General features: G+C 39.6%; 1 protein-coding gene and 1 long non-coding RNA gene across 3 annotated transcripts; one reads left to right on the top strand and one right to left on the bottom strand.

The window, feature by feature from the left end:
* Positions 1-6,845: 6,845 nt before the first annotated feature.
* Positions 6,846-36,174, top strand: Aper1_13 (protein obstructor-E). 2 transcript variants are annotated; one of them, XM_011193287.3, is made up of 5 exons: positions 6,846-7,095; positions 26,890-27,099; positions 27,188-27,376; positions 27,441-27,651; positions 35,230-36,174. In XM_011193287.3, the coding sequence occupies exons 1-5, from the start codon at positions 7,053-7,055 to the stop codon at positions 35,282-35,284; spliced, it is 708 nt and encodes a 235-aa protein (XP_011191589.1). In that variant the 5' UTR covers positions 6,846-7,052; the 3' UTR covers positions 35,285-36,174. The 2 variants fall into 2 exon arrangements, with proteins under 2 accessions (XP_011191589.1, XP_011191579.1); XM_011193277.3 differs by lacking the exon at positions 35,230-36,174 and adding an exon at positions 28,013-28,844.
* Positions 6,868-23,500, bottom strand: LOC128921888 (uncharacterized). The gene is made up of 2 exons (XR_008471207.1): positions 8,949-23,500; positions 6,868-8,735 (listed from the first exon to the last, which is right to left on the bottom strand). It is a non-coding gene; the product is annotated as an uncharacterized LOC128921888 (long non-coding RNA).
* Positions 36,175-64,669: the final 28,495 nt, after the last annotated feature.

Raw genomic sequence — 64,669 nt, 5'->3', positions numbered from 1 at the left:
TTTTGAGGTTAGGATTTTCATGCATTAGTATTTGACAGATCACGTGGGATTTCAGACATGGTGTCAAAGAGAAAGATGCTCAGTATGCTTTGACATTTCATCATGAATAGACTTACTAACGAGCAACGCTTGCAAATTATTGAATTTTATTACCAAAATCAGTGTTCGATTCGAAATGTGAAATCCGCTTTTTTATCGACAAATTTTGTTCAGCGATGAGGCTCATTTCTGGTTGAATGGCTACGTAAATAAGCAAAATTGCCGCATTTGGGGTGAAGAGCAACCAGAAGCCGTTCAAGAACTGCCCATGCATCCCGAAAAATGCACTGTTTGGTGTGGTTTGTACGCTGGTGGAATCATTGGACCGTATTTTTTCAAAGATGCTGTTGGACGCAACGTTACGGTGAATGGCGATCGCTATCGTTCGATGCTAACAAACTTTTTGTTGCCAAAAATGGAAGAACTGAACTTGGTTGACATGTGGTTTCAACAAGATGGCGCTACATGCCACACAGCTCGCGATTCTATGGCCATTTTGAGGGAAAACTTCGGAGAACAATTCATCTCAAGAAATGGACCCGTAAGTTGGCCACCAAGATCATGCGATTTAACGCCTTTAGACTATTTTTTGTGGGGCTACGTCAAGTCTAAAGTCTACAGAAATAAGCCAGCAACTATTCCAGCTTTGGAAGACAACATTTCCGAAGAAATTCGGGCTATTCCGGCCGAAATGCTCGAAAAAGTTGCCCAAAATTGGACTTTCCGAATGGACCACCTAAGACGCAGCCGCGGTCAACATTTAAATGAAATTATCTTCAAAAAGTAAATGTCATGAACCAATCTAACGTTTCAAATAAAGAACCGATGAGATTTTGCAAATTTTATGCGTTTTTTTTTTTAAAAAAGTTATCAAGCTCTTAAAAAATCACCCTTTATTATGTCAGTTCTTGTAGAATTTATTGGCCAAAGAGATAACATAAAGAATCGCTGAACAGGGAAAGAGGAAGCAGAAGTCTAACTAAATATTTATTTATTTTTACGAAATATTTTAAACTGTAAAATTTCTCACATTTAACATTTGAGCGGAAGCGGCGGCCGTTGTGGGTTAACAATTTTGAAACAGAGGCACATTTCGCTGTGACAGTTATTTGTTTACAAGCGTGATGATTAACTGTAAAATTACACAATTTTTGTTTGTTGGAGTGATTAAGTCACCTCCGAACCCTCACACGATGATTGCCAAGCGAAACATAAATTACAAATGAAATTTAAGTACCGTTAGTTGCATTAATGCTATTTTGCACAAAACGTAAAATACCCGTAACAATTTACATAACAATAAACATTTTGGTTTACTTTTCTTTAACCTTCGGTAAAAGCTTTGCCAGTTCATGCCATTTCTCGTCTTTTTTGACTTCAGTGCATCAAAGGGTTGGCAAAGAGAGTAATTAGTACCATTAGTTCATGGGCTCTGAGCTAACGATGTGGACTTAAACATATGTAATTTCAGAAAAACAACGAACTCGAGTTGTTAGTTTTGGAAACACCCAAAGCCCGTTACATTTCCCCAAATTTAATGGGAAAGTAAAGAGACATGAAATGGCTTTGTATTGTAAGGCAGCAATGAGCGAAAGTACAAAAGGGAAATTAACACGAACAGTTGCTGAGGAAAATGACTCCGCATCATCCACGTTCATCTATAATTTTATGAATATTATCTGAAAAGAAAAGCCACTTTATGGACAAGTCTCCTTAAACAATAAATATTTGTTACCAATCTCTTGCATTGAATCCATCCATCTCCACAAAATGAAACAAAACGGAAGTCTGCGCTTGATCTCGGTGGCATTTCAGTGAAACAAGAAAAGCAGATTGCGAACGGGTTCGCCTCAAATAAGACATAAACGAGTGAATACACGAGTGTGTATTGCTCGCAATGTTAATGCAACAAACTGTTGATGGTCAGCCAGTATTCAGCGAGTACAGCTATTAAGCTGCAATCGAACTCATTAATAAATCTACTTTTCATTTTGCGCAAACGAGCTGCTTGCATTTAAATGCGCATAAAAGCATATAATTATTGTGGATGGATGCAACTTGTGCGACCCGTCGGCCCGCCAGCCCGCATGCGCGCACAAAAGGCGACGGCAACGGCCACATGTAACCTCTATATGCCTCAGTTGGCTTGGCTGACCGACTGCCCCGACTGCATAGCTGACTAATCATGCCCATGTACACACACCCGATACACCCGGTCCACATACGGACCAAATTGGATCACCGTTGCGAGTGTGTGTGTGTGTTGCAGCGCCTTGCAACCAGCGCGCTGCGAGGCTGCGTCGTGTCGGGGCCGGTTAATGAATGCGAATGCGCAATGAAATCAAAAGTGACCTACACACCAAGCTCAAGTCGGGGCGAGCGTTGCGGTTCTGTTGCATGTAGAGCACACACATTTCAGTTTTGTTTGTTAACAATTTCTATATTATCCCCCTTGCTCTGCCTCTGTGTCCGGAGTTAAGTTAGCTGTGTCTTGGATAGGCATTGCTCCAGACAGCAAGCGAACAAGCGAATCAAGAGTCAGCGACAATCGCCGGACCATAAAGTGAACTGTAATGAACCATAATGTGATTCAAGGCTTTGGAATTCAGGAAGAGTATTGAATTACCGCTGCAACGTAAAGCGACGCCCATTTCAGCGGCTGCGTCGGCTATGAAAATATTTGCACGGCAAATGGCAGAAGGCGAGAGGAGAGCAAACTGAAAAACTCGGTGTTGGTCGCAGTCAAGGCAGTTAAGTTTTTCCCGACAACACACACACCGAGCCATTCGTGTTTGTCGCCATTTACCTAATTCCACACACACACTCGCACACGAAGACATTCGTGTAAACAATGTCTGCATCAGAAATGGAATTGCAACACACAAATGCAAATAGTGCACGAGCGCCGAGTGGCAAGCAGAAAGATAATCGCTAATCGATCGAGAAGTCGCTTTGGCTTGCTGCCATGAAGAATGGTGTAGAAAGATGCGGGTCCAATGTTGGTATTTGTGATTGGCACACTCGCATTGTGTTCGAGGCGATATGCAGCTATTGGAGACTTTGCTCCCTTCCCTTTTCCCTCCACCCTTTGCGCTTACAACGCATACCTTTCTGCGCTGTCGATTGTCTTGCGGCGACAGTTGCCAGTTGCTATTACTGGTTTCTCGCTCGCTGCTGTAACAGTTATGCATGTGTCTGCTTTGCCTCGCTTCGCCTCCTCGCTTTTATGTAAAGCCTGTTTGCCCATAAAGATTATGTGATTGTTCAAATCGCAACAAATATGGGATAAAATCAACAATTAAATAATAAATATGAAGTTGACTGGATTTCAACAAAGATTGGGCGATTGTGGTGTAGTTTTGGCGGGTGACGCTGGAGAGAAAACGGTTTTAAAGCACTATTATGAAGTGACCTTTGTATTTTATGATTTCAGATTTGATTTAAGTCTTTGGTTTTAGGGAACCAATGATCTGGAAGAAATGGTAGCCATTTAAATCAAATTGATACTTTTTAATTTTTAAGACCTTCTAAAGGTGTCGCTTACACTTGTCTTCAGGCCAGCTTGTAATAATAAACTCATATTGTTACGCATTTGTGGTCTGAGTTCATCAAAACTAAAATATACTATTATCAATAAAGCTTTTAGAAATTTTGTTGCTTAGTTGGTTGTTGAAGGAAAGGAATAAGATTATTAATTTCATATCAAAGCAGGTATTGGATATACTAGTTTATCGAAAGAGAGTTGCCTTATATAGAAATAAGTCCTTTTCTATCAAATTCCAAAAAATTTGACTTAACCGGAGGTATCAAGGGTTCTCTTTGTGGTTATGGTAATGATCGTTGCTCTGGTCGGATTAGAAATTTATTTCAAAAGAGGTTTATATATTGCCTAACTCTAACGCATAGGCACGAAATCACATGATGTAAGCAAGACTATTTAATATGATATTTAATGAACCTCAAATGAGATCAAAATTCCATGCAAATGTTTTAATTAGAATTCTCACAGCGCTGATTTACATTTCGAACTATAAAGTTGTGCTATTTTAACTGATGATGTTGGCTGTCATTGACGAGTAGCAATCGAAATGATCCATGAACGAAACAACAACACTGAGCTTACAAGCAAAAACGCCGAAATCGGGTTAAGACTCAATTGAATTATTGACTATTCTGATTGATGCTCGAATGCAACGCTGGGATGCTGTTGGAATAAATGAATATTTGAAATAAAGAGATATAAAAGAACCTTTATTTGAAGTTCTAGGATCCACAGCAGTCACTAGATGTGTACAGTTCAGAATTCCACGAAATCGAGTTATGCTTTTCGTTAACTCCACGCTTGTATCTAGTGTATATCTATTCAAGTATTTGTGTGTATTTTTCCAGATATTGGCACATTTGAATTTATGTAAATACATCTGTAAAGCAGCAAACAAGTTTCAATTTTATTGACTTCTGCATTTTGTTATTACTCGCATTATTGTGTGCATGGCGCGCGGCGCGGCGGCGGCGGCGTTGCAAAATTTTGCAAACTAGTTTGTTCGAAAATATTTTCGCTATTCGTATGCGCTATTGTTATATTTACTTGTTTGTTTACAATGAGCTGAATATATATCAAGTAAAATCCAGTTGGCCATTTGGACGACATGTCGCGCGAGAGCCACAAAGGCCGTTCAGCAATGCGCTGCCACTGTAAATCGTTGGCACAAAAGACTTAAGGAACGAACGCGCTCTTTCTTGCGTACACACAGCCACACAGAGATTGCATGTGAATTACTCAGCCATTTGCCGTGCTGGTGTGTGTGTGTTTAAGTACCACAAGTCACCAGTCATACAAAGCATTTTGTTAAATTAACGTTTTTGGCCAGATGCCTTTGTTGAGCGTTGTTGCTATTTTTGAAGAAAATTTATTAATAACTCACTGGTTTTTTGATACAAAATGCAACCCTGGTTTTAATGAATATAAATAAATTTCTTAAGAATTTTTACGGAAACCTCCTAAATTTAAAGCTTCAGCACTTAAATTAATAGAATGAGCACCAAAGTGACTCCCTTTTATGTTTCGAAGGCAATACAAAATGTTTCGTTCTACAAAGTTGAGACTCAGAGACCATACACTTACACTGTTGAATATGGATCTTAAACATGTAGATGAGGGTTTTTTGCTAGTCTGATTAGGTGATCCAAATGAAAGCGGTCCGAAAAATATTATATTTGGAACAGCTAATGTTCCCAGAGCTACTGAAATAGAGAGACTAGTTGAGGGTGGTGGGTGATCTCATGTACTCCACTGATTTCTCATAGGTTACTGTAGCTAATAGTCTGCAGACAAAGCAGCACTCAACCATTACCATTACAATCTTCAAAGGCTGGCAGTAATTCTAACCAAAGAATGAGTAAATCTATTCTCGTGATGACGTAGGGCTTAGCAGCAAGTAAGTCAATCCATAGGAGAAAATCTATGTGGATGGAGAAAATAGAAAGGGCGATCAAGAGCCATTCATGCATTGACCCAATGCAATTAGACCAAAAAACCAAAAGCAATATTTAATAGAAATTTAAAGCTGAAGACCTCAGTTTTATAGTGATTGAAAAATATTGCGGTCAAACGTTCGTGGAGTAGAAAGCACTCCATAGCACAAATCGCTGCAATAAATGGTATTCTAGGCAGAAAGTTGTCGCGCGGACTTTTATGTCAGCCAGGGCGAGTTCTATGCGGCCGTTCTATGTGTGCGGAATAATAATCGAGAATGTGTGGTTTAATGGCTGGTATATTGCTATTAATATGCATGAGTTTGGAGAAGGAAAAAGAGAAGTGAAGAACTTAAAGAATGCATTCCAACGAGCGCCAAACGTGTAGTCACCACCCGCGCACGTAATAAAGTCACATACGCATGCGCGTTTGTGCAAGTATTGGTGCGCGCTTGCGTCTCGCCGGCAGTTCAACGACAACGCTGCGCATGCGTCACTTGCGCACATAGCGCGAATAGCACACAGAGTGTGGACGCGGCGCGCAAATGTTACGCCGTGTGTTTGTGTGGCTGTCGTGTCTATTGGCTATGCGAAAGTGGTAACAAAAGCGAATAGCAAACAACTGTAGCGAAGCCAATGCGAAAGACACGGCGCTGCCAGCCGAAGAAAATGTGGCCGAATAACAAAAGTCAAGTCACAATGGAATTGGAAATATGAAACGGCAAAACTACAACTTCAACAGTTAAAACGGCACCAGCTCTCGGCTACTCGCTGCCGCTAGCAACCTAGGCGCAGTAGCAGCGACAGTAACGGCGGCTGTGGCGTTTCTTGCGCTCACCAACGTCAGCAAATTGTGTGTTCGTTATATGCGCTCAGCTTACAAATGCTTTTGTGATTTCTATAGCGGTTTACGGTTTTGCACTCTACCTTTTGCACTGGCTTTCGCGTGCTATTTACACGGCCAACACTATTTAGCATTTCGCTTTGTTAGCTTTCGTGGATTTTTTGTCTGCAGTTGCAGCGGCGCGCTCACTTTGACGAGAGCGCAAGCGCTTGCGCCGATTGACAATTATTGTTGGTCATATGGGCGCACTCTGCAACGGCCAACCAGGGCGCCAGCGGCAGACGCTTGCAGCGACAGCGACAATTGCTTACATCGGTTACTTGTCGGCGTCGATTGCCGCGCTCGGTCTGCGGCGGAGGCAGGTGAGCGGCGTGGCTTGTCGCACCGGCGGTCGGCGGCGAGCGGGCGCAGACGCGGCGGACGCTGGTGCGCAGCCGTACGCGTGCGCACGCTACACATGGCCGGTATAAAAAGCGAATGTACGTCAACGTACCACACATAGTCGGTCCCAGTGGTTCCCTGTCAGACGTTGTGCATATCAACGGAAAAGCAAACGCAGCAATTTGAGAAAAAGCGAAAAGGAAATTCAATTTTCTAACCCAACGGAATATACCTACGACAATTTAAGCGCACATAAACGCCTACGCAGTCACTTTTAGCGCGTGAAATTTGTTGAAAAATCAAAACTACAAAAATGAATAAGTTTTTGTTCGTATTCGTTGCACTTTTTGGAGCCGGTATGTACAAAAACAACTACATCTTTTTTTATAGCATAAAGTGAAATGAAAAAATTATAAAAAAAAGTTTCAAAATATTCAAATTAGTAAAAAGCTTGAAGGAAAAGCGGAACATTTGCTGAGATACAAATATAGAATGTTCGTATTTGCTCGTGTTAGTGTATTTATTGCCACGCAAGGATAATGGCGATTGTGATAAACGGCGCAAGAGCTGTGAACTTTGAGTTTTGTTTTGTGAAAGTTTTGAATCAATTTGAAATGTGTTTTCAGGAAAATATTGAAGATCTCGGTTTTCGAAAAACAATTTTTATTCGAATAAGTGATTTCGAAAATTTTCGAATTTCTATTTAACATCATATTTGCATTGCATGAAAGCCTTGTATTTATTTTGTGTTAATTTTTGCATAACATTTCGTATTAGACTAGGATACTTATTTAAAAGGCCTTAAGCGTAAAATTTTTAAAATTAATAACAACAACTTAAGAAGTTAAATTTTTGTTTAAATTTGTTTGCCGTGTTCGACTTATGTCCATTTAGGATCCATTAATTTTGTGAACGTGCTTACAAAAAGAAAAATTACATAATATCAGCCCTTAACTAAATAAAAAAATCCTAATTGTCTGAAAGGCCTGTATTAAAATGATTATCTTCTCATAATTTTATCGAAATCATTTCGGTGACTAAGTAATAGAGCTTGAGATTATCGTAGATTAAAAATTAAATCTTTGAAACTTCAATCTTGAACCCAACCCTAATCTTGCAAGGAATACACTCACACATATGAAGTAGTAGGAATCAAGTTTCTTTGGTTACGTTCGCATTTAAAGTGCAAAACTCAATTTTCACAACTTTTCAGCGATTTTCCATTTCTCGTAGCCTTTCGCCATTTGCATAATGCGTTTATAATATGCAAATATTGAATTTAAATGTTTGATTATGCATGTGAGTGCTGCAGTGCGCATGCGCTTTTTCCTGTGCACTTTTCTAGCAATTTCGCTCAAAGCTGTTTATCGCAATTCAATTTTACATAATTGTGTAAATCGCTTGCATTTGCAAAATGGAATAAAGCGAAAGAGTTATGCTCGAAGTCGAAGTGGCGAAGTGGAGAGCAAGCAGGTTTACTGCAATTCAGTTTACGAAAAAGTAAAAAGAAGAAATACAAATATGTAGCAATAAGACATGAGACATACATACATATAACACAACATAACTCAGCTCACAAGTAAGCTACTGTAGACTAAAGAAAACAAAAGTAAATTAATGCAATTGCTAGAAACAGTCACCATTCGCCTCGCTTTTAACTTTACGATATCTTGACACAGCAATGCAATTAAATTAAATTCAAATCTTTCGCTGCACGCCTCTGCGCATGTAAATCCGTTAAACGCGGCCCAACCTGTTTATTTATTATAAATATTATACAATTTATAGCAAACTTGAGTTGTTGTTGCTAGTACAACTAGTGCTGGTTGCCACGCCTAGACTTCATCCGGCTTGGCGCGAATGGGCGTCGCAGACTCCGAGAGTGGCATTTTTTCCAAAACTCTGCGTGAAATATCAGGAGAAGCGTAACCATAGTTAATCAGCTTTTGAGGCGTTGAACCTTTGCCGCCAAAATGTGACAGCTAAAGCTGTGACTCTGAAAATAAAGACTTTTAATAAGTGTCAAAAGCACACCGTAGCAATATCCAATTAAATAATTGCCACTAATAGGCTTAACTGGCACGCTTAGGCTGGCAAGAGATTTATGAAGAAAATCCCCACAATGGCGCTAATAAGCGTGCAAATTTCGTTAAATCAAAGTAAAGAGGTATAGAGAAATGGTCCCTGATTATGATGTGGAAACACTTACATAAGCACAGCTTGAACTGGTTCAGCAGGCGGCCCTGTTGTGACGCACTGCCCGCCGATCACTTGATCACTTGAATGCCGCCAGCAATGCAGGTGTCCAACGTGGCCTTTCAATAGCTCCGGCGCGATTGGGTAATCGTCAACGTCATGAAATGAAATGTGAGCACTTCGATTATAATTGCTCAGCATTTTGACATTTGATTAGCGCACAAGCGCACTTGTGAATCGAAGCAGATCAAGCCGCGGGCCGACACAATGCGCCGCGATTACTCAATAAGTGCCGCCGGCGCCGCTCGCCGCTCACCGCGCCCGCAGCTGGCCGATGGGTGCGAAAACAAAGGTCAAGTGTGCGTCGCCGCTGGCGCAGGCGAATGCCATGCGCAAAAAGGGTGAAGAAAAGGCTGACAGATAATCAAAGCGCGACTGGTGAAAGGAAAAGTGTGGCAAGTACAGGCCGAGTGACTGGCATTTATGCCACAATGAACAAAAGCTGACCCAATATTTGTAACGAAAATCGAAAATATGTAACTCTCGAGTATATACTCGTACATATGTGTGTACAATGATTTGGCATATGAAATTGGCCGTGTAAAAATCGCTTGAGCTTCCTTTGGTAATTAGCCGCCGCGAAATGTTATACAACAACATTTGTTAATTACTTTGTTTTGACCGCATTTGACTTTCACTTTCACATTCGTTGGATTAGGTACGGGATAATTTTCGTGTGAGCCCCGAAACACTTTTGCCAACCAAGAAATGTTGTGACAAATAGTATTTAACGGTACAAAAATTCATTTTCAACAAAAATATGTTTTTTTTTTTTACTTGAAGCGATAGCAAGGGGCTTAACGAGTTAGGGGGAACAGGTCTTTGCAAAATCGCCTTTGTCATGCATATAATCTTGTATTGTTTCTATTTTCGTTTGCTGAGGAATTGCTGGCGTGTTTTTTAATTACTCGCTTAAGCGACAAAAGACGCCATTAAAGCGAAGTGGTCAAAGCTGACTCTAAAGTACTCAGAACAACAGTAAATGTAATGTCAGTCACAACAACAATAACAACCGACTAATATCGGTATGCGAGAAGTTTGGTTTACACTTATAATTTCCCACTTGTGGAGGCTAGAGGCTAGAGTGTCTGTAAGCACTTAAGCGAGTGAGTAAGTACTTGCTAATGCACATTCGATCAACAACAACAACAACTGCAACAAAACCAGTTGGCATTGAGGCAAAGCTTGTTGGACTGCAACCGATTGACAGCTAACGGCTAACGGTGACTGGTAACTGTGAGCCATAGCAACAACAACAACGCCAAGTGTTTAATAGACTGCGCAAGAATGTTGCTGCGAAGATCTCTTGGAACAAAAGCGCTTAATTGGTGTGAGGTTTTTAATCGAAAAATGCGGTGGATGGAATTTTTGCGATTCTGAAGCGGCCTTTCAGTGGAAATTAACTGATTCAATAATGTATATTCTTCTGAATGCTGAAGACCATAGCAAACTGTCTGAAACAAGAGCACTTATTTGGCATGCAGATTTTTTGATTATTTCTCACGCACGAACACGAGCACGAATGCAGAATTATTTTGCATATTCGCTTGAGTGTCAGCTTGTTCTTTTTCAGTGCTAGTAGTACAGGTACAAACGTCACCACGTGCTACGGTTATGCGATCACAGCATAATTAAACTCGAGAACGTCAGCATTGATTTGCTCTAGCTGAGACCGGTTCTTTGCGATTCTTCCAGAAATCGAAAGGCATCTTGTCGGCCGCAAAGCTGACTTGCTGACCTGTAGACCCAAATCAGGTTCGACTGAGTCATAAAACTGGCACGCATTCAACCACCGGCTTCGAGCCATACAGTAATTAATGGCTTCAAAGAATTAGTTTTGTATTTTTCTGCGAAGCTTCTTCGCTCATTTACATATGTAGCCTCGTAAATACCGATACAAGACTTGCAAGCTCATTAATTACAAATGATATGTACCACAAGCACATATCCGGTTCTTTGGCGACATTCTCAAGCCCGCTAAATGTAGCAAATCGACTGTGTGGTTAAGCAGCGATCTCTTGGTGCCTTTTGTAATAATTCGCGAACAAGTGGAAATAACTGAAGTGGTAGTGAAGAAACCAGTTTGAGCGCTTCTGAATCTTATAACTCGCACGATTACTCAAGCAGGTAACTGGTTCACCGTTGAATAGTAACTCGTAAATAATTGGAAAATGTCTTGCGATTTATTGGCTCATTACAACTGTGAATAGTTCTTTAGATTTGTGAGATTACCACTGCAAAGCAATTGCAAACCGTTACTTGAGTATTTCTAAATCATTTTTCGGTTCGTCGTGAAAATTTTTTGACTGAATATCATAACGGTGCACTTTGTGGCAGGTCAGTTCAAATATGAATATGAAAATAAATCGCAAGTCTTTCAATCTCCCTTAGCCATTGCCTTGTCTTCAGATGCTTCCTAGGCTAATTAAGTAATTTGAACTAATGCACATTTTACGCCGACTACCGGCTGGCTGAGTGGGCGGACACTTGGCCAAATTGCATATGCACCGTTACGTGTGAAGCCGCAACATGCACGTTGGTGCCGCCCACTGTTCGGTGTGGCGCTACTTTATGACTTGACGTGCCGCTGCTCGTCTCCAGCTGCAATTCGAGTACCTTAAATTGACGGCAATATTCACTTCCGTCTGCTGTCTGCTCGTGTAATTGCACACCGCCACACTGCCAATCGTCTGTCTGCCTGGGTGTTCGTGAGTGTGTTTGTATCGCATATTGGCATTTCTCAATGCCAGCAAGTCTACAGTTGCATGCATCACTGCATTGCGCCCCGATATCTATTATGCATCGAGGGTATTGAGCCGAGACATTCGTGGATCGACGCGCGCGCTCCACAGTGTTAATAACGGCGGGAGCAACAACAACAAGTGTATTGGTTGCGAGCTGCATACACTTTTCGCTGGCTTTTCCGTATAGAGCCCGTTGGTGGCGCGGCAGCGGCGTTGTTGCACAAGTTGGCGTGAAACAAAATCAATTTCCGCGTACTTTGCAACATGCTCCTATTTGCTTTCGCTGCCGCTGCGCAGTGCTTTTGTGCTTCTCTGTGCTGTCTGCTTCGCTTTCTTTCGTTGTTTCTTAATGTGTTTCGCTGATTTTATTTATTGGCCAAACCGCAAAATTGTTATGCAAAATAAGCTGAGCAATGCAGCAACAACAAATGAAATGAAAAAGCAGGCAGCCCAAGGAAAACGGTGTGGCAAAGCGAGGCTGTTGCAGCTGTTCCAAAACAGAAATTGCTTGTGTGAAAATAAAAGCGAAATTTAGCGGAAAATTAAAGCAATGTGGCAATGTTACCACAACCCGCATTTCACAATAATGACATGTTGCAAAAACAACACCAACAACAATGCCATAAACATTGCACTGGCATTTGCAGTGCAAACGTAACTCTTAGTTGGGGGCTTTGTAGCTTCTTCATGCATATTTCTGGCTTTGAGTAGTTTTTCTTTATCTCAAGTGAACTGTAATTAGAAATCAGAAGTGTGAAAATATTTCTATCATTCAGACGCTTTTAGCTCAGCTGCTGCGCAAACCAACCCAATCTGCTGTAGTCACCTAGTTTGCTTTGTTTTTGCCTCAATATTCCTCAATGCCTTTTAAATTATAGCTGTGAGTTGAGTTTTTCCTTCCACGGATGTTAGAAAACAGAGCTGAGAATGCAGGAAATTGAAGAGCAAAGTAAAGGAAATTTCACGTGTGGATGATACAAGTTATCGATATCCAAGCAAACAGAATCGATTTCATATAAATACAGTAGAGCACATAAGAGGAGAATAGTTTGTTACAAAGGTGGACTTTAAGACACACAGTCTACGGTCTCACTACTCAGTTGCTGCTAATCGAGGTGTGACAAAAGCCTTTCAACGCTTTCCAATAGCAAACGCTCAAGCCACACGACCGAAAGGTTTGATAGACTAAATATATATATACACCCATGGCATTTATGTATGCCCTGTAGGACCTCTAATAATTATAAAACAATATTCTATTCTGTTTCGAATATTCATTTTATTTAGTTTGGTATCCACAGTAAGAGATTAAAGATGACCATCACAAAGTTTCTGAATTTAATATTAAACAGTCCGAAAATGTATAACTTATTGATTAAGCATTTGCTACCGGGTGCTCATAGTTCCGTGTTTACTTGTTGTCATTCATTGTCTTGAGGTTGCTACGTATTCTTGTTGCTGTTGTTGTTGGCTGTTGGCGCTGATGCGTTAAATTTGAAAAATATTGCATTGAATGCCGCTACTGAAGTGTGAATTTTTCGCTTGGGTTATGCGATATGAAATTGAAAATTGAAAAGTTTATGCGATTGTGAGCATAACAACGAGAAGATACCTGTTTAGCATTACTTTTCACTACAATATGCTTTACACACAACTGTAATGGAGTTCATGCAGCTATTTTCATATAATAAATACGAATATAAAACTACTCTGAACTAAATACCTTGACTTAAATATTTAATGCGCTCCAACTCCTTAAACTCGGAAGAAACTGGGTTACAAGTGAAACAAATAAATATTCTAGTATTTTACTCACTTTAATTTCGAATTTTTTCAAGTCAACGCCTTAGCTTCAGTGCAGCCTCTTCAAAGGGCATTGCCATGCTTGATTAAACAAAGCAAATACCAACAGAAATATGCATAATATAAGCAAATTGGCATGGTAGAAGGAGATTCACACACAATCGGTCCATTCTATTTTCATTTGGCTTTTGCCTTCTTTGCTAACTAACTAACCTATCTCTCTCTCTCTCTCTATATATATATATATATATATACTATATATATATATATACGTAGCTTCTCTCCAAAGCTCAAATATTTAAAAACCATTAAGACAAGGCAAGGTGCAACGGTAACAACAAATTGTGTATTTCACAACCTCCACAGTCCCTATGTGGCATGTTGTTCAACGGCTAGACGACCGTGCATATTTTCTTATCTGTCTAGGCAAACGTCTTATGAAATGAGCAAATGGTAGTTTTGCATTAAAGTGTTAAGGCGGATGAGCGCAAAACGAGAGCTGATTAAGACGAAGCGAACTAACAGAAGCGAAAAATGCAGCCAACTCTGTTGAGGCCATTTGGATAGCAACGTGTGTAGACACCTGTATGTCAAGCGCAGTGCTGTGTGTGCGGCCACAAATGACAGATGCATACGTGCAATCGCTGGTATTATTCTCCATTTACATTTATTTAAAAAGATTTAAGCATACATATATTTGTGTATACCCTGGTGTGCCATGAGTGGCCCGACAATTTATGTGCCACTGCAGAGATCTCCGCAGCAGCAGACCAAGTAGACGGTGGCAGTCGTTTAAGACAGCTCGATGCTTTGTAAGCGCAGAAGCTTAAAGACATGAACGAGCACAAGCAACGTAGATTTTTATATTTATTTGCTTTGTGAGTGTCAGCAGGAATGCAGTTATGCAGAGGCGTCGCTTTATTGCTCAAGCACACACTCGCGGTCTTTAAGCAATGCCTTATTTGCGGAAACATATATGTATGTGTAGACATCGGTGTTCGCTATTTAGTCTCAGCACATAATTCACACTGCACTCTGTGTTCTTTCACTTAGCGGAGTCATAACTAATTTTTAGGATTTTAATCTGGAATTTAGAAACAATGCGATGCAGGCTTTCATGTCTACAGACACACACACACACAGGCACACTATTATTTGTAGAATTTTTTCTGTGACATTTTGCGCGCATAAAATGCCATAAGTTGCCACATGCTGCCGCCAATGATTGTTGTTTATTGTTGTAATTTATCACGAGCAACAACGACGCTTGTCGCTGCTGAGTGCACATAAGCAACGGCGCGTTGTCACACCTAAATTTGCAGCATGACTGGCATACCGTCGCCAACAACGCGCCATCCAGTTGTTTCTTGTTGTTGTCGTGTTGCAAGTGGGCGTTGGAGTATGCCAAGCCTTGCTTGTTACTTTAATTGTTCAACTGATGAGGTTGCGAAAGATGTATTCAAATGCTTTTGCTGTTTGACTATTTCCGGCTTTCGTGTGGAGCGCACTCTTTAAAAAGGCAATGAAACACCACTCGCAGACACACGAATGAAGAATTCAAGTGCGCATAAAATTTTTAAAAATTCTGCTGCAAAATTCAAAATTCAAAATGCTCAAATGCTTTTATTGCCGAGTGTCTGCGTTGAGTGCGTTGTTGGTTTAAATGATTAAATCGTAATTGCTTTTCAGTTAAAAACTTAATTAGCACCAAACAAATTGGCTTTTTGTGCGCGCGCCAATTGCATTGCATTGTTTTTGTTGTGTTTTCCCGAATATATGTGCCAAATGTATTTAAATTTTTCAAATATTTCCAAAGCATTTTACTTCGTTTTTCGTTTTGCCGCGTGCAACGAATGAAGTGAAAGCATAAATTAATCGACTTTTCACACAGCGCTGCATGGCTCAATGAATAAGCAAACACTCGGCGGCGCAATTTCGCAGTAATTGACAGTTACTTTTTTCACTCCAACTAACTAACCAAATGCTAAGCATTTACAACAACAATGTGACAGGCGTTGCTGCCAATTTATGATTATGTAAACGCATTTCATATATTCAACATGGTTTTTGTTGTTGTTTTGTTGTTGCTGTTGCAATGTAAGCCTTTTTTGTCAATATTTTATTTAATAATTCATTTGCTAAATATCCAACTCAACTTATTTGCATTCGACTATTTTGCCTCGCAGTTATGCATGCTGCGTGCTGCGCTCTGCGCTCGGCCGATGCAATTGAGCGCATTAATTATGCTAATTAACTGCTAAAATATTAAATTAGCTGCAAACACTCCGCCAATGCCAAGCGTCAATGCAAAATTAATGCAAAACTTTGGTAAATTGCATTTAAGCTTCGCCTTTTTTCTGCTCACTTTATGTGTTTTTGTTGTTTTATAAGTTCACACAGTGTTTGCATTAAATATTCAGCCATTGTGCTAATGCAATTATGCTGCTGGCAGTGCAACTAGTTGTCACTCGCAGGCGCAGCGCAGCAGTTGAGTGTGCGGAAAGCGCAACACGACAAACAATTCCAATTGACGACTGCTTAACGGTATCATTGGGAGCACGTGAACTTTGAAATAATGACAAACAATGAGTGAGCGTGCGCAGCTGCCTGCTGGCAGTTAAATGATCAATTATCGCTTGCGACAGATAGCGGCAGCAGCAATAAATCCATTGATTGCGTCAGCATTGACAATGTGTTACGCATACGACACGTGTTTGCGTTTGTAGCTGAAATAATAACGGAGTCAGCTCTCCAACTTTCATTTTTCTTATTGTTTTCGAGAATTTAATTTTTTCCATTTTTGTTCCAAACATAACTTCGGCATTCATAGGCACTCGTATACTTATTGTCCAATAATATGTGTAGTTCTCTAAATTCATTTGCTTTCTTGAAGACTTCGAATACTGTTCTGGATGTTTCTGCATACTCAATTTGTGGAATTTCGAAGTTTCAAGTCAGCTTCAGCTTAGTAACAGTCTACCAGTTTAACTGGACTAACTCAACTTAAGTCTTGTTCTATTAAATACTGTACAGTGTGTTAAGCGGAGCTGTGACGATTTTTTGAATATTAATGGATTTGAATTATACCAAAAATCACACTCTAAATAATTTTAATTTTTAATATTGCTACAATATGCGATTTCAAGAGGCTCGCCATGCTCTACGAATATCAGCACTTCTTAATCAACTCCAACCAAATTTATTTACATTTTCATATCAACAATTCCGCTGTCAGTTGTCATTTGTCAACTTAGCTGCACAGCTTCATCAAGTTGTGTTATTGGAGAATGAGTTCAAAAGTGAACGGCTTGCGAAGCGAGTTTACAGCACAAAATGTCAATGGTTAAACACTTGCAATTGCAAGATTGTAGATTCCAGTAATAATTAGTGTCATTGATAGAGACAAAAAACATGATCAACTCTGAAAAAAGTATAAAATGTATAAAAATGGCATTCTGACAATATAAAAAAGAAATATTATTTATTTATTGTTTGAGATCAGTTCTATGAAAGCATCAAGTACTTGTTTTGTTGTTGACTTAATCAACTCTAAGCTTGACAGTTATAAATATAACAGCGGCGATCATGATAATTGATCTATCATCTTTGAAGCGTGCAAAAATATGCAAAACAAAACAAAAAAAACCTTCGCGATTTCCGCTTATAGCGAGTGGTGATTTAGGCGCTTCGCTACACGAAAGAATGTCGGTTGTTTACCACAAAAATGCTATAAAAAAGAGCTATAAACAAAAACAAAAACAAAAACAAAAGCAAAATCACAAATGCGGAACATATGTACATACAAAATCACAACAACCACAAGAGACTATAAATTTGCTGATATTCTTAAGAAAAACTAGCGATTCAGCGAGACATCACAGAAATATTTGCACATCAAAAGCCAGCCAGACAACAACAACAATGGCGTGCTATGCGCTACCAGTCGCCAGCTTATGAAACGAGAACCGAGACTTGAGACCCGCTTGACGTTGAACAACAACAGACCGGTTCTGCTGGCGCGACGAAGCGAGCAAATAAATGAAGTGTGCACGGGTATGTGGACGGTTATCTTGGTATAAAGCCAACCAAAAATGGTTAACAAAACAAAGATTGTGAAGCACAAAAGACAAGAGTCAAGCAATCAGCAGTTAAAAGTAGCACACAAGCAACAAACAATTACATAACAAACCGCTGATGCCGCTGTCGCTATAGCTGTCGGTGAGCTGCGCGCTGCTTGCGATGCAAGAGTTTGGCTCAGAAGCTCAATTTATCTGCGTGTCACGCTTGTCGACAAATGAAGCTGTGCGGCGCTATGCTGTTGTTGTTGTACAACATTTTGATAGTTTTATTTGTTTGTTATTACCGCTATTTGCTTGTTGTTGGCCTCTATTGAAAAGAAAAGTTAAATCAATTATGAAAACATGCAATAACCCAAAAGCCGAAGCCGCGAGCGCGTGAATAGCGAATTGACAAAGAAAACAAGCGAACAGCGGCGTTTGGTAAGAAAGGAAAATTTGGGCCAAGCAGTTCGTTAACACGACGGCTCACTAACCTAGAAACCAGCGGCCAGCGCACACATACATATATAATAAAACACAGAGGGAGGGTGAGAGTGGCCAGTGCCAGCATGAAGTGTCATGAAGTGGCTGGACTTTGCTTGGCCAGTGATTGATACACGCAGTTCGGCATTCGGGCGACAAGCAGAGCACATGTAATGCAGCCGCGTAGTGCAGTTATAACGGTAGATTTGTGCGCAAAGAGGCACTTGTATAACGGTGCTGCTTACGTCGCAATTGCGAACACACTTGATATGCGGCACACCCCGTTATATTATTTATGCAACACATTTGGTTGTTGTTTATCGCTTGTTGTTGTTGTTATAGTTGTTGCTAGTGACATAATGACAGCAACAACATCAAATCAGCTCGGCATTGCATTTCACACAGCCAGGCGTCGATATGTACACTTGTGTGAGTGTGTGTCTGTGCATTTGCTAATTGAAAAGCGAGAGTAAAAGCAAACAGCATTAGCTAAGCGTGTGGCGACGACGTAATCGATTACGCGAAAGGGTAAATAAATCATTGAGCAACTCTGGCAGTTTGTTAAACCGATCAACTCTGCATCGACTGGTTTGAGGGAAAACAAGCCCCAACAAACAAAGAGATTGTTGAATATACCGTATTGCAGTTGAAGAAAAAATAAGTTCAGTCTTCGGCAAATATTAGATTGCCTCACTGGACTTGATCCAGTATAAAAGCTGAATGAATAGCTCTACTAATGAAACGAGTAATCTCTAGGTTTAAAAGGTTTAACGCCTTCTTAATTTCAATGTTTCTTCAACTCATTTCGAGGCCTACAAAATAACTTTTTTATCACTAATTTAACAGTTACCATTCAAAAAGTCAACAATCGCATCCATTGAGGAGCTCATTTGATATATAAAAGACGACCCTTTTCTGCTTCGACTTTGCAACACTAGCTGCCACAGCCACTTCGAAAGGATGCGCAACAAATAAAACTAACAACAATTGCAACAGCATCTGCAACAATTATTCAAGTTGTCATTGCTGCAGCAGCGCACATCCGCAGGTAGCGCCGCACTCTAATTTGCCTTTGCCTCGTCGCTGCCGTTGTCTGCAATTGTAATTGTAAGCGAGCATAAATAAGTACTTACACGTGCAAGAGTTGTTGTGCTCGCTTGCCATGTCGGCTCTCATTGTTGTTATTTGTTGTAACTTCGACTGACTCGACGACTAACAACATAATGCTCCGTATATGTGTTGTATTGCGCTAAAACCGTTATGTTATCTCCATTTGTTTCGTGCTCTCAAAGCAACACCAGCACTCTCTCCTTGACTCCACCACACACATTGTGTTGCGTATACGCCCCGTGTGGCGAAAGGCAACATATGTGCTGGCTTCAGTCGAGCTTATGTTGTGCTTGGCACTTAGCGTTGAATGTCGGACGGTGTCGTTACACACTTTTCCTATTTCATGCCACATTACTGTGTGGCGCGCAGCAACAGCAGCAGCGCTCCAGCTAGACCACTTTAGTTGCCAGCATTGTTGCTATTGTTGTTGTTGTGCGACTGGCGGCCAACAATATTTATGCTGTTGTTTTTAAACGCATTAGGATCGTCTAACAAGCAAACGACCGAGCGACCAACCGACGGACGGTCTACCTTCGGCCACTTTAGCAGCGTGGAAGCAACAGCCACGGCGACCTGATGTTTGCCTGGCAGCGCACGAGTAATTGAGTCGAGTGTCTGCTGTGCTGCAGCAACATTTGTTGCACGAACACGTGTACAAATTGAACGGTCCTCCGTACGCTCCGCACACACACACAGCCAAGCCAAGTGGGTATTGTTGGGGGTGGAAAAATACCCACTCACACACACACCCTCTGTAAGTTCCAATAAACAGCTTGAAAGTATGCTGCACATTGTGTGTGGCGAGCACTGCAACATTTTGTTTCCGTTCGTTGTGGCGCTCAGCAGGCGCTGCGTGTGCGCGTGTATGTGTTCGTGTTTATAATACTTCTTTATTTATGTGTGTTGTTGTTATTGTGTGGCAGCGTGTTGTTTTCATTTAATTTACAACACACATTGTACTTGTACTCATGCTGTACATTCACCTATTTCTCGTCTGGACGTCGACGCATTTGTTTAAGCAAATAAGTTTACTAATTTCTTTGCTGAATTCCAAGTTCCAACATTCTTGATTAGACCAAGAGAATTAGTTCGAACTTTAAGTTCTGTTACTCAGACTAAGCGATAAGCGATTAAAGTAGGACGAAAGCTTGAGTATCAAGCATAAAAAGTGTTTTCCAATCGAAGTTACCACTTCGTAGGCCATTCGCCTCAATGTACCTGCTTGTATCGGCTCTGTTGATTATTCAAAATAATTTGCCACAAATTGTCGCACATTCGCAGATACTGCCTTGAGACCTCACCGGTGCCGAAGCCGGACTTTCCCAACAAATGTGGCGTAATTATTATAAAACGCGTACATGAGGAGCCTGAAAAGCCGGCGTGTAGCAGCAACAACTGTTCAAAATAAGTGCACCAGTTTGTGTGCCCGCCGGCGGCAAGCGCGTGATTGTCATGGCGATTGGCGCGTGCGATGTCAACGACGGCGACGGCGATGGCGACAATGACCGTTACGTCCGTTGTAATCACAATCACAACACTTAACAGCTTGTTTGACGTTGTTAATTGTTGTTGTTGTAAATTTTTGTTGTTGTGGTATTTACGTTATGTTGCAACTAGTTCAGTTGCTCTTGCGTTTACTTTTTACGGTTATCTTGAGGCCAAACAATATTGCAGCGCGTTGTATTTACTGTTGTGTTACAGTTATTTATAACTATCACATAACCAACATAATATCGATTCTTCTCCTGTGATTTTGTTGTTAGTGCTTAGGGTGTGAACTCTCGACTTCACTGAGGCGACCGTCCAATCAGCCTCAAAATGTTTTTAAAACGGCATTTATATACATACATATGTATTCGCAATTAACTCCAGTTAGTAATTTGATCCACTACTTCTGATCGAGCAAATGAGAGTAAACTGATACCCACTCAAGTGTTGTATGCATTTTATGTGGCTCTATTACCATTTTAAAGCGCTCTTTCATCGATATATCTCGCGGTTTTTGCGGTTTCAATTTAAAAGAAAGTGAAAGTTTTCAGATAAAAATAATTAAAATGTGCGAACATGAAGTCTTCGGGTTCAAAAGACTCAAAATTGCGTAAATTTACAACTACTAATCAACACACAATTCGGTTCATTTAACCCTGAGTACGAAAGAGTTTACTGTACTTGAATACTATATACAGTTATTGCACCATCCAGAGCTAATGTTGTGCAGTTGTAGTTCAATTCAACCTCTCTCTCGTGGTGAATGGATATGCAAATTAATAAAAATGCATTGAGACCCTGTATCACCTAAATATAAGTAGCAGCATATGTGTATGTATATAAATAGCAAGGCGACATAAGTGCTCTACATTCATATATTCATATGTGCTTAAGTATGTATGTATGTAAGGTCATGAGGCGTGTCAATTTGTTATTTTGCGTGCATGTTGTTCACCTTGTTGAGAAATTGCAACAACAACAACAACAATTAAAAAATGTATGTGAGCCAACAACATCAATTATGATTGTTAATGAATGCAAACTTGTTAAACAGATTAGCTAGTGAAAATTGTACAACAACAGCAATGAGCGGCATGTGTAATTTTATAATTAGCACAACGGCAAAGTAAACACTAGGAGCTGGGACTCAGAAACATGCAACGTACAAGCCGAGAAATGTTCACTTCGCACATGCGTGTGTGTCGCGGCCACTTCACGCCAAGGTGAATGGCTAAACTGCTGCAATTAAGGCTTAATTGCGTGCGGCGAATCTGACCTTTCAAATCGAAGTGGCTCTATTGAGCACTTTTGGATTTTTTGAGTATCCCGTAGGAATATCTCTGTGCCAGCATATCTCTTAAAGTGTTTTAAAGCGATCTATTGGACTTTCAGTCACTTTCCCCCCAACTCCTTTCGGCATCATTTTCCAATTAATTTCATTTAATGTACGCAATAATTACATAACGGCTTGCATGTTGCCGATTCTGCAGCGACACACATCGTAGCGTGTTTGCGGAGTGCCTGAAATTATGCCGTTAGCGTTTTTTGCTGCTTTTGGCCCGTTGTTGTTAATTAGTTGCTTGCGTTGCGTTGTCGCTCGGTCACGCCTCCGAAGATGCAACGCCAACGATAAGCGCCGACATTTTCATTTAAATAATTTTACTTTGTTGCTTTTTTATGGGAAACATTGTTGTTAGAATGTGCATATGCGAGTATAAGTATCTAGAGGTTCAGTGTTGCCCGGCAGCTTAACATATACATATATGTAGCTAGCATGTACTGTTAGCTCAGGAGGGCACCATTTTCACATGTTTTCTTTTTTTGTGATTTTTTCTGCGCTTCTTGCATTTTGCACTTTGCCTTTGTGGCGTTATTAGCGTGTAACAGGTAAAGCGAAAAAACAAGCGAAAAAAAAGTGTTAAAAATCTTGAGCCATCCTCTCGGCACGCAACGCAACGCGCCACAAGTACGAGTACAATTTTGGCAGATGACTTTGAAGTGCAACAGCTGCAATTACAAGCAATAAGCTGCCACAAGGTTGCGACATCAACAAGCCGTAAACGACGAGCATGTTCGCACACAAAGTAAAAGGCAGCCGGCAAGCCTGCCTGCCACAGCAACAAGTCATCGGTAAAAAAGCGGCAGCTGCGGTGAAGACACACTCATGCAACAAAAAAGAGAAAAAAAACCGTGGCAAGTAAAAAATGCAAAAACCTTAAAAGGAAGGGGAAACCAATTGCCTGGCAAACTTGTTGACTGCTCTGCTACTCCTTCTCCTCCTCTGCACCTCCGGCCAACGTGTCACTTCGCAGCGTTGCCTTGTTGTGGCATGACCTCTTTTCGTACCTTCCTTCTTTCGACAGTCATTTGCTCATTGCAACATCGACAGCCAACGACCACACACGCTCACAAACACTCAGCAGCAGCAACAGCAACATCAAGAGCCGAGTGCAGACACCTTCGCCTTTCCTTTCCTTTCGCATTACACAACTCAACTCAACTCAACTCAGCTGTTGCGTGTGTGTAAATATGTTTTATCTGCCGTCGCCAATCGCCTCGAAGGACGTACAGTTTTTTCGATATTCATTACTTTTAATTTTTTTCCCCACTTTTGCATTGCGTAACAACTGGAGTACCTTGAATGGCGCTTAATGTGTCATTATGCAATACTCGCAAGCTGAGTTAAATTGCAGGCGCACACCAACACACAAAGTGCCGTTTTTTTCGTTTTTTTTTTTTTTTGAACGGCGATCCAAACTCGTTTGTTGCGTTGTGTTGCGTTGTCTTCATGACGCTCAGACTCAGTGACGTGGGTTCACTCTTTTTACTCGCCACTTTTTTGCATTTTATTCTGGCACAGTTTTTATGTTATGCAGTCGTACCGCTTTCGTACGCCACTAATTAACGGTAATTAAACAATAGGCAAATTAGGCAATAACTGGTTTGAGGTGTTCTAACTTCGCCGTCTATTAGTCGGCGGATGATGTGTTTGAGTAGAATGCTTCTGCTGTTAGAATAGATAAAATAGAGAGGGGCAAGCCAATTCTTGGAGTTAAAATCTTTAATAGGATCTTTATAAAATGACTGATTTCTATAGGATTAGATATTCATTTCAAGAAGAAGTCTTAAAATATTAGAAACTACTGATGCTATATGTATGCGAGCTTTTGTCTCATTTGTTTTCTCACTCTCTAACTTGAAAGCCAATAGTATTTAAATCAAAATTTGTTTATCAAAACACTTATTTGGAATTCCTGTAATCAATTAAATGCAAATAAATTTAGTGGCGAACCACATTTTAGAATAATTGAAAGCATTAATGGAAATTGAAATCGCACAAAAAGTTAAGCTTTTCGAATGCATAAAAAACGAGCTGGATTGAAGCTGTTAATCTATATAATTATATACATAAACAAATATATTTGTATGAAGGCAAGCGACAATAGCAATTATTTATTGGAAATTTCAAGTTTTTCCCGCAATTAAATTAATTCAAAGCAAACGGCATCAAGTATCCAGTAACTAAACAAACTAAACGCTAGAGTCACCCTGTATGATTGGTACATGCGTATGTACACTTTCCAATTGCGATTTGCGCGTGTGACCAGCGGCGTGTGTTTTTTTTCGCCGCAGGTCGTCCCTTTCGCCCGAATTCGGCTGCTTGATGAGCGATAACCTAATTGCGAAACCGCAAAAGTGTGGCAACGCTCATCATGCACACTTTAAACTCGCAGACATACACGAGCGATTCGTATTCGTATGTGCCGTTGCATTAAAGTTGGCAAATGCTGCTGCTGCTGGCTAGCGGTAAAACAACTAAACGCTACTCAATCTAACCAACATTTGACTGATTGCCAGCAAAACAAACAGCCAACAAATGAAACATAAACATCAAGGCAACAACAAAACAACAACATTAAACAAGCACTCACTAGCCAAGCCACTAAAGGCGAGCGGGGGAGGAGGTGGGTGGAGAGTGCTAGTAGTAGTAGTCAGTGGTCATATGTCTATGGATGTGTCTGTATGTGGGTACGAATGGGAGCGCTTTGGAAACAAACGCTGTGCAGCAACAACACAAACAAATGCTGCAACAGCAAATAAAGTCCGGGGAAAAATAGAAATAATTTTGTTTGCTTGCACACATTTGATCAAAAGTTAAAGGCTTAGTTAGCGACCGCAGCAACGAACGCTCGCAGCAGCAAGAGAGCAAATAGAGAAATAATTTACTGTACTGCAGGGATTCAAAGACGAAATGGAAGGCATAGCTGAAATTGAGGCAGGTCCAAAAAACACTATTTAATGGACTAATATTTAGAATAAGGACGGAATTTGATGGAAATAATATAGCGGCAATTTACAGTTAGGATCTCAGCTTACATAACACCGAATTTCTCCAATAATTAAACTACATACTCATATTTGTCTGCTTTCCTACAGAAATGTCGGGATTTTTCGTTAATTTTTGAGTGTATGTCAAGGACCGCACTGTTGTTGTCCTTCGTTAAATACCTGCCAAAGTGATTATGTTTTACAACAAAACTCAAAAGCAACAACCTCGTGGCAAGTTGGAGTAACTGTTTACAAGCATTTGCCAGCCAACAGCCAACGGCCATCAAACCGTTAGACCATCAATTGAACAAACCGACCACCGACCAGCGGTTGCAGTGGTATTTTCTGATTTACAGTTACTATTTATTTACACGCCCACACTGGACGGTCATTTTTTCGGTTTGTTGTTTTAATTTTTGTTATTGTTGGCTTTGCGGTTTTTGTTTATGTTGGCTAACTGACAAGCGGCCACAAAAGACTGCCACTAAAACACACACACACCGGTCGCGCAGTGCCAGCGCGTTGTGGCAGGAGCGCGTGTGTTGCATGCAACGGACAGGCGATGCGCTGCGTTGCTATTAAATTGCAAAAGTAACTGTATTGCACAATTGTTGTTATTGGTATTATTGTGTCTCCCTCGCCTCAGCGCCCTTGTGCCAAGCCACACGCACGCTGGTCATGGCTATTAATATTGAACACACTTTGATGCTGCCATTATAATTTATTTATTTATTTTATTTTATTTTATTTTATTTCTCATTTTGCATTTTGTATTTTGTATTTATTTGCGTCGCGTTTGCTCTTGCTCTTGCTTTTGGCGGAATTTTAATTAAATATTTTCAGTGAAAGCAATTTAATTGTAACGAAAATCAGCGTGATAGTGCCGCACATGCACACGCAGTGTTGTTGTACAGGGAAATAAAGGTGCAAGCTGCCACACTTGCCACATGCAATATGACACACACGCCAGAGGAAGCGTTAATAAATATTTTTGTTGCCGAATTTTCAGGGACGTTGAGGGGGGGTTAGTTGCAAGTACGGTGGTTAAAGGCTTTAAAACTACGGCGGATAGGTTTTTATATATATTTTTGTTATAATGGTAATAATTTGCAATTTTCCCTATCAATTTTCTATTATCAAAAAAAAAAGGAAATAAAATTTAAAAAATTTATATAAAGTCAAGCTACTAGATTTTAACGCTAAAATTTCCATTTCCAAACCCATAGCCATAATGCGTGGCATACACTCTGCAGTGCTGCCACTGGCGCACAATTCAATCACCTAACGGAAATTTTCAAATTTACACAATTTGCTTGCTGCTGGCGGCAGATGCGCACCGGCAACAATTCAGTCCATTTTAGTTGCTTATCTTAAAACAACGCCATTAAAACTGCATTACACATTGATTGCTCCCGAAAGCCTTTCTGTATGTGAGAGCATGGAGAGTGAAATTCGCCCGCAAATGGCAAATATGCTGTCAGCCATGGCCTGCCAGTGCACAAACAAACAATCGCAAATACGCCAGCGGTCCATGGAAATGACTACTCAACTGATATGTTTACATGTGCCACAAAATGGCGTTGTTGCCACATTTTGCAGTTATTCAATACACGCCCGCAATGCATTAGCAACAATCGGCGAAATGGGTGCATCAAACTACAACACACTTTATCAACAACCGCTCTGACGAATGCATTTATTGTTGTAACGTCTAACTGTAAAGAGTAGTTTGCCACTCTTGATGGCTGTGTTCCGCTTTTCCAGTTTAAATAACTATTTATGCATTAGCTACTTACCACTTAGTTATTAGTCCAATATTGCACCACCTATTTTCTATCAACAACAAACAATTTACTTAATTCTTCTCTCTTCTTTACAGCCGTCGCTCAAGATAGCTTCAAGTGCCCCGATGACTTCGGTTTCTACCCACATGACATTTCTTGCGACAAATACTGGAAGTGCGACAACAATGCTGCGGAACTGAAGACCTGCGGCAACGGTCTCGCCTTCGATGCCTCAGACCCGAAATTCCTGACGGAGAACTGCGACTACTTGCACAATGTGGATTGCGGTGATCGCTCTCAATTGGGTGAGTTGTCGCTACTTTTCTGCAGAATACTTTGTATTCTCAATTGCCTTACATAATACTAAACTGACCCTTGAATTATCTACTATAGAACCACCAATTTCGACACCACACTGCTCCCGCTTGTACGGTATCTTCCCCGATGAGAACAAATGCGATGTCTTCTGGAACTGCTGGAACGGTGAACCATCCAGATACCAGTGCTCGCCCGGTCTTGCCTACGATCGTGATGCCCGTGTGTGCATGTGGGCCGATCAGGTGCCAGAATGCAAAAACGAAGGTAAGGCACTTTAAACTGATCAAAAACCGTCTTTTACTAATTTCTCTTCACTTTCTTGTTGTAGAAGTTGCCAACGGTTTCAGCTGCCCCGCCGCCGGAGAACTTGCCAACGCTGGCTCTTTCTCGAGACACGCTCACCCCGAAGATTGCCGCAAGTACTACATCTGCTTGGAGGGTGTTGCTCGCGAATACGGTTGCCCCATCGGCACTGTTTTCAAAATTGGTGATTCTGATGGCAGCGGCAACTGCGAAGACCCAGAGGATGTTCCCGGATGGTGAGTACTGAAGCTAATCTTATAAATTTCCGGCTTTGTTTGCATGCAATGAGACTAATATTATTTAGTAGTCTTTTCATTTACTAACGGTATTAACGGTAACTCTTAAGATTGATTTTACTAATTTTCCCACTCAACCCCTTAGCTTTTAATATGCTTTGAGGAAGCTTTCAGCGGTTTCTCACTTAAGCGCTCTTTTAAATTGCACTCTCTTCATTTGTTTCCTTTGCATTCCTCTACTCATAAGACTTGCACGACTCAGTATCCCAACATACAACATATCATTTTTAAGTTTTCGTTTCGCGAGATATCCTCTAACCCGTTTTACCTTTTCTACCATCTCCACATTATACAATTACAGCGAAGACTACTACGGCGATTTGGACTTGAAGAGCATCCGCAAAAGTGAACTCTTAGCTGGATTGAATAGCGAAGGTCGCACAAAGAACGCACCAAAAACCAAAGCAGCCGCTGCTTCCTCCTAAAAACTCTAAGAAAAATCTCTCCCACGCAATTTTCGTGAAACTCTGACTTTGTCCCCACTTTCTCACACATCCACACACATAAAACAGTTGTAAATTCACCTTGTACTCCATAAAACACTTCCCCACATCAAATGCGTCGAAGCCTTCGACTGTTCTTTTCCTCCCGCAGAATTTTTTCGCTATCTTACCTATAGGCAACGGCATTTCTTTCTAAGAGGAGTGCTCCACCTCCAAGGCGGTTTTTCTTCTTTTGAATTATGAATACGCCTTGAAACATTCACTTAATTTATATGAAAACTCCATTTTCGTTTCGAAAATCCCACAATAAGATTCATTGTTTGCAAAAAGTTGAAAAGAGCGAAAGAGAAATTGAAAATTCGGAAAGCGTCTCACTCTTTTTGGGAGTGAAAAAATGCAGAGCTTTCACAGTTATCAGATCAGTTTGGAGGAATAGTGACTTGGCGGGTGAAATTAATGCGTTTTGGGTAATGAAATAGAAACTCTCGACGCTACAATGAAGGTGAATTAACGGGAGTTACATTAATAAGAAGAAGAAGAAGAAGTTGAGTGTAATCTGAAATTGTCGCGCTAATTTTAGAGATTTTGTACGTTTAAGTGATTATTGATTGTAAGTTTATAATTTTATTATATAAAGAGAAAAAGAAAAAGAATGAAAAACCCAAAATAAAAAAAATAAATAAAATAAAATACAAACTTCTGTTTTTCATCTACAAAAAGAATGGTATTTAAGCAAAGGTAATGAGACATTATGTCGTAGGGCTCTGAAGAGCTATGACTTGTTTAAAATTTCTCTTTCAGTCTGTAAATAAAGAAAAAGTAGCATGACTGTATATAAATATATCCTGTAAAAATATGATAGCTGCCTTCAAGATCTCACCTGTTTTAAAAATTTTCTCAGTATCGTTCAACATTAACCGTTATCGTTCCTATATATAAACTATTGTGTACATAAATGCGACATTCGAACACTTCATCTCTCTTCCAGTAAACAAAATAGAACAACAAAATATCCACTCTTCACAAATAAACACCTATCAATACTTCAGATCTCCCACTCAAATAGTTGATTCTTCTTGCAGTTAAATCATACTCCTTAACATTTGTACTCCGTATTGTTCAAAGGCAATTCGTGATCACTTCTATATTTGTTGTCTAACTTAACCTGCAATTTTATCTGTATTATATACGTATTGTGTACCTGTATAATGTGTCTAACATACATTTTTTTCTGAAAAATAATTAATTTAGTGTAACTCAAAACCAAAACATGTTTCTTTGTGTTATTTTTATGTATTATTTCCTCCTTTATGTAACTCTTTCTTAACAAAATTATGAAATATTTTATTTTTGGTGAAGTATGATTTAAATAAATAAGTAGATTATTCATTACTCACGCCACGTGATGTGTAGGTTTTGCGTGGTCCTCAATTGTTGTTATGTATGAAATTCTCAAGTACTTTTGTACCGGCATGACAGTACTAAACAACTCTCGACCACTTTTACCGTTGTACTACCAGTTAGGTTTTAATGCTTGAACGTATTGAATCTAGTTAGGTATTTCCAATATATTACGGAAAGAAACTGAGTCAGGAAGACTCATTCCCAAACACCTACATAATAAAGCATTGGGATTGTGAGTCCATCTTAACTACAGTTCTCACTATCCTTTTCGTCTATCTAAATTGAATTGCCGGTTTTGTCCATAATATCACATTTAGGACGTCCGTGGGGTTTACAGAATTTGGTGCTTTTTCATCTTCTCACAACATATTGCGAATATTGTATAATAGTTTTGTTCACATAATGATTGTTTATAACCTACAACTACACGAGTTAGATATAGGAAAGTATGTTCCGAGCGTTCGTGCATAAAGTGACTAAAATTTAAGATATCTTGATAAAACTCGGAATAAAACTTTACACAGATAATGGAGATGTGACAAAATCAAGTCCCCGGATATCGAACATGAATACCTCAGTGCTTTTGACTAACCGATAATATTGGTAAATATCTCAGATGTTTTATCGAAATTCAGAGAATTTGTTTGTCCTCTATAACTCCCCTAGCATTGCATTTTATATAGTGGTTAATACGTCAGATATTTTAACAAAATAAAGTGAACATATAATCTTGGATATATTGTTGCTTGGTGCCGTAAATGTGTGAAATTGGTCCAGGAATTGCTCCACCTTCCATATACAATATATAATAATTTTCATGATTCTAGGGAACTTTAGACCGATTAAATGGGTCAAATTGTGTGTTCTCTTAATAAAATTAATTAAACAACACCACCCTTTCTACCGTGTTAATAATTGAAGATCAGCATCGCATTTAGTGGTTCTGTTCTGATAGTAGCTTTAGGAGAATGCTTGTGATTTTTTTTTGCCTCAAACAACTAATAATGCCGGAGCTCTTGTACTTAGTATGTGTCATAATTCCAGCGATTACCTCTGCGAATCGGGTATGAAAAGCATAAGATAAGATAAGAAAGCATAAGAAATATTAGTATCCGAATAGTTTCCTATACCAATTCAATGATCTGGCAGGGTTTGAAATGAAAGTACTGAGATGCATTCATATTCACTCCGAAGATCAGCACTCACACTGATCAGCAGCTAATTGCTTTAGTAGTATGAATTTAAGTTGTGAATAAAATCAAATTAACGTGCAAAGTATTTTGTGCGAAATTTTTCAAATCATATCACATTTGTATGTTTTGTGGTAATGTGTTTAACCACTCTCTGTTTGTCTCTCAATCTCTCAAGCTGTGTAAATGAAAAGTAATGAATGCAAAAGCTGCAAGTTAGTTTTCACAGCTGAAAGTAATCGCAATTACCCTGCATTACTTAAGCAAACATTTGTGTGTTTCTCGACAAAAAAAAAAAATAAAGAACTCAGGCTAAATAGCACTGAGGCTGAGAGCGGCACTGAAATCTGATTGCACTTTTGCTGGCTTGATGCTTAAGTTAATAGAAAGTTAATGTTGACGCAATAAAAAGTCATGAGGCATGAAAACCACAGGCGACGCCGCAGCACCGAAGTATTGTAAACTGTAGTAGTAAACAACAACAAACAACAATTGCACAAATAAAAACAACGACATAGCAACAACAACAAAAAAACAAAAAACAAATGCAACACAAACAACGTGAGTTGCTGCGTGAGTGTTTATGTGTGTGTGTGGCAAAGGCGAAAAACGCATTGCGCTAAGCATAAAGCTCCGAGCCAACTGACACACGAACGAACAATATAAACACAAACAGCAACACAGCCGCACACACACATGCGCAGTGCCTGGCGCTGGCAAAGGATTGCGAATGAGGTTAAAAAGTGTTTATGTTTAGTCACAATTAAAAGTTAAATTCGCTTTGTGTGTTCGCATGCAAATAACCACGACAAACGAACGCCTGACGGCCGATGGCTGAGGGGCTGTGAGGTTGTGAAGCTGAGAGGTGGACGGGTTTGAGGGGGAGCGGCTCTGAGCAATGGCAGTTGTCGAGTTGTCGACAGGAAAGCAGCAAAGTGTAACCGCATTCTTCTATTTGCAATGCATTTATTGTCGGTTTGTCGTCGGTTGAGCTGTTGGCTTGCCAGCTGCTTAGTCGGCTGGTGAGCTGGTGGGCTGGTCTGGCGGCGAGCAGTTGCCAGGCTAATGTGGCTGCCTGTGTGCTCCATTCGCATGATTATTAGTAGATTTACGGAGGAAAAAATTGCCAAACACGCGTGTGTATGTTCGTGAAAAAACGACTCTGCACGAGTCACAAAGCAGAATGCTGCGTGAATAAACGCAGACAAAGTGTAATTGTACGCAATTTCTTTCGCACTAACTGTAATTTAGCCTAAAAACAGGCGCACAGAAGCGTTCGCAAAACAAACATAACGAGCGTCGCAAAAATAAAATAAACACAAAAGGTCGTCGCAAAGTCCTAAATTTGGACCAACCACATTTGACTTTAATTATTTTTAATTGTGTTAGCAAAGTGGACAAAACCTATTAGCACCGACTGGGACTAGCAAATCAAAGTAAACTTAGGGAGAGATTACAAGTGGTAAAGACTTAAAAATCTGATGGGATTTTGACTATCACCACATTATCGAGCTAATCTTCTTACTTTTAGCTCTCTCCAATCAACAATTAAAATGCAATCAGTTGATTCTTGAAGAAATGTCGAGGAGCATCGGAACTTCCTTATATTCAACCGACTACATATATGGATGTATAATGTTTCACGCCATATAAAGAAGCGCAAAAAATATGCAATGGTAATACAAATTTCCCACGAAAATCCAAGACAACTCAAAAGGAGTTTCTATTGATTCCATATTTCCAAATAAATAGTTGTTCATCTACTTTCTAATTAGTTTTAACTAAAGTCAGCACAGAAGCCTTGCACTGCATATTCACATCGCTTCGAATATTTCCACCTAAGTCACCGTTGTATCCAAACACACACACGCACTGTTAATAAAAGCGAAAACAAGAAATGTCAAAGTCAGAGAAAAATATCCAGCTAATTCCACAAAAGCTCACTACAAATCAGCACTAACATACCGAACAACAACAACAACAACAACAAGGGGCAAAGAGTCAGCAGTCAGTTTGAGCTGAATGGGATTTCATGTGCACGTTTTCAAGGCTTCGTTACGTCCACTCGGACAGCTGAAATCTTCAACGCTAACTTTATACAGCTGTCATGTTGGCTTTAACGGGCTAGCAGCGTCGCATCTACACATGTACTCGAATATATATTTGTATGTGTGTATGTATGTGTTTAACTACATGTGTCCTTGGAGCGCTTCATAGTCAAGTCGATCTGCGAAGCTGTTGCTGCGGCGAGTCAAAGCAACACCAACCAGTTTTTGTTTGTTTTTGTTGTGGCGCTTACTTACACATATTTACAGTGAAAATCTGTTTTCATTTCGTTTACCGTTAGTTTTGTTATTGTTGCGCCATGCGCTTTCTTTTCACTGTGTTTGCACGACAAGACGGTCCGCTTTGGTCAATTTAATTTAATTGAATTTTATTTAATATATTTTGCGCTTGACAATCTTTGTTGCGGAGACCCGCAAGCACCCTGTAGGAAAAGCGATGGAATAGATGTAAAACTTGTGTTTCAAATTAAATGAAAAATTTTTAGAATATCTTCTCGAATAGTGAACAGAATTCTTCAGATGACTTATAACTGCATCTTACTTAGTTCCAGGGCCATAGAAAACTAGTACCAGTACAGGTGTGCATACCGTTGACCACCAACCTTTTGAATTGACTTGCTTGTCTTCATAATTTTTCAAATTTTGCTTTAATTTCTTATTTCTACTTAATGCTGTCCCTTGCGTTATGGCCACCGTCCATTCTTTACAGAGCATAAGTATCATCGAATTTCATCTGCTTTGTGTCCTCCTGCGCTTTAGCTTAGAGAAATGCAGTCAAACAAATTTGCCACGTGCCCGGCGGCTACTTTATGTGTGTCAGACAAAGCAACAACGAAGCCAATTTATGTTCTCCGCGAATGAACTTGTCTTCCATCAGAATGTGTTCTACTATTATGAAAATATATCAAGGCCTCTGTGATTGCATTTGCTTTCATACCAAACTTACATTTTTTCTTTAGTGGTTTTCACTTTTCGTTGATTTCGCTTCAATCAATCGTGTTATAGGGTAGTACTACTCTCTTAAAACAGCAATCACGCTACTGCCTGCCTAGCTCTCTTTGCTACCTTGCCGAACCTCAATTATCCTGATGTGCCGCATTTCAGATTTATTTCTGTTTTCCTCGTTGCTTGATTTGCGGTTATCTCAGCCACTTTCCCCACTTTGAAAATTCGAATTTCGACAGCATGTCTGGCTCACTGATCCAATGGTGAATCATAACGGCAAGTTGTTGCTTGCAGTTCCTGGAATTCGCTACACTTGAATGTGAGTGCTTAGCTGTGAACTCGTTTTCCTATTTTTGCCACTTATATACGAGTATACCCGGGAGTTGTTGGGTATGGGCGGCAGTGGATGCGGCCCACCATTGGTAATTGCTTTTGTGTGTCACTTTGACATTTGTGGTGAGCATTAACGGACCAGTTGGTTAGTAAGGCACGCGATTTATGTGCTGTTATTGTTCTATTTATTTCAGTTTAAATTTTCGATTTTCGGCCGATGCAGCATCTTTAAAATAACCAGTATTTCGCAAAAAATCCAACGAAGAGATTGGTATCAGTTATTCGTCCTCTATTTTACGAGACCCCTTTTTAGATTCAAAATCATAATTTATTACTATCATAATCCGTTGTTTTCGATTAAATATTGTTGTAATAATTAGGTGCTCCATTTTCAATTTGGGTTGGTTGGATTCAATATTTTCCCTCTTTTATTCGTACAAATATCGACGAATAACATCTAATGGAGTAACTTTATTGTTTATTGAATATTTTCTGGTCCGTGGACATTACTAATTACAAAACTCCATTTTTTCCCGAGATCTTGAAAGTATTGTTCTTAATTCTCTAAAGCATTTAAAAACTTTGGAGAAAGCTCTTTTGCAGCGACTAAGTAATTTACTTATATTCGTAAAATTTCTTTATGACTCTAATCAAAATGAATATCCTTTTCATATTTCCTTTGTAACTAATAAATATTCGTTATTCGTTAGTAATTGTAACTTCGTGTGGTTGTTGTGTGTATTTTGTTGTAATCTCCTGAATACGTTTAAACCACAATGTATATATATAAACAAAACAAGGACTGAAATGCGTATGCAACCAAAAAAAGTGCGAACTAAGAAACGACGGATTCAGACCACCACTAACGGAAATGGCAATTAAAGCCAAGCAAAATGAAAAATTCTATGCCAACGAATAAAAATTAAATTAAACTAATTAAAGCGAATCAACAAAGAAATGGTTACAAATGAAAAAAACGAGCCACTAAAGAAACAACAACACAAAATACAAAAAAAAAAAAAAAAGAAAAAAGAAAAAGCAAAAAGAAATAGAAAAAATAAAGAATAAGCCAACATAATAAAGAATAAAACCTTTTCCCCTTTGTTTATTCAATGTTTTCTTTCCACATTTTTATAGCGAGGATTACTATGGTGATGTAGATCTGAAGGCTCTGAAAAAATTGGGCTATTAAAAGAGCCCAAAGTGCACGTCGGACGGATGGCGGGCGGTGGGTTGTGTGCCGGGTGAAGACCAAAAGAGATTAAGTGCAAAGCAACGAACCCGGAGCGAAAGAAAGGGATGTATGTGTGTGCGTGGGTGGACGGATGTGGAGATAGCGCAGGCGAAAAACGTGGAAGATACTATTTAGAAATGCAGCGAAAATTAACAAATACAAACGGAAAAACACGCGGGTGCACAGTCGCCACGCAATCAACACAAAATCACATACACCTACTCTAAGACTGAGCTACAACAACAACAACAGCAACTTCCATCACGACAAATTCGTCACCACAATTTTCTTCAAAGGATTTCCATTTAAATTGACAATGCCGAGAGATAAACAAAAAAGCACAAAGAAAGCGCGCTGCCAAAGGGAGAAGGGAGAGCCGCCACAAGCCCAGCTATTCATGCCACATCTATAAAAGTGTCTGTGTGTGTGTGTGTGGTCCGACAACGCACTAAATCTGCGCAAGCAAGCAAATATGTTTATGTACATAAGTGCGTCTGTATGTTAGGTAATATATATGTGGCATAAATGCAATAATAAGCAGAGCAATAAACGATCGCATTTAATTTGTCATTAGCCACACCGCATGCAGCTTTCCGATATTTATTGCTAATACTTTGATAGCAGCATGTTAATTTATTAATTAAAATCACACCCACGCAACTGTACCGTTAGCTACAATTGCACGAACACCACACACAAACACACTCGAACACACACAAACAGAAACGCTTGCCAGCACAGCTTTCGAGTGCGAAACACACAATTCTAACGGTCACGTATCTACTAATAAACGCTCAAATAAATACTTAAATTCTGTTAGATAATGCGTGAGCGCACACACACACACATTATACACAGACACAGACAGAAAATAGCAAATAAGCACACACACATAAATATATATGTATATATGGATATGGCACATAATCTGTGTATATTCGATTATTATACTGTACATTAGTGTATATATGTATGTAAATTTGTACTCTTAAGTGTTGATAAATGGCAGGATCAGTGCACCAGAGTCAATATAATTTAGTATTTTGTATTTAAGTTACGAATAAATCGAGAATAAAATGCGATTGCAATTTATGCACAAATTAAATTAAATTTCCACTTTCGAAAATGCGCACAAGAGGTGGGTAAAATCCATACCCAGAATGGGCCATACAATTTAAATGACAAAATTTATTAAATATATTTTTCAGGTCTTCAATAATAATATTTAAATTGTCTTAAATCGTTAAATAGTTTCGTCAGGGGATTTTAAAACAAAATTATTTTAAATTGGTTTAAATTATATACAGAGTTATTATAGTAAATGATTACAACAAATATTAATTGCATATCGATACATTCACCGCAAGGTGTGCCAGATACACCACAATCTATGCATATTATCTACCCCAAATGTCATATGAACCATAATATTATCATACACACTTATTCCAAGGAGCGAAAGGATAATCCTAAAATTCATCATTTACCAATTTATATGTTCAGAAATTTAATACATCAACCTAATATGTCCCCCTTCTCCCTTCCCTCTCTTCCGCTTTTTGTCTTTTGAATTTCATCTTTAAAAGGTCTTGACATAACCTACAAAACTACGCTAGGCATGATTAGTTTGGATATTGCGTTTAACAGTTATAGACGTGTAAACAAGAAGTTGACTAACGTCGAAATTGGCGCTATTTTAAAGTTGTCCTTCCTTAAAGGCAAACCCGCTTGTGTGTTTGGTGGGATTGGAAGGGAATCATCAAATCAAACGCTTAGTTCTACCATCTACTGCGAACAACTGGACCGCTTGTAGCATCCAGAATTGGCCAACAGAAAGGGTGTAGTGTTTCACCAGGACAACGCCAGATCACACACTTCGTTGATGACTCGTCAGAAGCTACGAGAGCTCGGATGGGAGGTTTTATCGCATCCACCCGCCCGGATATAGCGCCAAGTGATTCCCACCTGTTCATATCCATGGCGAACGCCTTTGGTGGTGCAAAGTTGAACTCAAAAGAGGCTTGTGAAAAGTGGCTGTCCGAGTTCTTCGCAAATAAGGAGGGGCTTCTACCAGGGGGTATTATGAAGTTGCCCTCTAGATGGAAACAGATTATCGAACGAAACGGCGCATATTTGAACTAAAATCGGATCACTGTAACTCTTTTTTATAAAGCATTGACTAAAGAGTAAAAAAAGCGGAAGGGATATATATGTCAACCTAATATGTACGTATATGTATATATTCATATTTTGCTTATTAAATCATATTGAGATATATTAAAACCTAAGATTATATGAACAGATTAGCTTGTTTAAGCTACAAAAATTTTTTAGTTCCAACATTTTCCCTACTACCGCACAGTATTGAGTTGAGAAGTGATAGATTAGAGCATGAGGCGGAAAGTAGGGAGTACCCTCATTCGGAGATTATTCAAAGATCAGTCGGTTAACAGATTGAATAGTTCATGATAGTGCTAAAGGGAAATTACTTACGCCTTTTTAACGGCCTTTCTTTTAAAAGTCATTTATATATGTACCACAGTATATTTGAAATGGGGTATAGTCGGTCAAATGCACCCGCATGTCAATTCACGCAATTTCACTATTTCATAGTTTTACAGTAGCGAATTTTAAGATAAAAATCAAACAAATTAAGCAAAGAGAGCGTAAATAATAAATACAAAGTATAAGTGCGAAGCTAAGATACAACAGACACAAAGTGTTTAAAGATTGCGAAATGATAACGCAAAACCCACACTGCGCTACTTAGCATCCCCCATGTAAAACCAATATGCGAATGAAAACGATAATGTCCATGTATGAAAAGGCAACATATTAACTGGTGGAACTGGTGGAATGATATAATAATGCAAATAAACACTTGATGCACTCACACATTGTATTGTTGGAGCTTATATATGTGGGTCCAATTTCAGTCTTTGTCTATTTGAATGAATGCAGCTAATGGTTCCAACTGGCTTTGTTGCCATTCAATAATTACTATGGCAATGATTTTATGATATACTTTATTGATGAATGCAGAGCGCAACACTGTAAAAAATAACGGATAGTATGCTGCACTAAACGGTTGTTTAACACATGGATATAAAGGAAGAGGTAATAAACATAGTCTTTTCGAGCAACACTAAGTAGAATGCGCGACAATTCGCTGCTTTAGGGAGTCGAGGTAACTTCTAAGTAGTAGTAAAGAAGGAGCTTCTTTTGCTCTAACTTTTTATCATTACCGTTATGGCTAATAAAAGTGAAATTTCATTCATTTTATATATTCACAATTAACATTTCGTACATCTTACCTTAGAAGGTTTTTCAGTTTCAGGAGTAACAAGATGTATGAGAGTCTCTCTCATAGAACAAATTGTCTATTTTGATGCTTCATCAGCCTTCAATGGGTTCTTATAACAGATGGCGAGAGAAATGGCAATCTTTCTAAACAGAGTTTCTATGTATCGTCGTTAGAAGTGATGCATAGATTACTCAAAAACGAGATTATCAAAACACCCTTTGCATCCAACTCTCAGTTGGACTTGTTTGATATGAAAAGTATTGACAACGAGTGGACAAAGTGAATATATAGTCTTTCTTGAATCATTTAGAAGCTTTTTAAAATCAAAACTGTCTAGCATATCCCGAAAGGGATTTCTTTGAGTGAGCGTAACGCCCAATACTGTTATCATGTGTGTGCATGTATGCGCTTGTGGAGCATGTGATCGGCCTGTTATCGGAGCTATTGTCAATGGCTGTGTCTATTATTATTGCAATTTCTGTTGCGCTCATTGTTGTGGCATTGATGTGTTGTTGGCAATGTCGATAAAATGACCACCAGCAAATGTGAAGTTGAAGTTGTTCTTATTGTTGTTGCTGCGAATGTAAACGTTGTTGTCACTGTAGCTTAAGTTGTTGCTGTTGTTGTTGTTGGCTATTTTTGTCCGCACCTACTGTTCTAATTTGCCGTTATTTGCTCTCTATGTACGCTAAAAACCGCACTGGGTCCCCCATTGATGGCATAAATACGACAACAACAACACTAACAACAACAAAATGGCATATGTAGAAAAGTAGCAAAATCAAAACAAAACACAACAAAAAACAACAAAACCGAACAAAACAAAGGAAGCGTCGAACATGATGCGAATATGCACTGGACATTCCGATCAACATGCCATGTGTGCTTGTGTGTCATTCATGTGTGTGTGTGTGTGTGTGTGTAAGACAACACCAACAATGGTGCAAATTTACAGTAATGCATGTGCCGATGCCATAATGTCGGTTGGTGTAGCAGTGCCGCCGCCGTCACCAATAATGCCGATAGCAGTCGCAACAAGACAAGTAAACAGTTATGTGCATATGCAACAACAATAACAACAAAATCAAACAACTATTTAGGTGAAAGCAGGCTAAGGGAAAAATTATACTTGCAACAAAGCAACAACAACAACAACAACAGCATTTACATGTGTGCCTCGGAATTTATTTGGCAATTTCTTTTGCTTCCCCGCTGCCCGCTGCAGCGCTGCAGATTTGTTTTTGTTAACGGATGAGCCGTAATGATAACCAGGCGCCGCCTATATGTATACAAAGCAGGCAGCTCATCCCACACACACACACACTCACGCGCATATACTCAATAGAACCCTCGTCCCTTGCTGTACATGTGTTGTACTGTGCGTACGTGTTGTTGTTGCTGTTGCTGTTATGGCATGGCAACCACAGGCGGATGCAACATGCCGCATTCACTGTGCAAATGCATGGCTAAGTGATTGGTAGCACCGATGTTGCACCGAAACCACAACAACATCATATCGCCAATGCCATGTAGCCATGTTGTTGGCTGTTGTACGAGTATTTGTGGCGCACAAAAGTCGGGCACGAGAAGAAGTCCATATTGCAATTGATGAGGTAATTGGTGCTGTTGTTAGAAATAGCGGAGCATTTTTTGTATGCCGTTAGTCAAGTAGTATAAAATGTTGCGAGCCTGAATCCAAGAAAACTACCAACAGCAGATATTTCGGTCTCAAAAGATTTCATAAGTAAAATTGTTCTATGAGAACATATCGAACACTTCGGTCATAAAAATATATATATTTGGGTTCAGTATTTCATAGCAAGCGATCGAACTTGCAAACCATTTTTGGTTTATAGGTTCCTCACACATTTTTGTGGCACAAGTGTTTGTTGATCTCTCGACGTTTATTAAATTTTACATCCAAAAATCGGTACTTTCATGGTCCCAACAATTCGTCTGCCTGTTTGCTGCACTTCGAAAGCCGAAATCTCGCATAAATATCTTGGCACCGGCCGTGGTGACAACTTAGTAGCGCTAAATGCCTGATAAATGTGTGTTGTTGTGGTGTTGGAACGAGCAGCGTCGTCGCTGTCTATGCACTTTATTTTATGATTACGGTTTTACGAACAAACGAATGTGGGTGCGCATATTTGCGTAGCGACGCTCCAAGATGTGGATGTTTGTGCGCCTAAAAGCTCATTATCATATTGTAGGCAAGCATTCCCATAGTTGTCGGCAGGGCGTATGCGTAACATTTTTCGAATTGCGGGCAATGTGCTCGGAAATATGCGCACCCCAAACGACATACAAACATGTGTGGATGTGCAATATGTATTAAGGTGGTCCAAAAAATAATTTTAAAGAAAAGAAGCTTCCGGCTCTTTTCCTCATTTTCTTATTATTATTATTACTTAAAGGGTACTATAAAAAGCTTTGCCTGGATATAAATGGTTTACTGAATTTCTTTAGTATCATTCTTCCAAAACTCAAATTTCTCGAAAATTTTTAGTATCACCTTAGTATTAGTGCAGAAATTTGTGAGTATGGAAATATTAGTACCCCAAAAATTCAATAGCCATACACGCGTCTGCCTTCGTCTGGCACACAGCAAGCAAGTAAGTGAATATTAAGAACAGTGCCGTTCCGGGGCTTTGTTTTCGACGCATAAGAGCCCGCCTGACATGTGGTGTGCGAACGCGACTTATTGTTCATTTGGCGCTGAATTCATGGAATGGCTGTAGCCGAATTCCTCAACATTGAGTCAGGCAGTTAGTTAGAAGTTCATAAAAATGGCATGCAGCAACAGAACGATAAAAGCGAAGAAACGAAATGCTGACACTCACCGCACACCACAACACCCCCCTCTCCACCACCGCTGCCATTGCGAAGCTCAATTATTTACTTGGATTCATTATTATATGGCTTATCTGCGAATGTGAACTGAAACAGCTAGTTCTGCGCCAAGTCGACGTCAAAGATGTACGAAGATGTGCGCTCCCTCCATTGGAGCCATTGTTCGCGGGGAATACATTGTGTCATTTATAATACTTTATGATGTTTGCCATTGAACTTTGTGCGTTATAAGCATAAAGTGTGCGCTGCAAAAAGATTTCTAAACTTCCTTAGCTTGGCATTCGAACAGAGTTTCTATCTTCATCCATAATGGCGGAGCGAAAAAATAGCGCTGCAGAGCGAACGCAACGCATTTTGTTGTCGAAGTTGCCAAGGAATGCTAGCGAGCGCTGGCACACATCTCAGTCCCTGGCCCCACGCAGTCAGTCAGAGGGGTGCCTGGCTTGGCACTCATTGCAATGCGTACGCACACACATATCGAGTATCGGGAGCTATTCAGCTGAGCGGCGGTTCACCTTCACGAAGTCCAACAGCACCAATGTCAACTTGCTGTGGACTCAATTGTTCTGCCACAAACACACACACACACCAGCGACCGGCAGCAGAGCTCGGCACATTCATTGGCCATTTTGAGTTGAGTTTCTGTTGGCAAGCAAATCCCGACATCGTCGCTTTCCTTTGTTGTTACGTAATTGCATTCCGCTATCGCTGATATTTATAGCTCCCCATGCGGTCAAATATTTATTCTTTGGCAACACATTGCGCAAGCAGTTGTTGCCACCTTTTTTGTTTCTTTTTTTACTTTGTTTCCATTGTGACTAGGAGTTACTGTTGTTCTTATTATTATTTTTTCGCTTCGCAAGCCACACAGTCAACCGCAGAATGAACAATTGCGACAGCGCTGCGGTGAGGAGCGGAGGCTACGGTGCAACAAAATACACATGCCACCCTGCCATTCGGCCAGCATAATCACACACATGGTTGTGTTTGTGTGCGTAGGTGGGTGGCAGCGCCTCCATTGTATGTGTGTGTGTGAACGGCTTGACCAATGGAAGGCCGTTGGATGGCATGCGGTGGTTGCGGTCTGAAAGCAATTTGCTAAACAAAAGCAAGAACTCTATAAACGCTGAAAGCTGGTAAAAATCAGTTTGATACAAAAATGCGGTCACTTTCATGACATATCAATAAAATAGCAAAAAGGGAAATTTTTTTTTTTTTTTTATTTATAAAAGCTTATACAAAGTTAATACTATATGTATAACCTAAGGCATGCAGCGCTAGCTACAAAGGCTATCAGCTGAAAAAAAAAAAAAAAAAAAAAAAAAAAAAAAAAAAGGGAAATATTCAATTGAAAATATGGCCATAAAAATTTTCAACAAGACTTAACCGCAAGCACCGACTATTTGTACGATGAAAGTAAAAATTTGATGAGTTTAGAACGCCACTCTCCACAAACTATCGATAAAGCTGTGCAGGCGATGGAATGAGTTGTGTGGCATTTAACCAAAAGGAGTTATGGAGAAAACAAAAAATTATCAAAAAAATAAATTACACAGAAATTGCTTAGTTTGCATTTGTTTTCAATTATTTCTCTGCTTAGTATGTCTGTGTGGAAAGTTGAGAACGTGGAGAAAGGAGATTGGAATTATTTTTTCTCAAATTTTTGGTAAATGCAATAATTCGATTTAAGAATTCAACAACTTAAGGATTTAGAATTTTTAGTAAACCTTTACAGTCTGCTTCAATGGAGAAATATTGCATAAATGTTCCCAGAGAACAGATGAACCCAAAACAAATCCGTTTTCAGGAATTTTCCTAAATCAAAATAAACAAAGAAACACAAAGTGAAATCAGAAACCTCAAATTATAAGCTGAAGATATCAATACCCAAGTTCAAAAGTATGGTATACACGAAGAATACAATCCAAACATTTGCCCCTGGTCTGCAATTGGCGAAGAAAACTTGGCTTAGAGACACCTCAAATCTTCAAAACCTAACCGTCGATCGTTGACAACCTAGTAATGAAATATACACATCTCAGGTGAAGTTCATATATACTTCCTGCTGAGCTTTTTGTGATTCGGTTATATTCCAAACCCAAATTTTCGATGTCTGTTCATTTCGAACTCCATTCCAAAATTAATATGTATATCCAACGAAACCTCTTTTTAGCAATTGTCCGACACTGACTCAAGTATTTTGCTCCTGCTTCCGGAACTTCGCATAACTGAAATGTATACACGACAGTGAGGATGACGGTTGACACAAGGTCAAACATGTAAATAAAACAAAGCTTGAGAATTTCGCTCATACTGAGCAGAAAAGGATAAGCAGCCATGTAAACAAATTGTTGTAAATGCTCAAGCGCCAGTAAACATACGTATATAAAAAACCTGGTGAAAGGAATGCCTCACTCCACTGATTCGATGCTCGTTTCAAAACGAACGAAAGAAAGTCAATTATTGTGCACTCAAGCGGCGCAAATCAAGTTGATTTCTGAAATGGCTGAGCCCCACTTCAATCAGAAGCAGAAACGGCTTCACTCATGGCTGATTGTTTCTTGGTATGTATGACTGCGAATATCCGCAGAACAAAAAATAGTCACTTTCTTCGTTGATGGCAGAGAGCGTTTGCTTGCTTGCGAGCGTGTGCCTAAATGGCGATTTACAAAATTGCTGCTTCACTTGCGCCCACTTAACCTCCGGCGGCATAACTTAGCCACTGCAGTGAGCAGCAACGCATGCAGAGGAGGTGGAGGCGGGCGGAGCTCGCATGCGAGTCGTATGTAAAAATACGCCAGCTCACAAATTCGTTTGCCTGTTTGCCAACAGCAAAGAGCGCAGCAAACGGAAAATAATCAAAAACAAAAACATGTGAAAAGCGAAAATCGAAAAGACGCTGCGTAGTGTGTATGTGTGTATGTGTGAGTGGAAAATTCCATTTATTTACATGTGAGCGTCATGAAAATCTACTTGAACCTTGCGCCTTAGCATATGCAATGATTTTCGTTTTGTTTTTTGCCTTTTTTGCGTTCACGCAGCAACTGCTGTGAAATCATTCGTAAACAATAACGATCAGCAAACAAAATAATAAGCAAAAAGTAGCTTAAAGATGGCATTAATAACTAGAGAAAGAAAACAGAACACAGAAATACGAGGCATAAACGCTTTGAAGTGCGCATGAAGCCGCTTACACTGTACGCTTTGTGTGGCAAGCCAATGCAGCAAAAGGTATTTAAAAATGCCTAAGCGCATAATACTTAATCTTCTCAAATTTAATTGAACCGCTTTGTTATTTTGTTCTTTCTCTCACATTTTCCTTTGAAAGTGGCTACGAAAGCAACCTATGAGTGTATGCGAGCCTATCAACATTATTTAATTAACATTCGAATCTTTATCTTTTTGAGCATTTAAAGTTAGTCTCTTCGCTTGTTCTTCTATTTCCATTTCTGCCTTGCAGTTAAATTTTAGTTTTAGAAAAAAATCTGTGCAATTATTTAATATGCGTAGAAGTAGGCAAAGAGCCCCATGCACAGATACCACCGATGACCTTTGCTCCTATTTTTAAATTGCTAGCGAACTTTACAGAACAAGAAGAGTACGAAATATGGAGAATTGTGTTGAGCGTATTTTTACTATCCTAAGCGAACCTTCACCAGTCTTCATCATCTACACCATTATGATTTTAGGTAATATCGAAGAGGCTTAAATCTCAGCCAAAATCTATATATGACCTTCTGTCATTAGGTCACTTACCAGCCGTAAATAAAAATATAATTTCACTTTATTTTCGTTTTATTTTCAAAATTGAACATATTCGCACTAAAGCAGTTGCAGCAAAATGCCACTTTGTCGCTTCGCAAAATGAAAGGAAAGCCATTGGCATATTGCTTTTAACAATAATTTAGCAAATGATCAGTTGTGACGGCTATTACTTCGATGTCATACATTTGGCATTCATACGACTTCTGCTGCAGGATTTATGCAAAAATTAAACGAAGGATTCCTAGAAAATTTATAAAATTCATTTTCGACGCTTTTGATGCATAGCTTACTGATGGCAGCAGAGAGGATGACACCGAAGCCATGCTACTACACCGAACATATGAGCATCCATTCTTCGCTTGAGCAGTGCTTGCACCAATTGTGGATGCAATATATATAGGCATGGTGCTGCCTTCATTTTTGACAACAATTTTTACCGCTATCACACAATGCATTCGCTTGGCTGCGCTGTAGTATGCTCTTGCTGCGAGAAATTTCCGGCAAGTGCTCCCGAAGAATTGTTCTATTCGTTGCTGTTGCATGCAACAACAAACTCGGTTGGTCCGTTTTGCTGCAATTGTTCCTTGTTGTTTTGTTTGTCTTCTCGTATTCGTCTTTGCCAATGTCATTTCCATTTTTATGTTGACTTCGATACGTTCGTTATTGTTGCTGTTATTGTTGTTGTTGTTGATATTGTTCATGAGAATGCCGCCGCAGCAATTGCTGTCTTGTTGTTGCATCATGCATATTCAAGGCCCATCATTGACCACTGTACAATTGGTCAATCTATCAGTCAATCAAACTGGCAGACACTCAAACCACCGGACAGTTCTTTACTCCGTCAGTTTGCTGCACTGACTGGCCGTCACTTTGACAATTCAGCAGCTACAACTGCTCCTACATGTCAGCAGGGGGCGAGGGGGTTGCAGCTCAGTCTGGTACTCACGTAAATGCGTTTCACCTCCACATCCGGTCTCCACATTTGAAGGAAAGGTCGAGCTGCCATTCTGACCGCCATGCGATTGCTGATTTCTCACACACATACAGAGACATGTGTATAACTGTAAAAATTTAAGCATTTTTGTTGCTTCAGCATGCTCGCCGTTATGTCGGTAATGAATTTCCAGTGAAGTTTGTGAGTTTGCCTGCAGCGAGGGCAAAGAGTCGGCAACGGCGACGGTGACTCCAATATCGACGCTCACACCCACTAAGGTGCACACAATGACGACTGCAAAAGTCTCCGATTGCATTTTGATTGCGGTGGACGGCGGTTGAGCATGAGCGAACACCTGCCACCTGAAATCCACCTCCCGCTGCCGCAGCACAGCACACACGAAGAGACCGGCGGACAATGAATAATGGAAGTACGATTGCATATAAAATTACAATATCTGCACCAATCATCACTTCAACATTGCACTTTCGCATTTCACTTCGCTTCACTTTTGAGTATTTTATAAGTTTTCATATCAGATGAGACATTCGTATTTTCTTATTTTCGCTGTAAGCAGATTACAGCGGCCTTTGCCGGCGATTGTAGTTTTAAGAAAATTGAATAAGGTCATAAGGATATTTGGATTTAAGGATTTATTAATATTTATTTTTCATCGGAAGAAAGCTTGAGATGGCCGAAGATGAGCAAATATTTTTAAGTTTTCGGTTGCAAGGCATTTTGGGCTTTCAGCATGCATGGATAGGAGAAGCGAGAAAGAGAGATCAATTAATAAATTGTGCCGCAGTTCAAGGAGTCAGCGGTTCAGCCAGGAAATGAAATAATTATGGAAGGACTGTCTTATCGACATCTTATATTCCTTTATATTTGTATGTCAATTCAATTTAGTACAAAATCAAAAAAAAAAAACAACTTTTGTAAAAGAGTCACCCCACTTTATAATGTACGTATTTATACTACCCTTTCAGAGATCCCCTATTGTATTGAAAGTTTCCCTAAGACAACGCGTCGATTCGAGTGCTGTACAGAGTTTTGAGTCTACCTTATCTTAGGTTAAAAAAGCTCTAAAAGATCAAAAGCTCCATGGATCGTGAACAGAGGAAAAGCTCGCAGGTTTTAGTTAGCTTCTCTGATTTATACAAAGTGTTTTGATTTGTTCTGCCTCCGGGCAATTGATGAATTTGTATGAATGGCATTTGCCACGAAGGTCCAATATTAGGAAATAAATAATAAGTTATAAAAATAACTTTGTATCCAGATTTGAACCCAGGACTCAATGAGCGGTAGTCACATACCACGAATCACCGCACAAACATATAACAATTAGAAAGAAACAGTTAAAGTGATATCCCAGCTCCCCTTATAACCATATCGAAATTTTGAAGAGCAAACAACCCCGTATTAGCTACTCTTATACAAGTTGAGAGCGCAAGGCAGAGCACTAACGCGACTTCGCTTTCCATTCAGCGGAGAGAAAGAGCATAGTGGGATATTTATTACGTGCTTCGTTTAAATCGGCAAACGAGTAAGGAAAGCAAATAACTGACCTAGATGTGTTCGTCACGAGTGACTGTCGTCAGTGTGTGAATGAAATATACTTTCGCCACACGATTTGGACCAACAAATGAGTTGCACGTAAATATAAGAGAGCAAGCAGAAAAGGTTTTATAATGAAGTGCTAAGAGAAAATATCCTCATTTGTTGAGGATAGATATACAATGACGAGAATGTAAAAATCAGAGCCGAAGGTGTGTAATTTCTGATATGCAGGTGCGAATGTGTGTATATATGCCTCTGAATACTAGGTTGTTTTGTTAGCGAAGCCCAACAAATATTATTGTAATTCTACGTTCATAAGTAATCATATCAGTTAACTGTTTATATGTTGCAAAATGGGAATGTGGATGCATTTTTGTTAGAGATCCATGAAACAAGGATACAACTAATTAAGCATCTCTCTCATAATTGTAAGACTTACTTAGGTGCCGGTCCAATATTTGGATTTTTTAAGCTATGGTAAGATTTGCTTAGAAGGAGTAACGGTGAAGTTAGTTAAGGTGCTCTATGTACGGGTACTTGCTTCCCATTTAAATCAGATTAACTTTAGTAAAAAATAATGTCTAATCAGGGAATACTCTCTGCAGTTGTGTAGTAGGTACATGGCGCTTTGTTGAGTCTTAGTATCTAATGAAAAGTGGCCATAGCTTCACTAAGAGCTGTCTCTCTTAGTCTTAGTGTGCTGAAGGCTGCGGAACAGCCTTTCAAGCTAACTTTGTCGTTGGATAACATAAACCATTTAGAATTGTCTGATTCTTTTTAGCCTCTATTGTTTTTTCGTTAAGCCATGTTCTTCAGGAAATGTATCTTTTTATAAAATCAAAGAATTTTTTATTTTTTTTATTTTGAGACCCATGATCAGAGGAAAGGATTCAGGTGAACAGGTATGTACGATTTGCAACACAAATTTCTTTATTCAGACAAATTTTCCTCAATTACGGTTTATCAAAGTGTGAGAGTGCATTTGAGCTCAATACCAGAAGAGCAACAAAAACAAAAATGCATTGTGCGGATGTGAAGCAAACTGCCTGATTCGGTTTGCAGGTTGAAGCAGAAATGATGATGATGAATTCGGGAAAAAATCGTATGATACCACTTGTATACACTCAAAGCACATAAAGAAAGCTGTCATTTGAATGATACAATGCAGTCACTATGATTGCAAGCCTGTTGGAGAGAGAGTGTGCGTTGGTGTTGGTGTAAGTTCATAAGTGGGGGCCCGATGCACAAGAAATTGATGCAGAAAATGCCAAAAACCAATTAGAAAGTTTGCGGCACACTCACACACATAACTGTGAATAACAGCTTCTATATATATGCCGTTATATGTTGTTGCATATTGTATATGTATATGCCGTTTTGGACAAAGAGTGAATTTGAAGTTGTGTGTGCGTATGCTTAATGTCGTTCAAACTGTTCAGTCGTGTGTGCAATTGCATTGGCATATGTAGGTGAGGGGCGTGCATGAGTAGATGCAAGCTTTGGCGTTGCAAGCAATTAACGAAATTTCTTGTTGAGTTGGAGGCAACAAAACCGCAATGCGTTGAATTGAAGTAGCAGCGCTATCAATAAAACATTTCGGCAATAGCAACGCACATAACGGGAGTGCGCATTGAAGTGATTATAACTGCGCGAAAGAAGTGATAATAACTGCAATGCAGGTGGCAGAGAGTTCAGTGAGTCAACAACACCTAAGATCGAATAACAAAAGTTTCCTGATTTCTAGAAAGAAGATGGCAGGTGTTGACTTAGGGCTTGTGTTACAAACGGATCTTACAAGGGACCTTTTTGATCCCCTATTGGTCCTTAAATATTTCACAGAAAAACCATTATTGAACGAATAGTATTATTTTATCTAAAGAATTTAAAAACAAACATCTTGAGAGAGTTTCACAATTTCACAATGAAAACTGAACGATTTTTGCCAAAGCGCAGCTCATGTTAAAGCTACTAATGCAAACAAAAGTCGGAAACAACTAGTTCCCACCTATTACAAACAAATGTTAGATATGCAACAAAAACTGTATCGCAAGCTATTTTTAGGACCGAAAGCTCAACCACAAACAAGCAGCCAAGATAAGATGGCATGAGTTATAACACGCCTACTTCATTACAAGGAATTACGAGAGTCGAGAACTGTGACTGTGAAAGGCAGATAATAACAGAAGAAAATAATAATCAGTCAGAAAATATACACGATTATAGCAAAGGTACCGTTACTCATCCATGGTGATAATCATCAATCACGACGCTTCTGATTAACTACGCTGGCAGCGCGCTCGCCTTCGCTCCGTGTGCACTTTCTTGGCTTAGACGAGTGCGAGTACGAGTACTTCAATCGCACAAAGCCAGTGTGCTATTGGCCATTGATGGCGATGTTGCTGTTGCTGTTGGACCTAACAATGACGATGACGATGACTTGGCATGTGACAATGATGAAGTCGTCTGTGATAATGGATAGATGAGTATGTACGAGCGAGCATCAGGCTATGCGAGCATATGTATGTATGTAAGGTGACCCCTCCTCGGCCTGACACTTAAAAAGCCATTCACTTGATGCTGTCAAATTAATAATGACAATCAGCACGTCACCGTTAGTAGATGCGAGTACATTGGTCAGGTCACAATACACACTTAAGCATGGGCTATTGGAAAGTGAGGCTTTCGAAGCTGTTCTCTTTGTGCTCAAGAACGCTGCAGCTGATGCAAAAGCAAAATAAACAGTATGAATGCCAAAGTAAAAATAATATGAATATAAAGGTTGTTTGTACATATGTGTGTGTGAGTGTGAAGGATGTGCGCTGTCGATTATCGACTGGCAACATCAAATGAAGTAGGCGGGTAAACATGTATATTTTGATTCATTTACCGTTATTTTCGATTTTACTGTCATTGTGCAGATGTTAGATGCTGTCAACATGCGAATGGAAATATTATGCGATCGTAAAGGAAAAGTAAGTATTTAGTAGTCAACACCAAATTAATTTATTGAAAATTTCACAATTTCAAAGGCTTCCTTTTGTCTTTCCTATCATTTTACTAACAATGTTAACTGTAATAGCAATAAAAAATGAAAATAATTTAGTAAGAAAGCACTTCGAATGAAGGTGAACGTTAAATACTCTCGCAACATATTAGAATGAAGGAAGTGCAGAGGGATCTAAAATCCTTTATTAAGCTTAGATATGTTTAATTAAAGTGTTTTTTTAGACAATGTGGTTTTCAAGAAGAAATAGAACACATGCAATTTAGTTATATGGCCAACAATTTAGCTTTATTATAAAGATTGCCATTTTCTTCTGAAAGTGACACCTGTGGCTTGCTCGAATAAATTTCAGCCGATATGCCCAATTTTCGATTACTCTTTGCAGCAATTAGGGCCGTATGTAAGCCATAAACGTTGTTCCGGACCACTTCTGTTCATTATAAAATGGCAAGCCAAACTGAGTATAAATCAAGTGACAACTGTCAAAAAGACTAACCCCAAAAAAGTATAGTCTCATTGAAAACCACACTTCTAAAAACACCCGTTATTATGTACAAACTCAAAATATAAGAAACAAAAGACAAATATTGATATCTTTTGATATGATTTCATGGCAATAATGCTAACATTAGGTAAATAGGGAAGATCATATTGAATTTCCTCAGGTCTTCTCTGTTGTTGTCAGTTCTATTTTGTAGTTCTATATATTTACTGAAGACTAAAAGTAATATCAACCGACAATACCCCATGGAATATTTTTAAAAATATATTGCATAGAATATTGAATATTTTTTGGTGTAATTATTGTTCGATGCTGTGGCATTTCATATTAAAAGACAAAATCCAATATTTTCAATTTATTTTGCGATTTTTCCGAGAATCACTGATGATGTGATTTAAATTTGTCATAGGGTGGAGCTCGTCCACCTTTCACACACACACACACATTTAGAAATGGCTTAATCTATTCATTTCTAACATCCTTTGTCTTATATAATTTCATATTTATCTTAATTATTTAAGGGTATTATAAACAAAGGTAGCACGACAAATACACCTTTGTGCAACAAATTGCTAGAGTACAATAACAAAATACATACGTACATATGACAGTTTGCAAGCAGCTTCGAATGCTTGGTGGGTTTCTATAAGAAGCTTGTCCGTGTCACAATTACTTTTTTCAATGCAACTCCATGCTCACATCCCGTTACGAGAATGAGGACACACAATGCCAAAGCAAAACTAATTTCTTTACAAATGTATTGTTTTGGCCGCAGCAAGGGAGGTAAAGAGGGAGCTGGAGGGACAGGTATTGAATGTGTGAGCACTTGCTACTACGTGGAGCGAGCGCAAATATGTGAGTTTGCTTATAACTGTATTGCATATAAAAGTGGCGATAGAAGCTGCACAATGCAACCAGGCGGAGAAATTGCATACTCTTACATATAATGTAGACACATACACATACATATATTTGGATGTGGAACTTTTATTGTGTATTTTTACGTTGATTTTTATTGCAACGTTTTTTGTTCAATATTGATAACCGGAAGCCATTAAAGTGCGGAACAATAAACTTGATCACATTTACGAGGAGCCACTGCAGTTAGCGGGGTGTGTGGAGCAGAGTGGCGTGGAGGCTGGTGTTGCCACAACAGCTACTGTCAAGCTTCCGATAGACTTTGTAGCGCTGCCTGTGCTGCCGGCATTGTGTGTTGCAATAGTGTTTTCATTGGGAAAAATCACAATGCATTGTGTGTAAGCGCAAAGCATATTATTGCTGTTATTATTATCCTTTATTGGGACATGCCAACGACGACGCTCCGTTCGATATGCATTGAATGGCGCACAGCAGCTTATAGAAATGTCGCTGCACATTAGGGTTGTTCAAGCACAAGCGGCGGACCAAAAACACTGAAAAGTGGCGAACGGTTATTATAACCCGTAAGTGCTGAAGAACCGAAAGGTACACAAATATATAGACAGTTATGGAGCTAATGAGTAAATTTTCTCGGGATAGCACTAAGTTTTTTTTTTTTTTTTTGTTCAAATTTTCACTTCAACTCTTCGAACCTCGAGCAAAAACCATTCGAACCTCGGCTTTGCGTAACACCTTAATGCACCGTTGCATGTATGTATAGGCAAATAACTGTGGCGAATATGAGCGCTTGCATTGGCTTTTGTTTGGCATCACCTAGCATGTTGCACGCAGCCGTATGGCAGCTCTAAGCCGCTTTGGCACGCTGATCCGCCCGCCGCCACAGTTTTTCAATTTCCCTAATGTTTTTGCAGTCGCCTGGCAGCTTAAAAGCGGCGCGTAGAAAAACTTTCGTTTCACCTGCACCTAAGCCCTACACACACGCGCACCCCAAAGAGATTATTCACATACATAGACTTCAGATTATTAAGTCTTTCAACTCTTGCTCAAGAAAAGTTGTTTACACGCGCCACGCAATATTCGTGATGCGAAAAGAATTCTAAAGAAAGTGCTGCCGATGAATAGAGCGTTTTCATTGCAAAGCGTCGTAAGAAGGTCGCAGAGCACTCAGCGCTTCTCGCGCCTTTGATCTGTCATTGGTTTCCTCAAGTGCTTCCGAAGTTTGTTTATATTTCCGGATTACCGTTAATATAATATCTTGCACCGACAAAGTGCCGTTGCGTGCGATTGTATACGAAGTTAGATATACATTTCCACATATAATTATACCGTTATAAGCCGACAAATCACTTTGATTAATATCGTTTAAATAACTAAGATCGGACACGTAAAAACGTTTCGAAGAGTTAGCGAAAAATTCAACCAAGCTTTCGAATTAAATTTTAACTAAGAGTGCTCCAGATCAAACCAATTACAAATATTTAGAGATACAGGGCGATACATATACTTAAGGATCATAAGTCGCATTCTTGATATGTCTTTATTGTACGTATCTTCGATAAATGAAGAGAATTAATTCAGAATATTATAAAGAATCAAACTTTTCAGAAGAAACTTCAAAGCTACTTCCTCTTCGACTGCAATGCCTTTGTTGCTGCCTCATGAATATTTGCTTAATCATCTTAATGCCTTACTTGGAAGCGGCGTACTTCGGTGAGCAGATGCCTGGAACAGTTATAAATACTCGTGGCCGTATCAATAAGAAATACAAATTCACTAATTCATTTGTTTGCATTTGCCAAGGTAGCTTTTCCATTTTGTAGTGATTAATCCAATTAAAATGAAAAGCAAAGCACTCCAAAGCATCAGTAGCATAATGAAGCGCCTACAAAAACACAATAAACGTCAAAATAATCCTTCAAACAAAATGCTAACGAAACCGGAGGGACTTAGGATACCAACGCAAAACATGAGACTTTTTAGGCATGAGTTGATTTTGCCAAGTTTGTATAATTAAATTTCTTAGGTATGAAATTATGCGCACTTGAAAAGAGTGGAATTACGACAAAAGCGATGTAGAGTCAAGCCAGATTGTTGTGTCGAAAACAAAAGCAAAGAAGCGAAATTAATAAAACACTTCGTCACTACAATAAAATGGAAGCATTGCGTTGGTGGGATGGTCGGCCACTTGAAACAACCGAACAATGGCTGCTGGCATCGCCAGACGACAGGCGTACGAGCATCGTCAAGAATCCACCTTGAATCGAGGTACCGCGGCAGCCCAGCAAATCACTCAACCGCTTCATAATTCACCTTGAATCAAATAATCTGCAGTTGGCGTTGGGAGCGAAGAGCGTAGCCGCTGTCATAACTAATAATCGTCTTGTAAGCGTAAGTGTCTCCATGCCTACCAATACATAACTTCACGTGCAAGGCGCGACAGACCCGTCGCCGGACAGCCCGACCCGCTTGTACTCCTCTTTATCTCAGTGCCTACTGTCAACCCGTAGACTCCGCTCACGCTCATCCTTCTTTCACTTGACAGTTGACATAGGGTGATAGAGCGGGAGAGCCGGAGAGTGTGTGAGAGAGAGGAAGCGTGAGTTTGAGTGATTACAAGGCGTTTACGATGTTGACTTTTAATTATTATTGATGATGAATCTGCTCGGCGTTTTCATGTTGTTTGCATTCATTGTCTCTTGGCTCAAGGTGTATGAGTATAATGTTATTTATTCGGTGTTATTTACGTTTTGTAATTTACACTCCCGCAAATCACCATAAATGTGGTGTAAGAAATATATGAATTTAAGGTGTTCAATGCAAATTAAGGCAGTGTTCGAAGGAATGGAAGAACTCATTTTAAGAAGGTATAAATGTGTAAGGGAAACAAGTATCAGAGGCTGACAGGGTTAGTTAAAACACTTCCTCAACTGGGGTTAAGTCGAGGTTAGATTAGGTTAGGTCAAAAGGCAGATCTCTGTACATGCAGAAGATCTCATTTGGACAGCTCTGAGCGGCGCCCTTTCATTATTAGTAGCAAACTTCTAATAGATCAGAAAGAACCTTATGATTCGACAAAAGGTATAAAAGGTCGGGTAATTCTAGACAAGGTGTTTTGACCTCAGTCGAGAGAATGCTGGGCATTGGAGAAGGAAGTGCTTATGTGATCCCACCTTGCCTTCCTCTAAACAACTTTGGCTACTTGCTTCTGGCAGTATCCCTTGCTTCTACGCATGTGTACCTATTGGACAGAGTCCAGTAAGCACACCTAAGATAGCTAATACTTAAGGTTTGAAGGACCTTTTACGCTCCACGGCGGTTCATCATCGAAGAACTCAGTATATTAATTTCTCTGAGCTTGTTTTTATAGGAATGAAAGAAATATAACACCTTACGGCATCACAAAGAGCTGTCCAAACCATATGTGATGTCCAAAAGAAACAAATAGGATTCTATTAATTTGGTTAAAAGTCTAACAAAAGAAGGAGAAGAAATAAATCTCTTCCAAGCGTGGTGTCATTGTCCGAAAAGTAAAGTTATGATTAATCCGTAATCTGGCGTGGGCACGTGAGATCTAAGTAGCGAGAAAGCTCCCAGCTTCACCGGAGATCTGATGCGTGTCCACCTAATACGAGTACGTTATGCCAAATACTTCCAAAGCTGCGGCTTACAATTTATGAATTTTTATTAATATTAGTTGCTATGCGCTCAGAAGTTTTGGCCCAAAGACTTTTTATTAATTTATACTTATTAAGGTGGATGCGGATGTTGGCGCTTAAACCCCGCATTTTAATCATGTTATTAATATGAATTTCGTGCAAATGTGGAATGTATTCACATTTGTAGATTTGTACGTGAGCACGGAGTTTGTGTGCGTCTCGCGTCATGCATGAGCTTAGACTAATCATACGCATAATCGCATAACACAACAGCGAACAAATTTGCTGAAATATGACCAAGGATGTGGGTGTGAGCGTGTGTGTATTAAGGTGGTCCTTCAACTTCAAAACTATTCTATATAATTTTTGATATGCCCAATAGTTAGTGTAGTGTTGAAATATCCACTTACCATTTCCCCCGTTCGAACAATGTTTTCACACATAAAAGTCTTTTTGGAAATTAAATCTACTATTCATTGCGGTAAGTCGCCGTAACATCGTTAAACTCACCGAAATCAGTCAATAACGCCGTACCACAACCTCTAGACCCCTAAACCATCGGTATTCGCTCTATCCACTCGCTCTACTCCTATCGCACATTCTTAGCGCCCATTTACCGTTGTATTCAAAATAAACAATAGAGAAAATGTCAAACATAACAATGGCAACCCGAGTACCATAACACACAATAGTTGAATGGCGAAAAGGACGAATTCTTTAGCAGCGACCATTATTTGGGCCGCTCGCCGCCAGCCGCCTCCTTGTCTTACCTTGATGTTTCACTTCTTAGCGCGTCGCCTAAAATGACGACGACGATGACGATGACGAATGCCTGCAAGGCGTTGAAGGTGGAAAAGTCGCTTTGTTGTTGGTGGGTTTGGGGACATTGTTGACGACGATGACGGTGACTGCGTGAATTTATGGCCCTCAATGCAAAACACAAAACCGAAAGCAGTTTCACATACTATGCGCGCAGCACCGCACAGCAATCAACAACAATCGCACAACAGTGCAGCCGTCGACGACCGTCAACCGTCAGCCGTCAACTATGATATGAATAGCTAGCTGATCTATGTGTTAGCCGCGTTGTGAGCGCCAGCAGGGATGATGTGTAGCGCTGCGAATGAATTGCCAAAGAAATTTTCATATGCCGCATAGCACAGGTGAAGGCAAATTACTCGCCGCCCGCTCGCTGACAAAGCTGGCACCGTATTTGTGCGGGTGATGGGTGGGGAAATGGTGTATGATAAGCCAAATGGCTCAGAAATGTAGGTAACACTATGTAACAAAGGCCTGCGAAATTTTGGATCATAAAGTAAAGATATATTCAAAAAGAAAACTTCTGAGAAATATTTCCACTTCACTATTTTCTTAGGATATCTTAGGTAGCTAGCAGTAATAGTCACAAGGCAAGTAATAATATTAACGAAAGAGGAAAGCTATTCTCAGCTGACTATAAGCTCACCTTTTGTAGAACTAAAGCTCTGACACGATTTCTGTGAAATTGTACCCAATAACCACCCTAATAGTTCTGGTATTTCCAGACTGGATAAGAAAGCGAAGCATATGAGTCTGATGGTGAACGACGACAAGACGAAATATCTCCTGTCAACAAACAAACTGTCAGTGGGTACGAGCTTTGGCCCCCTCATCATTGTTGACAGTCATAACTTTGTAGATAATTCCGTCTATCTGGGAACCAGCATTAACATCAACAATAATGACAGTGAAATCCAACGCAGAATCAGTCTTGCCAGAAAGTACTACTTTGGACTGGGTAGGCAACTGAAAAGTAAACTCCTCCCTCGACGAATAAGAACCAAACTCTACAAGTCCCTCATCAATTCCGTCCTCCTATGTGGTGCGGAGCATGGATATTGACAACAACAGAGTCCCTGTCCGCAGTCGATGGAACGATGAGCTGTACGAAATTTAAGCGGTGTCTATTCCGATGAAAAAGAAGCTGAAGCTGTAAAATATTTATTCGCATTTTTGGTCGTGTAGCACAGTGTAGATGTAGTTGGTTACACATATTCAAATGACTAGACATTTCGACGGTAGATCGGCCGTTTGGGTGAATTTGTTCTATTGCCATCATCACTGTCGGCGTGTGGCATGCAATATTACTTGAGCGCACTGAGGTATGCTTTATTATAAATACGAAACATATTTTCTAACAAATGACTTCTGAAAGTCTTTGCATTTAGCGCAGGTACGAACAAAAACTACCGAAAGATAAAAGCAAGAAGAAGGCAGCTCAGCTCTTTCAGCAGCTCGGTTTATTGCTCGGGATGCACGTCGCTCGATTTGTATGCGTCCTGGCATGCTCTGTCATCATAGTCATTAGAGTTGCCAGCTTGCCAAAAAAGTGACAGGCTACTGCATGAAGTCTATTTCTTTGCCATTGTTGTTATTGTTGAGCTCTGTGAGGTTGTTATTAGCCTTTGTCAGCTTAACTGTACAACTCACTTCTGTGTGTTGAGCGCCTTTTTCCAGCGTCATTTGCTGTCATGGACAGCGTTAATAGTAGTTGCTGCCTTGTCTGCTGGCAGTTTTGTTGTTGTGATTTCTGCTCATTTGGTCACAATACCACACTGGATGTTGTTTCCGTTTACATTCTTCTTTATTATTGGCAGTTGTTACTCCGTTTTTGTTGCACTAATTTCAGTCAATATTTCTTAATGGTTATGTTCTGGCATTTTACTACTGACGCTCAATCTCATATTCCCAGCGAAGAAAGGGAAAAATTAATAACAATAGCATTAGCATGACTTCGGTTATTTTTCTTTATTTCTTGCTCAAATAATATTTATTGTTTGACCAAGTCACATACATCGGCACATGTGCACCCACTCACTCGGATTATTAATACACACGTATGGACTTCCTGTGCGCGCGTGTGTGTGTGTGCAACGGCATATTCATAATCATGTATTTCAAGCATATACAAATATTCTTCACATATTTGCCGTACGTGCTCAATGCCAAGAAACAAGTCCAACCGAACACTTATAAATAGCCACTTAGGGGCCTGTGTATAGGACCCCTAGGAATCGGCCAACCACAATTATTAATCTATTCACAGTTGCTCAACAAATCATACAAATGGTAGAGAGTGGAATTTGAGCGTTATTACGCTCTTTAATCGATGGTTATTTGACTTTTTCTCATTTACTCCATATTCCATATTCCACTTATAAGCATATTGCAAACACTTGCAGTCTTTCCGTTCCTTGTAATGGATGACTGCGAAAAGCAACTGGAGAGACTTGTCTTCTTTAATCGATCGCTGATTCGTGACGAAGTCTTTCATAACTCTCCTAACTTCAAGGAGCCATTTTCTGTCCAAAAGTGTTTCACAAGTTCAGTTTATTACATTATTGTCCATTTACCTGCAGGGTGTACAAGTATATTGGCACGCTCATATGTTTTGTTGTTGTGCTAGGCCATCTGAGTCAATCATAAACACAATACACCTGAGATTATGGCTTTGAACCATTTTCTTTTACTACCTAATGCTCATAGTCATATGCATGAGTCGGCTATGAATTTATGTCCAACATAAGAGTAGTACTAATAAATAACTACACACGCTTTCACATTCAAAATAATAAACTCGTAAAAGTTTATTTGTAAATATTATTTGAGTGTGAAGAAATCGACATTGAGGTGGTTATATGAAGAATAACTATTATTTTTGGAATGAAATATATATATATATAATATATATAGATTATTTATTGACTTCAGCGCTCAAGTTTGACGTCATTCCAAGTGATGTGCCTCTACCCTTAAGTAAGACATGAGTTTCAGGTTACAAAATTTCCCTGTATTGAAATAGGGAAATACTTTATTTGATGCTTATGTAGAATTCACCATCTTGGACATACAGGCTCTAGGGGAAAAGTCTTCTAGTGAGTCCAACCATTCTCGGCGTCGAACTATACAATATATTTGTAAGGTCAACTGGGAGCAAAGGTATGTTCATATTCGGTTAGAGGAAGGTCTAGACCGTTTTTGGATCAGAGTTGAAATATATTAGGACCACTCCAATTTAGTTAAATTTAAGGTTCTTGGTAACTTTAAGATATGTAGTTGTCGCAAAGTCATCCAGATCATTTGATATATATATCTGATCTCCTCATATCTATCTCGTTGATACAAAGAACCATAAGGTAAATAAATCCACCAACAATATGTTACGAGATCCTAATTGGAATCAGTTGTAAATCAACATCCTTCAGTATAAAGAACATATCGGACCTGCAGGGTTGTTATGGTTTAGAGGATTGCATAAAGAAATTATCCAAATACATAAGAGGAAACTAATAAACCGAATTAGGTGCTTAAAGTTCAGCTGAAAGTAGCCAACTCTTAATGGAGAGTGGCAGGACGCTTTCATTATTAATTGCAATTAAGCATAAGTAACGGAACTTAAAAAGGTGTCATGGAAACTTTGTAATCTTCGGCGAAAGAGTGTATAGGAATCTAATTAAATTATTCTCCGACAATTTCTGCGCATTTCAACTGTGTCGCAGGAGAGTGGCAGCTGTGATCCCATCTTCATTTCATATTTCAACATAATAAAGCACTGCGAGGCGCGAGTAAAATAGCAAAGTTCCGTTAGCTCACCTCAGCTGTCACATTAAATTCCTTAACATTTTAGAATCGCTAATATCCTTTGGAGTGTTTACAAAACAACAACAAAAAGGGGACTCAACTCCATCAACACCTGGCGACCGAGCGGTATTCGCACGTTGTTCTCATGCCAACCTGTCGTCTTGCAGTTGCGTGCTTTGCCAGCTCGGTTGTCAACTAATTTATAACTGCATATCTGTCACATCAACCTTAGAAGTTGTAAATTCAGCTCGGTTGTGCGCCGAAGGGCTCGTGCCACAAAGCGGCAGCGGGGACGGGGTCAGAGCGCAGTGGGTGGACGCGGACGATTGCAATGCAGCGGATTACTTTAAAATATATATAAGAATTTGAATAAGAAATACAGTGCAAATGGCAAATTGTCGTACGCACGCAAAATGCAAAGACCGTGGCGCGGTCCACGCGGGCCAAGGAGACGCTCCGAGCGAGTACTACTTTGGCCGCATTTTAGCTGTTGCCCAGCTTGTCATTGCCATTACTTCTGTTGGTGGTTTTTATTTTTTATTTTTGCTTTATTCCATTTCATTGTTTTCCTCATTTGTCTGCTGTTACATTATCTATGCCGTGCAGATGTTCTTATTTGCCGCTGTTGTTGTTTTTGTTGTTGTTTGTCCACCAAGTTGGTGCTAATTTATTTCGTCTTGAGGTTGATTTGCGTGCGGCACTCGGCACTCGAGCCCGTGCCTGGCCGCGACCAAGATAGCACTGCTGCCGTCACTTCGAGACAGTCGCTAGGCACGGGGGAGAGGAGATGGCGCTGCCTGATGGAAGTAGGAAATTGTTTGTACGAACGCGACAAATTCAAATGGCGGTAAATGTTGCTTAACAAATTCGCAATTGCAACATCGTTTCGGAGGGAGGGATGGGGGGTGGGTAACGAAGCGCGCCGAGTCGCACGCCTTTAAAGCTCTCGGAAATGCAAGTGTCGAGTTTCGAGTCTCGTTTAAATAATGAAACTGCTGCAGCGAGCAGATGCAACGAGCGCATAAAGTTTGGCATCGGTTGAGTGGCGTGTGCGCACAAAGGCGACGGCGGCGGCAGTGGCAGATTTCGTTGGCATCAAGCACTTTTATAAACTGTCAATCTGCTGTTGCAAATAAATATAAATAAATTTGATTTTCACAATCTCATTGTGCTGCGAGTGTATCACGCGGCAGCAGGCAACAGAATGTTGCGTTTGATTGGACTTTATTGTTCGCGCACACAGCAACACATGAGCATAACAACAAGAACAACATCAACAACACATTGGCGGCTCATGTGCGCTTGTTTGCACTGATTGCTCCTATGCCGGTGTTGTTGTGTGCAACATATGTTGCCACTTCGGGCGGCATGTCAGCCAACAGCCAACAACAAAGTCCTGTTTGCTGTCTATATATATGTGTGTGTGTGTCTTGTCAGCTTCTGTTTGACAAATAACTGTAGTCAATTGAATTGCTTATAAAAGTATTTACGGATATACTTGTGCGTCTGCAGCGACGCTTCGTTGCTTTGGGTGTTACAATTCGCCGGAAATCAGGTGACACTTTTTGCTCTCCTTTTCTTCCACCTTCACACATGTGCTAGATGTAGCGAGAAGAGTGCGGAAACTGTGTAAAAATTGATAACAACAAATGTCAGAGTAACGGAGATACATAGGAGACAATTTCAAATTTAATTTAAACTAGTTTTCTTCTTCTTTCAGCCACGCTGGCATGTATCCTCCCTACAATGAATTTGTACCGTTTTATTTTATGCTCTTGTAATTGATTTCATTAATTTTATGAAGATAACAGTATTTTTGACTCATATAATCGACATGAAATTCACTGGAATCACGAAAGTCATTATATATAGTATATAGGGGTTGGAGTCATTCCTGAACCGATTCCACATTCACTTCATTTTGTGAAGATATCTCACATGTTAACCGATTAATAAGGTGTAGAGCCCACCGGATGTTTGAAAACCCTCATATGCGGTAAACGGGAGCTAGGAGAAGCTATGACCCGATTTCAACCATTTTTAGCACTGATGCTTACTATTAAAGAGAACATATTTGCTATGAATTTCTATAAAATATTAGAGATATGTATTTAACGATATTATAAGAAAAATAGCCATGAGGTCCTTAAGTTGGGCCTTGAAAACTTATAGTTCGATTTCGACAATTTTCAGATGAGCGTTGCCACACCTCTAATACCGTATTTGTACAAAGTTGTATTCCGATATCTTCATTGGTTTTATATATATATATTGTATATTGTAAAGTGAACACTGCTGTATCCTGCTGTATGTGTTCAAATATTATCTGCATTGCATGATTTTTAATAGTGAAAACTAATAAATTTTATATAAACTTAAATTAACCAAGTTACATTAATATAAAGCTGGCGGGAGTGTGGCGAGATATAATTGCATTGCTGTAGACTTAATTACCGTTAAGTCTGAATAATTTATATGCAAATAGGGCATCAGTGATATATCTACGAACTTTTTATTGCATAGAAACGGCGGCGGCAGGCGGAAAAAATTTGCAGTCAATTAGTATTGAATTAATTGGCGTAAATGCACTTCAAAATGAAAAACAAAAAATTGAAAAAAAAACAACAAAAAAGTTAATCTAAAACGTTGTTTTTTTGTTTTTTTTTTCTTGCATTCGAAAGTTGGCAATAAATATGAGAATTGTCTAAGCGCTTAGCTAATGGATGCACTTTATTATATGTTATTGAAAAAAATTTGAGATTTTAAGACACTTCAAGCGATGATTATATAATATATGAATTACAAAATATTTGTGTACCGTTATAATTTGTGACATTTTCGTGGTTTCGCTAACTTCGCTTCGCAGTTGCTGAGGCCAACTCTCTAGAACTACATTGAAATTCACGTTTCCGGTTTCAGCTAATCCTTTCTTTACAAAAAAAAAAAAACAAAATCAAGCAAAAAAACGGCTCGATTATGAAAATATGACGCGTTTAAATATTTAATATTGTAATCAAATGTACACATCCACACACTCTCACACGCGCACAGAGGCAATTGAATTACTTATGCCGCACACATTGCGCATTCATACATTTAACAGTGCATTAAATATTTTTGCTGAATAATTAAATGGACGCACACACACACACACTCATACACGCAAGCACGCTTTGTATATAGCGAGCGAGCGAGCGAGCGACCGTGTGAGCACAGCTGCTGAGTGCCGTAATGAATGACTGCCGATAAAAACTATAAAAGAGCAAACAGCAAAAAGCAATAATAATAATAATAATAAACATTTAAATTAAATACTCAAATGAGCGAAATTCCTGCAAACCAATATTCATGGAAACGCGAATTGAAAAAAAAAAACAACAAAAAGTGTTGTAGTGAAACAAAATTGTTGCACATAAAATTATAGGTTGGAAGCACAAGTATGCCGTTGCATTTGCCATATGCTTTATGCCGCGTGGACGCGACGTGGCGTGGCGGCAGTAATAAAGAATGGCGGCAATGACTAGAGCGCTCCACACACAGCACGGAAGTTGATGTGGAAGCGGAAGTCGCCATCATATCATTTATTAAGTGTGCAGCCGGCACACACACACACACACGCATGCAACGCACAGCTCATATCGCGCGTCAATGCATTAATACAGTGCAAAGCATTTGTATTTACAACGGTGTGTGGTGTGTGTATGTGTGAGTTCTTTTATGTAATTAAGCATAAAAACGTCTGCCAATACGCGGACAAAAAAACGGACGGACATGCACACATATTGTCCGAGTGCATTGCTCCGATCGCTCACTTGCCATCCTTTGTTATTTGAAACATTTTAAAGCGCTTTGTAGCATTTCGATATCTGCACTTTGGTCAATATTATTTTGTGGCATTTTGGTATTTAAACTTCAGTTTTGTGATGTGCAGCAGTCGCAACAAAAACTACGTACAGTTACAGCACCAGCAGCACAGTTACTTACAACAGTCTAGCCGTGTTAACAGGACCATGCCTATCTGTACCCATGGGACAGTTCCCTAGCATGTGTCAAGCTGAGTTCTATGGCATTAGCAAGTGTGCTGAGGTCATACTAGATAGGAGCTACCACGGTGAATGCATCCTTATCATCAGTGATAGTCAAGAGGCTATCCAGTCAATATTATCCTTCAAAATAAATACGCGACTGATTCTGGACTGTGCTGAGAGACTCAACAGGGTTTGTAGGAACAGAATAACCTTGGCCTGGCCTGGTGTCTGGCCTGGTGTC

This window comes from Zeugodacus cucurbitae, chromosome 2, assembly GCF_028554725.1.
Source record: "Zeugodacus cucurbitae isolate PBARC_wt_2022May chromosome 2, idZeuCucr1.2, whole genome shotgun sequence".
Taxonomy (NCBI): Eukaryota; Metazoa; Arthropoda; class Insecta; order Diptera; family Tephritidae; genus Zeugodacus; species Zeugodacus cucurbitae.
The sequence above is the reverse complement of the archived record's forward strand: the minus strand, read 5'-3'. Positions and strand labels throughout refer to the sequence as shown.

Coding starts and splice junctions, on each gene's coding strand:
- Aper1_13 (XM_011193277.3), top strand. CDS start 7,053: ATGAATAAGTTTTTGTTCGTATTCGTTGCACTTTTTGGAGCCG. Junction 27,377..27,440: donor GCCAGAATGCAAAAACGAAG/GTAAGGCACTTT, acceptor TTCTTGTTGTAG/AAGTTGCCAACGGTTTCAGC. Junction 27,652..28,012: donor CCAGAGGATGTTCCCGGATG/GTGAGTACTGAA, acceptor ATACAATTACAG/CGAAGACTACTACGGCGATT.